A 72,089-nucleotide genomic window follows, 5' to 3' on the forward strand; every position below is an offset into this window, starting at 1 on the left:
TGAAACCTTCAGCAACTTGAACTCCCTACTAAGGGATTATCAAAGACAGGAAGGTCAAGATATGAGATAATTATACTGCGAGGTGGAATGAACAATAGAGAAGAGTTTTTTTTTTTTCGGCCAAGACTCCCATTGGAGTCCTATACTGCCTAACCATGGTTGGGGGTCAAAGTTCTTCATTTTGTGGGACCGCCACTCAATGATAAAAGTCAACGACCCAGCCCGGATTCGAATCGGCACCGCTATAGACATCAAATTGGTAAAACTGTGTCTTAACCACTGAGCTATGGGCAGCCCTTGAGAAGAGTTGCCTAGAGGGTTTGGTAAATATGGAAGATCATTGCTTGAAGAAGTTTGTCGGGGGGTCCGGTCAGCAAAGAACAACATAAATAAATAAATATGGTTTTGTTTATTTATGTTGTTCTTTGCTGACCGCACCCCCTGACAAACTTCTTCAAGCATTAATCTACGGTCAACTATCTACACCTCATTATGGTAGATCATGTATGAACAGTTACTAGGTATACTTAAAGATGAGAGGTTCTTGCTGATGGTGTTCGTGGATGGTGCACAAGAAGGAAACTGACCATGGTGGCATCAAAAAAGGACAGATTACTGATAGACTTGACAGATAGAGCTCACTATAAATTTGAACAGAGGAAGGGAGCAAATGTGTTGAGGTTACATAATACCTATGAGTAAAGTTCTAGGGGAAATTTGATATGACCCTACATCTAGGCTACTTCCGATATAAAGTGACACTCAACAACAGTGTTGACTGTTGAAAACAGGGAGTGCATTCTAGAGCCACAAGTATCTGGAAACTAGAAGATCTTAAAAGGAGCCATGCCGGGCATTCTGTGGTATCCATCTCCTGCATGGAGCTGTAGACTCATATTAGCACAAAGAAAGAAGGTAGCTGTAATGTAAAAACTCACCATACAGAGGATCACTAAGCCATACAGAGGATAACATCAAGATGGGAGGTTAGAGACTCTCCTAAAGGAATTGTGGGAAAGGGTAGGTTAGGGACAAAGGGGAGGGCGAACTCAAGGAATGGAACCAGTGATTAAGGCTCAACGCTGATGAAGGATTTTCCCCACTGCCTATTCCAGACTGGTGGCTAGATAGATTCAACATGGATCACTGGTTACAGATACTGATGGGATACTATGGGTTCTGGGAAAAACTGCAGAATCTCAAGAACATTTCTCTCTGGTATCTCTGCTGTCATAGAAGGACATTGGGCATGGCTAAGCAGAAAGACTGAGGTGTTGGTCATTGGGGAAGGAGATTTTCTGGTGTACATGGAGAAGTTGAAATAACGCCTTCACCTTAACGAGTTGGGTATATAACGAGATGGTAGTCCCTACAAAATTCATCCTTGGTAGGACCTAATCACCAGAAGAGAAGTATAGGCTGCAGGAGTAAATGCTGAGTGAGGTGGAGAGAGGAATGCCAATTAGTTGTCCCATCAGTAAGGCTTACAGCTATGCCAGGTGAAGAAAAAAATACTATGTACAGGGCTGCACCATATTTATTTTTCATAAAATGTGCCTTTCCTATTTATTATTTCCATAAGTATATAGGGAATAAATAGTACATAAAAGTTTTATTGGCTGTTGTGGCATATGCAAATTCCAGACCTCACTGATGCAGACTCTGTGTGTTAGAGATAGTCTGGAAGGGGGAAAAAAAGGCTGTTTTTGAAAATTCAGTCAAAAGAAGGTGATCAAATAGTTCTGCTGATTGCTGTAATAGTATCATGTAAAGAGCTTATATTCAATAAATCAGTGCACTTTTCAGCTCTTTGTATAAAGTTGGAAAATTTGTACCAGTAAAGACTAGATCAAATAATCTCATATCTCCTCAAATCAGGCTTCAAGTTGTGATAGGTAGTATTTTATTTCAACTTCTTGAAAGTATGGTCAGAAAGTCAAACTAATAGCCTAGCACTAGTGGAGTGATAGTAGTTTTAATGGAAGCATGCAGTGCAAAAAATTGAGAGTTGATTTTGAACAATTATTTGGAAAAACTTTTTATTTATATTACAACTTCAATTTTTAAAAGAGTAAAGAAAATAATGCAATTACCATATTTGATACACTCGTTAGTAAAACTAACATTTGTGGTGAATTGAAGATTTTGACCATTGGATTCTTTCTGTCTAATTTCATAGATTTTTGGAAGCATTTTTAAAGGAATAGTGCTATTATTAAATTATGGAATGACTCCTGGTTATAGGTAAAACATTGTAATTAAGTAACACTTTAACATTGTTTTAAAATAAGTTTTATATTTAGTAATTAATTAGTATATTAAAATAAGTTTTTACTCTAACATGTCTTTATCTGTTCAGTTATGACGCTTTAACGATAGAGATCGTCATTTTCTGCTTGGCGATATCAGTAGTTTCAAAGAAAATCACTAGATAGCCTAATGATCGTACAACCCATATCACAATTGATATGATATCGAGTTAGTTGGTCTTAAAATTTTTTTGGACATTGACAATGACCTATTTCTGGACTAAATTTTTTTGACCAACTAAGCAAAATCATGAAAATAAACTATATGGTTTTCAGAATCTGGGGACCATTTAACCAAAAAGTAATGTAATAGTTCTGAAAAACCCTATTAACGAAAATCTTACATGTTGACAAGTTTATCTTTTGATAACAATAATAAATTATGTGAGATTCAACAAGATTTAACAAAATTTAAACGACCAATGCTTATAAAAGGCAAAGAATCTGATGGAAGACGATCATGGAAACAAATTTGTTTATGTATGTACTCTCATTTTTAAATATAATTCGTTTATCTTCATTGTTCTCAAGATGAGCTATTGATCAATATATATTATTTTGATTTAGAAGGTCACCTTCTCTATAAAATGTTTTATTCTAGTTACAACCTTATATTCACCAAGTTGGAGGACATTCTTCGATGCTCTGCCTGGATGAGAACAGGGTTTGCAAGCCAGTTGTTGAAAGAGAGCTTTTATTCTATAAGGCCCTACCAGATGAGTTGAAACCATACACTCCCAACTTTTTTGGAATTGTTGAAGTTAATGTAGTATTCGAGGGTGAATATATGTATCTGGTTACAGCAAATGTAGAAGAATCAGTTAAAAAAAACTCTCAAATAGGCAGGTAACAGCATGAGCATATTGCTTATATCCTCATTATTTAAGATTAATTTATGAATGAATTTAATGCTTTATTGTCATCTTTGTCTACCTCATTATACAGTATGTTAATCTATTGGTTATAATATTTGTTATTTTTCATTCAGATTAAGATTGCGGCGTTCTGGGAGTGTTGAAGTTTTACCTACTAAATGCCAATTTGAGGATGATATTTCTAATGGGAAGAATGGTACCACTGACATGAATCCATGGGTTCATAAGTGTCACCGAGATCACCTCGCAGCTCTTGTCAAAGCAATACATGCCAGCAAAAAACCACGCAGTATCCTTATTATTGCAATTTATTGAATTTGTACTTAGCTTATTAAATCTAGAGGGTTTTCTTTCTATTTTATTGTGCATATGGAAACTGCTGAGTGTTGTTTGACTTATGTGTTGTAGTATTTGAGTGATTATATGGGGAAAGAGTGATTCTAAGTTCAGCAATAGTCCCCCTTCATATGGCTGTTCCACCGTTCTTATATCTCTTCCATGATCTTGATATTCTGTAGGAACTGCTCCCAGTACATAAAGAGAACCTGTTTTCTTTTTTTTATATATGAAAAAAGGGGAATAGTACCAATTTGAAGAAAGTATCAATATGTTGTGTACCTTAGTAATTTTTAATTTGCACTCCTCTACCAATGCTTCTAAAAAAGATATTTTTTGTTCCCTAGCGGTATTATAAAAGTTAGAATATCTTCCTAATTTTCTTTTTAGATCCACCTTGGGTTTGTTGAACCACTTAAATTCAAAGCAAATTCAGTAGCTCTCATTTATTTACAAATGGATTAGTAATGTTTATGTGATTTACTTTAAAACTTGTATTTAAAAATAATGAGTGTCTTAACTGGCTTAGATTTTATTGTTCTCGAAAATCTGACTTGTGATCTTCGATTTCCATGTATCCTTGATCTTAAGATGGGAACTAGACAGTATGATGAAAGAGATAGCCTTGCCAAAAAACAAAGTAAAATGTTCAAAGTTGTGAACACTACAACTGGCAAATTAGGGTTGAGGGTGGCTGGAATGCAGGTATCACGAAGTTTTATTTTGAATCTTTAAACAATTATAAATTTGTTATTATATTTATTTTTTCTTCACATTTTTGAGGTGTATCAAGTTACTACAGGAAGATTCTTGTGCCGAAATAAGCTTTATGGGAGAGCTTTAACTCCTGCTGGATTTTCTGTTGCAATGAAGCAATTTTTACATGATGGTGTACGGCTGAGAACAGAATTGCTTTCTCCATTAATAAGAAAGTTGGAAGGTGAGATTTAAAACAAGATATCCTAATCACTTTTTGACTAGACATATGGGTAAAAAAATTATAAATAATTAGTTTTATATCAAATTGATTCTAAAACATACTGTTTTGGTTTCATTGTTTATCAGATTGAATTTTAAATTCAAAAGTTTTACTACTAGGATATCTGTACTCGTATACAAGTATTCTTGGAGTTGTTACTTTAACATCTTTCTACCTTTATCTTCTATTAAACCTATAATTTTTGAGGACAGGCTTCCATCACACTTGTCAACTGCCAGGTCTGTAAAGTAGTTATACCTATTACGGGAACATTAAAAGACATGTGCCCTTTCAGTTACTCTCCGTCTATCCTAGCTTACATCTCATTCCTACCTACCTTCTTACATTGGTAACACTTAGTTTACGAATGAACAGGCAGTATCAAGTATGAGTCTCCTGAGACCACTCTTTTGTAACCACTCTCGATAAAAGGTTATAAAAAAGCTTTTTATGCTAAAACATTTTTTTATTAAATTTAAGGGGATTCCAGAGTATTTTGATAAAAACTTTAGGTTGTTGGCCATGTGTAAATTATTTTTTAATACCTGACCTGCTGGCACAAAAAAAAAAATGTGTATATTAATTTTTGAAACTTTGTAGTTCTCTCTTTATGAATAGCTTTTCTAGAATTATTTAGTTTCTTCATTTCATACAACATGTTAACAAATTTCTATTATCCATAACTTATTGCTTATTATAGGGCTTGCTGGGATTCTTGGTGAACAAAATAGTCTCAGATTGTTTACAACATCTCTTCTGTTGATCTATGAAGGTGATAGCACTACAATTTTCCAAAATCAAGATAGGTAAATTATTTGGATTAAGTTTTTAATAATTTATTTCTTAATCTTTAACTTCATTATCAATATAAAGCAATGATAGTTTTAATTTCAATTATTTTATCTTTCCTAAACTTCAGTAGAGAGTTGTTTTTATCACTAAAACCAGGAAAATCTGTGATTTTTCTCTCTAAGTCAAAATCCTGTTGCCTACCCATCAAAGAGTTTAACCGTATGAGATTTTCTTCAACTCGTGACATCAGAAAACTACCCATACTACAAGACCTTTATGTGCTGGTGGAAAACAGTATTTGGTCCAGCTCACTTTCATCTTAGAAGAAGAGGACCAGCTCCTGGGAGCCCACCTGAAAATGAAGCAATTGTTGAAGATGTTGGATAAAGATAGGACTGAATTCAGTGAATTTTCCAAATTCAGTTATTTGATTAATCAGTCAATTATTATGTTTGTTAGTAGAGGTAGCATAATAGTATTTTTTGTGAAATATACTGCAACTGCTAAACCTGTACAGCCAAAAGGCGAGGTTGGGTGTGTAGATAAATAAACATAACTTGCAGGAAGGGATTGCAAATTATTGTGAAAAATGTTAAGTAGATTAGTTGGATAAAGAATTAAAAGGACTAGAAAAGTGACAAAGGGGTAAGATGTAAAAAGTAAATGAAAACATCAGTACTAGTCATAACTAAAATAAATTGATAAATGTAATAGAGTTTAATCATTCATGAAAAGAAAGATGTGGCCACCGCATTGAAAGAAAAAGAATAATGTGTACATATGTGTGGGTTTATGTACGTGAATGTATGTCATGTGCACAGTTACATATATATTTATGTACGTGTATGGATAATATATGTATTGTTTATCTGTGGTATACTGTTTATTAGTTGAGAGTAGGAATTAAGTCTGTATATAGTACAGGCATTACGGCTTATGCTAGGAACTAAGTCCCCACAAATCGTGTAAGTGTTAGTCGGCTGTCACTTGCAGCATTGCATGAACAGTTGACGTAGGCTTAATCTCCTTTTATTATTGCTCAGCCTTCAGTGCGACATAGTGGCACAATTTACTATATCAACTGCTCATTAAAGACGAAACGGACCTCACTCAATAAATTGCACCATGTGGCAGTCAGAGATCACAAGTTTTTGGTTAATTTTTACCTGTTAAGAAATATTTGGTTTTAAATTTTATTTTATCCTGTGATTCAAGAATTTCTTATATTATTTTTTTTTTTGTATAATCATGGAATAATGGATTATATAATAATCATAATGGAAATATATCCTGTTTATTTGATTATGCTGCTAATTGGAATTTTCTTGCAGAAATATGACTAACAATATTTATTTGTTTTTTTAATACTTATTGGCTGGTACTTATGGTAAGTTCATTTTGAACTGCCACGAAAGAATTAGTTGAAAATTTCAATGAAAACAAAATAATTTATAACCTCATATGGATTTTGGCCTACTCACCAGTCTCAACCGGTTCCAGCTGTTCTGCAGTTATTTACTTTTTATCATCTTGGGTCTTCTATATCTGTCATGGCTATTCTGTAACTCTAGCTTAGTAAAGTTTTCCATTCATGAGGCATTTTGTGATGTCTTCCTAATTCATTTGGATGACTTCTCTGGCCTACCAAAGTCATCTAAAGTTTATGATTTTGGTGATGTACACTTCTTTAAATAGCTTATATAGCTCAATATTTTTTTCTTTTGTAGGGATCACCAACCTTGATGAGATCAAATATTTTATATAGAATCTTTCATAGATGAGGATTTCATTCTCTCTGTGTTTATTAGAGTCCATTTCTCTTTAGGGAATTGTTACTTTCAGAGCTAATAGCTGAGCCTAAATATGCAAATTTGGCTTCCTTCTACAGCTTTATGGGCCCAATCTCTACAAATCCACCAATGGCCAATTGTGTAACATCAGTGGCAAAAGCATGCATATACTTGGTTTTTTTCTTGTAAATCTCTGTTTTGTTGAATACTTTTTCTCTGCTTTGGATGCCAGAAGCTTTAAAATTGGAAAGTTCCATAAGTGTATGGCCGTTGAAGGAAAATGTAATTCCTGCGGTCCAAAATATGGCCTTTCTGTGTACAGGGTAGATAACTCTCTTTTCTTCAATACTCATTTTCTTGGAATACTTTCTTCAATCTACAGGAAAGGTGTTAGATTGTTCTATTCTCTATGCAAGGATAAGCCTTCCTTCTTTAGAAGTTCTGCAGGAATACCGTCTTCTCAATGGGATTTTTTGACAGCTTTTATGACTTTTTCGAAGGATCAGTAATGTCATAATCATTGAAGAAGTGTCTGCAATGCTTCTGTTTGACTCATCTCATGTTCTACTGTTCCTTGCTTTAATTTTTATGTTTATGCATTATCAATTGTAGCACCCATATATTCAATATGCCCTTTCCATGTAGAATAGAATATATTGACTCTGTCTTCACTTCTCAAAGGTTTGGCTATCAGCTTGAATGGGACTCCTCTACCATTCACTCCTCTATAGAAGCTCTTTATAACAATGAAATTCATGCTCATAAATTCTCTTAGTTGATGGAAATACCTTTCCCAAGCTGTTTTCTTTCACCTGTTCTTTCCCTCTTCTTACTTCTTTTAATTCTGATATCCCTCTGTAGCTCTTCTTTTTTTTTTTTCTGAATTATGCTATGCTAGGCTACATTTTCCTCTCCACTAATGCAGATTTGTTGTTAAACTATGACGATCTTTGAAGATATGTCCACTACTTGGCTTAGTTCAACTGGCTTCGTAATTGTACCAATAAAGTAATCCCAGTGACTGTAGCATAGCTGATACTTGATCTTTAGTTTCTTTAAGAATCTTGTGAATTTGTCACTGTAATGAGAAAAAAATAAAATATATTGCAACCTCAATGGGATACTAAAGACCCCAAGAAATTTTTAACCTTTGAGAAAATTGATTTCAAAGGTTTTTATTTTCTATTAAAACTCATTTGTACTTAAAAATATAAATGAAGAATATGTCATTATAAGTCAGTGTTAATAGTTTCAGTAAGAAAATATTGGTTTTAACATAAAATACCAATCTTTAAATCCATTTTCCCAAAAGTTACAATTTTTGAGTTATGTTAGCATTTAAGGTGTGGTAAAAAAATAATAAATTAATTTTAAAGAAACAATGATTTCTCCAGTGAGAAGCTGAAGATGTCCAAGTTTGGGTCCAGAGTTGGTGAGTCATCGTTCTTCTGTCAGTTTTGTTAAAAATATATAATCATTGATGAGTTTTTTGTTCTGATATAATTAGCTGTCTAATTATTTTAGAAATTAATAATATGGTTGTTTCCGTTACAATATTTGACATTATACCTCTAATTTAATTTTTTAGAATTTACCTAGAATTCTTGAAATCAATTAATTTTTACTATGTTGTTTACATAAGATCATACTTTATTAGATTATTTACTTCAAGGTTAAAAGAAAAAAGGGACAGTGTTATTAGAAGTCGTGGAGTGTCATTAGATGAAGAATTAATTGATGTGGACTATGAATGTATTACAAGAAGTACCTCAGCTGAGAGCATAACATCTCTACTTGAAGGTGTTACTGAAGTTAGAGCTACCCGGTACCATGGCAGGAGGAGAAGCAGTAGTTGTGCAGGTCAACCGAGGTAAAATTTAATTTGATTTAGTTTTATACATTAAATGTTCATATAAGCAAATTTTATTGGAAAATTTTCCTGAATTATAATTCCAATTAATTTTTTTATTTATTTATTTATTGATATTTACAACTGTATAAAAAATACAATAAGCAAATTTGAAGTAAGATCATAATGATATGATACAGCATGCAGAGAAACTACCCAATAATAAAACTCTAAAAACATTTTACAATATAAGGTCACGAGGCCATCTTCTTTTTAGGCGCCTCGGAGGATTGCCAGGAATGGAAGAGGAAGCAAGGTTAGAAACTAGTGGGTTTGGGTAGTTAGGGAGTTTATAATGGAAGGAATGATATCGGGTTCGGGCTAGATCGGTTACATAAGGAACATTTAGGTCTTTATGGATGGTTTTATTAGTAACAAAATAAGGAATATTGAGGATTTTGGGTTGTAAGGATTGGATACGAGAGGAATTCGAAGGTATAGTGGTGCCCCAAAGCTCAATTCCGTATGTCCAGATGGGCCTTATTATTGTCATGTAGATCAGTCTTTTGTAATGAGTTGAATGTTTAGACCATTTGTCTAGTAAGTGCTGTAATAGTCGGAATCTATGTGCAGTTTCCTGTCTTTTCAGTCTTGTGTTAGGATTCCAGGTTAGTCGTTTGTCAAGGTATAGTCCAAGATAGCGAATCTGTTCTATAGGGGTAAGAGCCACATTAATTCAAATTAATAAAACTCTATGAGTGAGAGAGGGTTTATTCAGATACATGTTTTTTTTTTTTTTATCACTTTAGAAAAGAAGCAGAAACCATAGTAAATGTAATCATTTATTTCACAACAATAATTCTTACAATAATAGGTTTGTACTATACTGTGATAACCTTTTTGAATCGCATTTTTTCCTTGTCAGTTCTTTAAAAGAAAATGAAAAATAAGTACAAATTATTAAAAATTCTTCAGATGGAGATGCTATGATATGTATTATAAGGACTTTTTCTGTTGTAGTTTTTATTTTTCACTTTTATGGAGTGCTGACCTAACCATCTTAATTAAGCAGATATAGACCATTTATTGATTATGTACTGCTTTTAGTCATGCTCTCAAGCTACTTTACTAAGCCTATTGCTATCTAGACGTCGCTACTTTTTTTTTAACGACAGGATATGGCATGAAACAAAAGCCATGGAAAATCCAAAACAATTTTTTTTTTTTATCCTTTTTTATCTTTATAAGTTCTTAGTGTAATAATATCATCTGTAACGACCATCAAATTATAAAACTCAACCAACCCTGTATCTTTGATGTTATTCCAGGTCATCATCTGACATGGGCCTTTCAGATCAGGCAGAAGAAGAGCCTTTCACAGATGTGAGAGTGATAGATTTCGCTCATTCTTCACATTCCACTATGGCTGAGTGCGGAGTGTATAATGGCCCTGATGAAGGATTCCTCTTTGGTTTGGACAACATAATTGCTATCCTCAAGGGAATTGAGAGGGAATACAGGTAGCTTCAATTTCTTTATTTGTTTCATGCCAGCTTATGTCTGTACAATAAGCTTACGTGTAGCAGCTAATGCTTTTTAATATAATTTTATTTTAAAATTAATCAATAAGACATGGCCAAATGATATGATCAAACTTTACAATGAAGGTCTCTAGTCATTGTTTGTTAAATTGAACATAATGTTTATTATCATTAAAATATGTAAATATGTTGATTCAATAATTTTGTATAAAGTGATTGCAATAGAATGTCAACCATTAGAACAATGATTATTTCATACAATTCAAAATTCATTTTAAGTAAAATCTGAATAACTGGTTTAACACTGTTTGATTTGTTGCTCATGTTTTCTTTCTTGATTTGAATGTAATTTTGTTTAATGAGATTGTTCCGAAATAGCTCAGTTTCATCTGTGGTGTAAATATGGGGCATGTTATAACCATTGTTTTCAGCACTTATATAAACATGTTATAAATGCATCAGAATTAACTTTAATATCCAGTTGAGAAGTGATAAGTTATAATTTAAAATATTTTCATCAAATGTTTTGCTTCCTAAAAATTAATCCTTCTCTCCTTGTAATTTGTTTACTTCTATAATTTCCAATTGACTATTTACTGACTGTTGCTGTCTATTTCCTCGTTTGCTTGATTTATATAATTGTATTATGGATTTAAATTGGTCGAGTGAGTTCACAAATTAATTATAATTAATAATAATAACAAATAATTGTTGTTCTTAAAATTGACATCCTACTTCAATTTTTAGTCTTTTTTATCTGTAAAAATTATCCATTAAGATAAGGATCAATTAGTATAAATCTCATTGCAATTTTTTTTGTATTATTTTATTTGTTAACTAAATTGATCTAAATAATGACTTAAAAAAACTTGCACATTGATTTATTCTTATTATGTAGCCTTTTTTTGTGATACATTCATTTATAGTTAGCTAGTACATAGAGCATTCTACAAATTTTATCTTAATTGTAAAAATTATTTATATTTAAAGTACAAAATGGTGCTTTCATCTTACATGGTATCATATATTTGTTAATTTTTTTTTAATAAAGTGTCATAACAAATAAGAAAGTTTTAGTGTCTTTTTTAATTATTTATATTTTCGAAAAAATTGAAACAAGGAACGTTGGTTAGTATTAGGTAAATCAACTATTATATCTTTTTAAATTGAGTGTACATCCTACAAATAATGTCCAATTATTCTCCATTGCGTGACAATTTCATTCTTGTTTCAAAATTATTAATAGAAATAAAAATAAATGATTTTCATTTTTATTCCTAACTTTATTACATTTTTAGTGGAGAGTATTCTCAATGCAATCCTGTTGTCTTTGTGTATTTTCTTTATTTTTGGAGTATACTTTCCTCCCTTCCCACATCTTTGAATGTACAATTAATTGACAAATGTGGCCCAACTGCCTGAGCTGGAGTTCTTCCTCCAATTTTCCCAGCAGTTGAAAGTGTGTATATAAACATATATATTTATGTCATGTTAATACAGCTAAGAATGAATTAAGGATAAGAATGAATGAAGACCATTGTTATGAATTATGAAATTGTTATTATGACTACTATTGAACTATTGTATTATTATTATGAGCTGTAAAAAAAGTTTATTCACTTGGTGAGAAATTAAAAAAATCAAGAACTACCAGACCCTTTACGCTTCATTACATCTTATTTTTGGCAAGTTTTAGCTATGGCTCAATGAATTTTCATCTGAGTACAGTCGTTTTTATTATCATTAACTATTGACCGTATAGTAAATGAAGAAAATGGTTTGAGTAGTGATCATAAATAACATCAAAAATAGTAGAAACTGGTTATTATGCCTATATTTCACCCCATATTGCAGGCCTTCTTCTTGACTATAAAGAACAATTATTTTACATTTCCCCTCATTATATGTATATATTTTATGATATATGTTTTATAATATTCAAGCAATGTTCATTGTGTGGTTAACATAATCAATAATATATGTTTTAGTGAAATATTTTTTTTTTTAATATTAGGTACTCTTTTGTATATCTGAGACATTCTCTTTGTTATACTTTTCTAAATTGAATCCATTAAGTTAAGAAATTTGAAAATGATAACAATTTATATGATCTTATTCACTGTTGCTATTGAATTTTATCACCAATATTACTATGCTTGCTTATTTCTCATGTCTTTAGAAAACGAATGTACTGTGGATTATTATGATTCTTTGAACAGGTGACTACGTCTGTGACTAAACATTGTTGCTAAACTCACTCATAAATAATAATTCATACTGATATCAAGAACATTCTCAATGTAATTGATAATGTTAACATTTATAACCTCACTTCATCTGGACCATGAATTATTGACCAATGTATAATATAAACCTAAAAGTGGTTGAACATTTTAGTTAAAGAAGTAGTCAAGAGCGGGCCAAATGTCATTGTATAAGAAGATTTAATAATTATAAAGAAATAAATTGCTACAATCTCATGTTAGTATAACTTCTTAGTTATGCTCTAATTGTAACACTAGATAATACCTAAAATTATTTAAAATCTTAAACACTGTCAATTCTAATAAATATGAACATTTCAGACTTCATGCACAAACGTAGAAGGTATGATAGACAAAGATTTGGTCTAATATAGATGTATATATCATCCAAACTCAATACTTACTTTACCTCAAACCTCTGAAAAAAATGTATGATTCTCTTAGAACTTTTGGTGGGCATTCTCATAAAGAATCTTTCACTGTACAAGTTTGCTTGTTGGAGGAATGGTGTGAGCCTAATCTCATTTTTTTTTTTTTTTTTAATTTTATAAATGTTTGCTTTAATTCCCAAAATATAATTTAGTAGCTTATTTAGTTATTATATAGCTGTTATATCTTAAATTAAATTTTGTCACCATAGTAATACTATTTGATGTATTAAGTTATTTCACAATTTTTTCCTTTATATACTCTTGTTGTCCATCCATTTATTTGTGGGCTGTAAAAATGATTATTTTATATTAAATTTATTTTACCTTTTATGCAAATAGGTCTGAGGATGAAGTGATTGCTGTATGACTTGTGTTCGACATATGTTAGTAAAGTTCTTAATATTTTTCTTTCTGTTATCCAATGATTAATATGTATAACAATTGTTAGTATTACTGTTTCATTATTGTTTTCTATTTTTTTCCCTACTAGTCTGTTTCTCATTAATGTTTAAAATCAATTTAATATTTTATTAGTTGTCTAAAGGAACTTATTTATTATACAGTGTAATTTCAATATTTGCATTTTTAAGACCTGAGGAATCAATATATGTTATTAATATTTTTAACTCACACGGATTATGGAGTTTGGAGGTGAAAGAAATTATATTGAAAAATCTCAACAAAATTTTTCAAATTTTTTAGTTATCATATATTTTTGTATTTATTTAAATATATGCATTGGATATTGTTTGTTTTTTTAGCATATTCTTAACAGTAAACTATTTGATAAAATCATTTTAGTATTGTCTTCATTAACTCTTTTCTATAAAAAACAGTTGAATTTGTGAGTTTTACAAATAGGATAATTGTTGCAATGTGGGTTTTTAAAAGTTATTAACATTAATCATGTTAAAAGTTTTTAACACTAACTAAAGTCAAGTTTTATACCAACATTATTAGTGATGCCTATTCTTTCCTTATGTTGGATTAGAGTTTATTTCTTTAAAATCAGCAAAATGTTACCAATTATTTGTACATTAAAGATAAGTGCCTAATAAAATCTCATTCCATTGTAATAAGATATTAGGTTTTTAAAAAATGTTAATATTGACAAAATGTATTTACCTAAACAGGTGCCTTAATAATTCCACCTTTTAGGTATTTTTCTCATACTTGTAAATTTATTTATAATAATTTAAAGTTATAATAAAATAAGATGTTAAGTATAAAATTATTAGATTATCAGTAGCTTAGAACTTGTATCAGTTCCATAAAAAAATTCAGTTTCTACACAGATGACATGACAGTCAAATTTAATCATTACAATAGGTAACATATTTCTTCGAAAAAGCTTTAATGACCTGTTTATACTCTTCATTAATAACTTTAATTGAAGAAAAGTCAGAGAAGGTGTTATATGACATTAAAGGACAAATTAAAGGTTCACTTTGAAGACTAAGTTAAACACTCCTTCCTTCATAAATCCTTGTTTAATTTTTATAAACCTTAAATTTTGGCTTTTTTGAGAAGTTAAAAATAGAATAAAATTAAGTTTTACAGTATAAAAAAGAAAATTTTTCTGATTTATATGTTTGTAGTATAATACCTTCTCCCACTTTCCTCATTTATAAAGGGACATTTAAGTGGTCTGCTAATCAATTTCAAAGAAATTAATTTAGATTTTAAATTTATTTCAAAATAGAGACAAAATTTATATTACTTAATCTTTTAGCCACAAATTGAGAATGGATTTTGGAACACTCAAAGAAAATATTTCATTCAGCAAAACAGACTAGTAAAAATGTCAATGGCCCAGTATTTATGTGCTGTATTGTATGATAATGTAAGATTTAAAAATAGGTTTTTTTTTTTTGCTTTATAACTTTCTATCTGAATGATTTCCTAATTGGAGGTTTAGATATTGTTTCTTTAAGAATATGTACAATGTTATACTATTGTTACTTTTTATGTTATTGTTTCTACAAAATTCAAGTATATTAATCTAGTGTTCATTAGCGTTTTTAAGTGATTTATTAATAATTTATTGTTTTAGATTAATTTAAATATTATTTAATAACAGTTTATAAATCTGTAAAGTATTAGATATTTAAGGAGGATTGCTATCTTTTCCTATTCTAGCTATTGTTTATAGTGGTGTTAAAGAAAAAAGATAGATGAAGTAATACAGAAAAAAATAGTACAACTGGGCTTTTGTTTTAATTGTTAATTTTTTGCGATATATCTACTGTAAGCAGTTAATTAATATATATTTTTTTAATATCAAGAAAATAGCATACTCATGACGTGATTCAAAAAATTATTTTCTCTAAAAGTTTTAGATACATTTACTAAGAAACTTCAATTACATGAGCCTAAATCTAAACCCCACATCCTTTAATCTTTTGGTACTTAGTTCTTTAACTAATATTATTAACTAAGTTTCATTGCTGTCACCTGATTTCATTATTACAAGGTTTATTGTTTTTTATTTAGCCTCTTCTTATCATTAATTGCCTATCTTTCTGTGGACCTATAGTGTAGTAAAAAAACTCTAATTATAACAACATGTGGCACTGTTACTATATACAAACTTATCAAATTTCTTTCAACAATTTTTATAAAACATAAAACGAGTAATCATAGAAGTAAATAGAAATTAGTGTTCCCCACTTTTACGAGTTACTCAATATGTTCTGTATAGCATGTTTATGTATTATTTAACGAACTCTAATATAAAATATACCAAACTCTTATTAACTTATTAAAAAATCAAATAATATCACTTATTAAAAGAATTCCTGTAATCTGTCATAACTATATAGCCTTGTAAGAACCTTTCAGTATCTTAAGTTGTCAACTTCACTTGCTGGCTTTATGTTTATTTAAGATAAGGTGTTTATAGTTAAGAATATACATGATGCTATTTATTATGCTTCCAATTATGTTTTAATTTAGTTATTACCAAGTCCTTGATTCGTTACACTGGAAGAAATTTGAGGATATATGTACAAATTAGTTTTTAAACATTTTTTTTAGTATTAAGAAATAACGAACTATCTTATGGTGACTTATAATCTAGTTTTTATTTATTTAATTTTGAAAACCACAGGTGTTAATAATGTCATGAATATTATTAACTTCTTTAGATGCCAAAGTTTATGCTTAGATAATATTATCTTGTAAATCATTGCTCATTGGTAATTTAATCTTAACTCTTTTACCATAAATATTTACTTAATGATAATGATAATTCTCATTGTTATTTAAAAGATGTGTAGAAATAAAATAGTGACTGCTCAATAAAAAGTCATTAGTCTGTCTTTTCTAGATGTAGTAGTATTTGATCTTTCAGTATTATTATTGTGTAATTAGCTGATTAGAAACAAATTATAATTATTTTTTTATAGAAAAACAAATTAAAGCTATTGTTCGTTTGTTTTGTTATTTTTTACCTAAATTTCTTTATAGTTTTTATTGTACTAAAACCATAAGATATATTCCTGATAAATAATTATAAGATAAAATATACACCTAATTTCGCACTAGTTAATTTTTTTATCAGACCGTTTTATCCAACCTACTTTTGTTTCAGTTAGAATCAAATGGACCATGTCACTTAATGAAAATGGAATAGTTTGGGGTAAACAATGCATAAACAAGAATTTTAAACTAATGTTTAATTTATTATATATTAATTTTATAATATAACTATGATTTGGTAGACTCTTCCAAGGTCTACTCGAAGTAATAACCTGATACTAGAAAGGTGATTTGGAAAACGATGTTGACTACACCACCTCCCAATAATACTGACTAATTTATTTACTTAATCTAAAGTAGAATGGAAACTTATAAAGTATTCAGGAACCATTAGATACTTGGAATATAATCTTAAATCAACTTCTTCAACAGAAATATTTACAAAAAAAAAAGTCAAAAAGGTTAATTTCTAAGTTGAACTACCACAACTGTTGAAAATAAATTTTTACAATGTAGCATTCACAACAATAAAGAGAAGTCCAGTATCATAAATAATTGAAATGAGAGCACCATAGAAGCAGTTTTTAAATATTTATTTTGATCAAAAAATTACGTTAGGTCCATCACTTTTTATTTTTTGAAACATTGACGAAAATTGATATCAGGCTATTGAATCCTGTTGTTTTAATGAAGTTTATGCAGCTATAGTAAAGGAAAGGTTTTTATGTACTCATTTCATGCTTTAGTAAGAGAGCAAAGAACTTCAAATTAGGGCATTTCTCTTGCTTACTTAAGACACTCCTCTATGATATGCTTGCAGTTAATGCTGTTTGGCAATTCTATTACTTTTGTGTGGATTCTCTAGCCATCAGACAGCTGTGGTCAAGGTGGAAGTAGACTCTTTCTTTTCCTGACTTCGTAAGTGTTGGTTTTACAAATTTAAGTTTATTTATCATATGTTTGTTCTAAAAATTTAGCCTCTTTTTCCAGATGAGTTTTCAAAGAGTAGGTATAAACTAAAATCGGGACAGTTTCTCTAAAATACAAAAAAATAACTAGAACCTTTTACCAGGAACACCTCTAAGAGTGTACTCAATATTAAATAATACTTAATGGAACACCAGAGTTATCTGTAATTAACAACCCTTTTTTAACTTGGGAATAGTCTCTAGAATTATTTGGGGGTCTCATAAAATAATAATCTCATGACAAATTCAACACATTGCTTTGATCCAAAACCTCAGGATGATGTGTATAACATAATGCCCAGGATAATGAATACATTAAAAAAAAATCTCTGATAAGTGTACAGAATTGAACATTATACAAAAATAATTTATTGTAACAAACAAAATTAAAATACATTAACAATGCAATAATTATAAATGAAATTTCCGTCTATTCGATTCAAGATCATGCCGACGATCTCTTTTAATCCATTCATATTCCCCAAGCTTTGTGTCAAAAGTCCCTTGTTGAAGCCATTCGAGTCTCAGAGTGAACCTTGGTCCCAATTCTTTTAATTTAGGATGGGCATCTTTTTTCCTGAATTCATACCTACAATTTATCAAAAATATTTGTTTGAAATATTTACTACAAATACAAAATAATGGGTTATAGTTCTAATCACACTATAAATTCAACTGTTAGTAACATTTAGTTAGAAAGTCAGATAAAGACAGCTATAATATGTTAGATATATAATAAATTATCACCAATTTCATGAACCAGTTATTCATAATTATTCATGCTAATAATTATAAATTAATCAGGGTGCTTTTGAAAAATTTTGGGATTGTAATAATAAAAATGTATTTGTTTCAATTATAGACCATAAAGATTGATGGTCATCAGCTTGTGTATGGTTTTCTTACTGCTTGTAGGGGCTAACTGGAAGGAGGCTAACCAGCTTCACGGTACTATGTACCAATATTTTCATAGTATAGCCATTCATAGTTTGATAACTGAGCCCCTTTGGTCTAATTTTAAATTGCTTTTCCTACTGATATAGTTCAAACACTCGGTTGAAGGACAGTACCATGGTGTCCACCAATTTTGGTAACTGAAATTCCCGACATTTGCCACTTTAATTTACTTAACATTAACAGGGAGTATACAAGGGTCTGTCAGTTAGATTCATTGCCTTTTCATCCCCTTAAATCAAATTCTTTAGCCTCACTTATTAGTCACAATATTTAAAAGTATTTTTATTAATAGATTGAAAAAGAGACTGTACTACTACCACCCATGGGAGGTCAGGGGTTCAGTATTTTATAAGGAAATAAAGATTCTTGAACGATTGTGCAAGGAGGTGATTGTCCATGCTCATGCTCAATCCCAGTTAAGGATACCCACTTTATGCCGCTGGGTAGACCCTGGACCATCAGAGTTGAACCAATGGTTTAGTAAAAGAATAAATAATTATCTGCCACTGCTGGATTCGAACCCAGGTCGTTAGAGTGCCTTACTACTGAGCCACTCCACTCCCTGCCTACTAATAGTTTGACTATCATAAAAACTAGTCATACATTTTATCACTTGAAATATTCAGCACAAAAAGAGGTACTGATTATTGTAGAAATAATAGATGCTTAGAACAAGTTATACTTTTTGTTAAAATATCTGACCTCCCAAAATATCATGTTTGTGAATGAATTCAATATTTTTTCAATAAATTGATACACTAAAATTAGGTTTTAACTGGTAATTTTAATAAGAAATAAATAGTAGATTAATATTAGACTATATAAATACTAATATTAAGTGTCGAATATTTACTTATAATATTAAATGTCTAATATTTGTATTATATATTTATTTAATATTAATATCTTATATTGATTTAATACTAAGTGTCAAATATTTATTTATAAATAAATATTAGACAATTCACAAATCTAAACCAAAATGCCAGGTAAATGATGTATTAAAAGTTAGATACTTACATATGATGCCTAAAGAAAATGTAATCTCTTTGATTGTGAAACGTCACTACTCTTCTGCCCTTAAATTCAGGGTCATAATGAAACAAACTTGCTAACATTCTTGAAATTGATGTTCCTAGTCTTGTCGTAAAGTTGTTCAAAATAATTTCAGGCCGATTAAAATTAATATCTTTGTGGCTAAGCTACAAAAAGAAAATGGAACAATTTTATATGATACATCTTAAGGGCTTTTTACAGGTGTTAGATGATAGTGCAGAGAGGTATATGTTGGCCAAACATTCAAACTTGCTTCTTTGATTTTTAATTAATGTTTTTTAACAGTGCTTTTTTGTAAAAGATAATTAGTTGACTGTATGTAATTAATTGGCAGTAAAAAAAAAAGCACGAAATAGCAGAAAAAATATGTATTAAACATCAACTTGTCCCCTTTCATTGCGAGGCTTTATCAGGGCTAAATATATATATATATAAAAAAAATACATATAATATAAAGTATAGTAATAATAATCAGATAAGAATATACATAAGAATTCAAAAAAATTAATGAAGTAAATTAAAAACATATAGATATAAATTAATAGAATAATTATTAATAACAAGTACAATAATGAATAACAGAATCAGATTAATAAATAACTAATATAAGAAGAAGCTAATCTAGATCATGTCAGATAAGGAATGAGTTGTAAAACAGAAAAATTATGGAGGAAGGAGGTCAGAATAATGACTTCAGATGTCATAATGGAAACATCATGAGTTGCAAAAGCAATCAGAAAAAGGTATTGATTGTATAAGATTATAATAAGGTAATATAAATGCAAAAAACAAGAATGAAAGGAGATTAAAACAATCTTATAAAATAAATAAAAAGTTAATAGAATATACAGGGTGTTTCAGGGTTAGATGGTCAAACTGAAAATATGAACTAAGGACATCAAAAACAAGAAAAAAATGTCTTCTGAAGGTATGTCTGCAAAAGCTTTGTTAAGGAGATATTCATACCAAAAGATTTTTATTGTTATGAATTATTTAGGTTACATGAAATAAATAAAACTTATTTATTTGTTCCAACTACTTTATTAATTAAACGTAAACATTAAATTCATAAAATAGTTGACCGTATAATTTAAAATATGAAGATGGTAAGGGTTGCGGTCAAAAAAGAACAAAATAGTTTTCAACTCTTTATTGTCCGACATTTCGCCCCACTTTGCAGAGCTGTTCAAGATGATAGGTTCATATTCTACATACTAAATGTTGTTCAAAGTGAAGGTATGTCCGCAAATACTTTGTTTAGGAGATGGATCAAATAAAAACTAATATGGCCTTTTATCACTAACTGTATAAGAACTATTGGCAACATAAGGATTAATACTATCTGGAATTAGCATTGGGAACTCTCAATAACATTTATCAGTTTGTAAGAGGCTTTCGCAGAGTACTCATCATTATACCTTCAATTTACACTAATGGTGAATATGCCGATATGGTGTTTGAGTAGGGTTTTCACAATGGTAATGCTACTGCTGCCCTTCGAGAATATGCCAGGTGATTTCCTAATAGAAGATTACTAAACAAGTCAATCTATAGCTTAACGTTTCAAGGTCTTGGAGAAACTGGTACATTTGCTATAATACCACATGCTGATAGTATTTTTGCCCCTTTACGAAATGAAGAAAGGAGTGCGGCCATATTACAATATTTTGATGATAATCCATCTAGCAGTGTACGAAGAGCTGGAGCAGAATTAAATATTATGCCAACTACAGTATGGAGAACTCTCATTGCAGGTGGACTTCATCCATATCATTATCAATGGGTGCAAAATTTATTCAGCAAGATTTTCGGCAAAGAAGACATTTTTCAGATTGATACTTAAGTCAAGTTGAGCATAATCCACAATTTTCAGGAAACATTCTCTGGACAGATGAAGAAGAGTTATCTTCAATTAGAAAAATAATCACCCCTGGTCGCAGGAAAATCCACATGCAATTTGTGAGCATCATTTTCAGCACCAGTTTCAGTGCAATGTGTGGTTGGGTATGATAGACAATATTTGAATAGGTCCGCATTTCTTTTAGCCTCGACTCAATGCGGGCAAATTTCTGAAATTTCTTAATAATGATTACTATGATTTAGTTGAACATATTCCACTACAACTGAGAAGGGTCATGTGGCTTCAATTATTAGGTTCTCCTGCAGATTACAGAAGAGGCTAAATGTTAATTATCCCAATCAATGAATTGGCCATGCAGGACCAGTGGCTTGGCCTGCACGCTCTCCAGACCTGACACCACTGGACTTTTTTGTTTGGGTGACATTAAATAAAAAGTCTATGCAAGGCCGGTGCCATTCTGCCACTGCTGCTGTTGAAGAAAGATGCTGAGCCTTTCTTAATGCTCAATGAAATCACTTTGAACAACATTTAATATGAATTTAATGTTTATGTTTAAGTAATAAAGTAATGAGGTGTAGATAGTTGACCGTAGATTAATGATTGGAGAAGTTTATCGGTTGAAACATCGGCATAAAATAAATAAATATGGTTTTGTTTATTTATGTTGTTCTTTGCTGACTGCATCCCCCGATAAACTTCTCCAATAATTAATAAACTATTTGGAACAAATAAATATGTTTTATTTTTTTGATGTAACCTAAATAATTCATAACAATGAAAATCTAACAAAATTAACAAAACTGCATAGATATTTAGAAGATAATTAGTAATTAATTTTAAAACAACACTTTACCTTTAAATCAGTAGTAAGTTTCATATTGCTCATCCTAAAATAAGCTGTTGGTCCTGACGGTAAATGGATTAACAACAAACCATCTAAAATAGCATTAAAGAAAAACATTGCATATAATTTCTGTATCAAAAGAAAAATAATATCGATGTAAACTTTTTAACTTCCAAACAGTAAACAAACAAGTTTAGATAAATACAGATTCATCAAGATAAGAAACTAAAAAATAGTCCAGAATTTCTCTATTTCTTGAGAAAATTTTGTTGAACTTGAATGAGGGTAACCAGTGATACAACAATAAAAGAAGGGGTTACTAAACTAAAGATATTGAATAAAGATTAAATTAAATGAAAAATGATGATCCATTCATTGAAAAATTCAGAAAAAATAATGGTACGTGGTAGGTAGGTAGTAGGTGAAAAGTAAGCAGAAATATAAAGGTCAGTAATTCTCGCAAAAAGTGGCAATTTTGAATCTGTAATTTCAAAAACAGAAAATGCTCCAAACAGACAGAAAAAAAATTGGTATACCAACCAAAATGAAAATTTATTCTCCTTACATGGAGCAAGAAAATTTATTTTGAAAATAAAAAATAAATATGAAAATTTCTAGAACTGAGAATGACACAGTGTTTGGGAAATGGTGTTACATTATCATTTCCACTCAGACAGGAAAGCTTTAGATTGGGATAAGGACTTACACAGAATTATTTAGTGGAAACTCGTACTTAAAATAAAGCTATGAATTGTTACACAGTGGCTTATTATGGCTACAATAATTAATTAAGATTGAAATCCATATAAATAGTCTGAAACAGTTTACAATTTAAATAAAAAAGATTATTTTCTTAAGGTTAAATGATTCCTTGATGTCATTTTGAATCATGTTGGTGATAATTTGATTCCACAATGACGCATGTAACCAATTAAAATGAATAGCCAGCAGGTATTTTCAAAGCTGAGATCAGTAGAAAACCAAAGGGGAAACAAAAATGGCAGAAAAAACTAATTATATGACTGTCATTCTGTAACATTAAATCTGACTTTTTGGTCCATTAAGGATTTCTCCTAAATAAAAGAGGAAAGAAAAATAACAGGGCTTATTCAATAAATTCTTAGCTAAAAAATTCAAAATTACTAAGTAATATTAAATTAATAAAACACAATAACCAAGAATTATATATATTTGTTTATATAAAATTTCATTTTCATAAAAGGATACTTGGTTCTTTCATATCTTCATTAATAAGAATAACATCAGAGAACTTTCTCTCAATGGCTCTTTTTACTATTTTCTTTGTACTGGATCGACCCCTATACCTGAACATGGAGTTAGGTATAACTCTACTTAATTCCACACCAAGGATCCTAGAACGCTAAAAATTAAAGTCTAAATCAGTGAGTGTAACAGTGCATATTATTAATATCAATTAATTATTAATGGATTTGTACCTTGTAAATGCTATAGCTTAAACAAACAGTAGATAGATATACAGAACATCAGGAAAACTTGCTGATTAATAAGCATTATAATGAGTATTGCTCAGTAGTATACTCATACAAATATTATTATACATATTCACCCAAATAAAAGGTGAGATATTTTCCAAAAAATTTAGTCAAAAATAAACACTCGCCTTATATTCAGATTTTTATAAGGAAAAGTACAGGACATGTATCAAAGGAAGCTAAATGTTGATGCTTAATTTAATAAAGGCACCTGTGTCACCTCCCTAGTGTTAGGTCTGTCAAGACAGGTTATGGTTAAAGTTAATAAAATTAAATCACTGACATATTCTCAAAAATGGCTTAAACAATTTTGATTAAATTTTGTAAGTAAACATACAATTACATGGTTGTTGCATAATATATGAGGTGACTATCAGCTAGGTCTTAACCTCATTGAAATATTTCGACAGGACTTAAATGCCAAATTTTCAAAACGGCTTCCTCTAAAATACCTTTAATTTTGAATGGTTGAAATAATTAGCCATCCTGTATTTTAAAATGACTAATTATAATGGCTAAATTTGAATTATGAAAGGATTTTATAATTAACTTAAAGGGACAGGAGTAAAATTCCTTGCCCCTAGGGTTGAAATACATTTCTAAAAATAACAGTAGTAATATAAGCATATTATATATTGTTGGATAGTCAAGGATTAGAAAGAAAAATATTTAAAATAGAAAGTAGTAGGAGGTAATGGGGAGTGAGAAAAAACATTTAAATAAAAGATATGTTCCAAAATGAGTTTGACTATGTGGGCAGATGTGCAGTATCGCTACTTGATAATGTCTGCTTGTCACCATAGTTATTAAATAATGACTTTTATAATTTCACTGAGCCTAAATATGAGCCTTCCAATAGACAGGATGATTAAATTCATTAAGTCATTCTTTGAATTTTCAATATTGATTCTGTAACAATTCGACATTGAATAAATGGTTAAAGCAGAAAGTACACTTTAGTAAACTGTTTTATTTTTCTATTCCTATATACTTTTACAAAAGAGAAATATTATTAAATGTATTTTTCTGCAAATAGTGATTTGAGCAGGTTAATTTACTAACTGATAAATTCATTTGGAAAAGTATTTGCACAGTGAATAATAAAACAAAAATCTTTCCTGAAACGAGCGAATATTAATTCCAATTCAAAGTAGAGCGTTAAGTGAAGGTTGTTTAATGCACACACAACCGAGATTTTTTCCCTTATATCCCTACTTATTATAGTACTTAACCATTTTGAGGATAATTGTGGTGGAATATTTATATATTCTTAACTTCACAAGGGTGCTACAAATATTATTTAGCCCAAAAAGGGTGCCACACAATTTTGTTGACTCACAAAAGGGTGCTGTGGCGAAAAAAAGTTTCGGAACTGCTGCTCTATACAAGTTTTGACATGAGCATATATCCTAGTTTTATAAAATCATACAACTTAAAATTAATTATTTAACTAATTAAACCAGTCAAATGAAAGTTACTCAAAAAGATATTTTAAATTTGATTTAAAGAATGTACCTTCAATGGATTATCTTTAAAAGTGATGAGAACTTTTGGTTCATATTCCATATTAAAATAATCTTGGAATTCATCTGTTTTAACATCAACAAACATTTCTTCAATACGTTCTTCATTAGCTTCTGTGGCATCCAAAACAGTTTCATCTTTAACTCTTAAACTTTCAATAGTGTGAGGAATACCAGGTTTTTCACCTCCTTCTCTACGTTTTTTCCGAGCTTCTCTTTTGGCCTATGTGAAGAAAACCTTAATTAAATCAAAAGTATATGAGGAGAATTACAAAAATATTCAGCAATTTACCTTTCTCTTTTCTAACAATTCCTTTCCAATCCTCTTTCTCCTCAGAGATTTGTTTTTAATATCATTGGATGATTTCATTCCTTCGGGCAATTTATCTTCAGGCTCTTTTTTAATTTTCCCCATGTTTGACAATTATATTATCATTAACCCACAAAAACACGTGTGTTGTTACTTCGATGTATGGTTACAACTAAGGAAGGTTAGAGGATGTTCATATCAGCCATTTACAAGGAGCAACACAAAAAATAAGCAAGACATTGACATAACGTCACCAGATGACTTACTAAATTTCACTGGTCTACATGGTTTTTTTTATTATAAAACCTTGTATACTAGTTGCAATGTTTGCAAAATTTTAGGCCTTTTGCACACGATGTGAGATTGTTCGAGTAAGACGCACATGACAAGTCTCTCTCAATTTGATTTCATCTCCTCATTTGGGCGTGTCTCAACTAAGTCCTATTAGACGTAGTATAGAAGAGAGTGGAGGTAGAGTCGCTACCAGATCAAGCCTCTTTCGCTTCCAGTATGAGCCTTTCTCGCCTTATGTGTGGAGGGGTTAATAGTTTGACCATAGTCTTAATTACTTCTGACTTACCAATATAAGTTGATAAGTTATTTCCAAACATGTCTTACATTATTAAATGTACATAAAATTGTGTAACATTATAAATACCAAATTATTGTATATATCACTTGTAGTATGTTTGTATATCATCATTAATAGTAATTCACAGAGATATGAACTAACTCAAATAAATATATTAGGAAACCTTTGCACTTATGGTTTACTGAGAGTATATAATATTCCAGTTGAGATTAGGATTAGGAAGTTTTCCACTTTGTCTCTTTAGAGCTCTATCAGAATGTCTCTGTCAGGCTGTCGAGTATTTTTAGAGTTGTCACTTGATTATTCTTCCACATTCCTTTACTTACAACTTCAGAAGACTGGTGTCTGGTTTATGGCAAGCTGGTCCAGGAACTCTTAGGGTGGGGTACCGGCTGTCGATATTCTTTTTGAAGCTCTGCAGCTTTCCTCAGAACCCTTCGTGTTCTGTTAGAATCTATGTAAACCGGTAATCTGAGAAAAACCACTTATCATTTAATCTTGCATGGACAGCGTGGAAGAACTTCCCCAGAGTAGCGCTCTTCTGGCTCAGCATCTATCATTCATTCAGCTCAAGTCCTCCCACAGCATCTTCTTTCATGGGTTCAGGATCTCACTGATCATCTTGCGGATTTCCTTCAGTAGTGCTACCAGCCCCTGCCTCTTTATTTCATGTTTAATGAAATCTTTGAAGTGTCGCTCTGGTATACCCCTGCACCGCCTAATGCGATACTGCTGTGTGTGTGCTTTTGTAGGTCTTTGGGACCATCAGCAGATCCAATCTCTGTTTAGTGGCCAGTCTCCGCTTCTAATCCTGTGTGAGGTCCCAGATCCATGCAGGGGACTTGTACTTCAGGACACCCAAGATCGTACTTTTATAGATGACCATCTTGTTCGGGTACCTGAGGCCCCAAAATGCACCTCCTATTCTGTTTAGTCCATTGAGGGTCACCCTATATCTCAAATATCCCAAGTGAAGAGTAGGAACAAATTGTCTTCTTAGGTAGGTATGTCACCTCTTCACCTGGTCTAACCCTCCCTCCTTGGATGTCTAGAATAATAGGATTAGCCATAGACACTCTTATGAGTATGGCCTGGGTCTTTTCTATGGCCATACTCAAGTTCTTCCTCATGAACCACTCTCAAACAAGATTGGTGTACCTTTCTGCTTTTGTCCTCAGTCTGGCTCTGCGATTCTTGGTCATGATGATTGGCAGGTTGTTAACTTAGGCCATGGCAAGGAACTTCTAACTCCCTGAGCAACTTGTCCAACACTAGTTTTCATAGTACTAAAATATTGTATCTTTTGTAACTGTTTATCACCTGTAATTGGCCATCTTCTATGTTGGTGGAAATTTATCATCAAACAAATAAAAAATTACTGTCACTGTGGAACCTCAGCTTTACTGCAGATGAGTAAAGTCAGGAAAGGGTCTATAGACATGGGAGCTGCCACATTGTAAAAAAAATAAGTGTCAGTTTGAGTTAACTATCGGAGTAAGAGGATGCCACACAATATGTAACAAGAAGCCATTTAAGAAGCAGGTATATGCCTGTGAAGTACACACAGGTGATAGTTTAAAAACCATTGTGTTAGTGTTTATAAGAGTTTAGTCGGCATGATCATGGTTTAAAGTAGTTACATAACATGATTTGGAGGAATAAATTAAACCTCATTCCAATGAAGTGTTTCTCTTTGTGAATCTTTAAATAAAGCTATATCTTACTTTTTTTTTTACAATAAAAGCATTTTAAAAAGAACCTTTAATGTGAAATTCTCTTTTAAATCTCATCTTATCCATCATGGATTCTTTTATATTAATTTTTTTCTCAAGTGTAACTCACACTCAACAAGACCATTAACCAATAAAAGTCTATTTACACGTTTCCATCAGTGGTTATTTCTAACTGTTGATTAAATAATGCTGTAATTTGAAAAGTTTTTCAAGAAGTTATACTTCCAATGTAATATGTGGTTCAAAGGGTAATTGTTAATCCATTATTAATATTAAAGCTTTTACTTTTCATCATTAAGATATGAAGGTATAAACTGAGTCAGAATACTTAATATAAAATGTATGATTAATTTGGAACAATAAAATGAGATCTTAATATTTTTATTATATAAATATGATACTAATTAATAAAACTACTGTTCAGCAAAAATCAAAGGTTATCAAGTTACAAAAAAATACCAGAAAAAATTAAACAATTTTTATTATTATGATTTTTTAAATAAATTATATTTAAAAACCCATCAACATAATCAACAAATTATCTCCTTCGAATCAATGAGGCAACATACACCCAAACTGATATCACATTATTTGGAAATGGATGAATATAAACAGCTATTGAAAATTCTATTTCAGGGGCATCATTCATATGAACACCCGTAGACTTGACTGCATCAACTAACTCAGAAGGACTGCTGTAAGGCATGTTGATTGGAAAACCAGACATCTGAAAATATAAAAGCTATTAACTATTATTTAGAAGATGAAACTGAACATGTTTAAATATATAATAAAATATATTCAATGAAACATTCTTAAATATTTAGAGCTTATCTTTTATTTTAATTCCAATTTTTTTTATTAGTTTACTAAAATATTCTAATGTTATTTTCTGAAATAACCAAAATTAGTAAAGCCATTATTATTATTATTTTTTTTTTTTTCACAAAAATGTTTTTAGAATTAAAAGAAAAAAAGTCTAACAGTCAAGTTACCTTATAAGAGGCTAGAATATGTTGTAGTTCTTGAATGTGATCAGATGTGGAATTGGATTCTCCAGACCAGGCTGCTTTTTCTAGACCAGGTAACAGTTTTTTAAGAGATGAGGAACAGTAGCGGTTCCATATTGTTCTGAAAAAATGTATGTATATAGATAATTCAAAATAAATTATAGACCCTATATTAAATTTCTCTATGTATTCAATCTATTCTTTGTTATATCTATATCACTGAAATCATCAACTCTTCTGCTATAACCATTATTAATAATTTATTGTAGTAAAAATATATTACTTTATTCTTATAATATTACATATTTCACAAGTAAATAAACTAAGGTTTAGGAATAACACACTTCCTAACATTAGTTAGTAAAAATGGGACTACCTGGAACTAGGGCGAAGTTTCATGATTGCGTTTCGAAGTATTTTTTCTAATCTACTCTCTAATGCTCTAGTATCGTAGGTTGGTTTATAAACAAGTGAATTGGGTTGGACGGAACCCACAGGGGCACCAACACTCCTACCAAAGGCTGGCCACCAATCTGATCTTTTTGTTAAGTCCAAACTTGTTGAAGACAGCAAGTCATCCTTCTGATTGTTGACCCAAATCTGTGTAAATAACAAATTGAGTCGCCATAAATTAAATTAGCACAATTTTAAGGAAAATAAATAAAGACCACAGGGAAAAACAAGTGATGCAACATTTTATTTTAATTTTTAAAATGAGTTATTGATATCTGAAAATAGATGAATGAAAGCAACGGTTCTATACCTGGTGTAAAATGGGTTAGAAAAATAATTTTAAGGAAAAAACAAGAGATTTCCACAAATTAATGTGATATTGACTAAAGTTAAGACTTAAAAATTAATAATAATCATAATTGTCTCATAACACACTCATTTAAAAATATGATTTGAATATTTTAGGAATAATCAAACTTTGACCTTTGTTTTTCTTGCATTCAAGTTTTTCCCTCATTGTCTTTAAATGTCATGATCTTAATATATAATGAGAAGATTATGAAGATTACATATGTAATAATAATACATGAATGTTTTCATACAACTCGAAAATGGACATTTTCTAAAGTTTCGAAAGCAGGGAAAGGCAACAATTTGCAAGGAAAAAGTAAGGAGGATTGATGTTTCAGATCTCATGTATAAATTAAAAATATACAAATACCTAGCAAAAAAAATACAGAATACATGATGCACTAAAAATTAAAAGGGAGATCATCAAAAAGATTTTTTTAAAGTTTATTTTAGCTTATTAGAGTTTTGAATATTGTTTTTAAAATTATTTTTAACAACTCTTACAATGACTTAAAGAGTTGTCATGAAAAGAGTAACACATAAGTTATATATACATATATAATGAATGAAATAATGTTTATTACTATATTACTTTTGTTATATTCATATGTATTACTTAAACTGAACATTGTGACACTGCAGTCCTTAGAAGTTGGAAGGAACCAAGATTACATTGAATGACTCGCACAAACTCTAAGAGAAGCAGAGAAAATCAGCTTCCAAATAAAAGAAGATAAAACAAAATATTTGATAGTAAGCTGAAAAATCCACCCTAACAATATGGTCTGCATGGATGGCAAATCATTTCCGAAATTAGACTCTTTCAAATACTTTGGTTCCACAATAACATCATTAAATGATCAAATGACTGAGATAGACCCGTGTATAACAAGCATGAACAGAGCCTTCTTCTATCTGTCAAGAATATTGAAATCCTGAAAAATCTGAAACTAAGGGAGTATAATGCCATGATAAAGCCAGCTTTGATATACGGCTGTGAAACCTGGGCTCTAACAGATACCCTAGAACACAGAATCGAGAGATCTCAACGGAAAGTCCTCCATACAAGTATGAAGGCAAGGAGATTAAGATGGGCGGGACATGTGGCTTGCATCAGGACGCCTCTATACAACAATGAATGCCAGTATAGTTGGTAAGAGAAGGATAAACAGAATCAACAAAGTTGCGAAAGAGCTACATGCCGCAAACTGGAATGCAGTAGCCCAAGATAGGCAGGCATGGAGAAGGCTGGTTGGGCGGCCAAAGATCTACAAGGTCTGTAGAGCCAGCCAACAAAAAATAAAAACTTAAACTATAGTGAAGAGAGGGAGTTTCTTACTACCAAAGGTTGGTCCTTCCCCTCTATCTCTAATATTAGAAAATAATGGAATATATGGGTCTTTCAAAAAGAATGAACTAATTTCATAATACACAAGTAACTAGGTGCTATGAGTCACATGCCATAACAAAAAATCATATTTCGAAGTTTTGAATAGCTGTTAGTAGATACTCATGCCCCCTTCTCTCTAGTACCAGAGGAAACCTGGCTCTAAACACACTCATGTGATGTTTTCCAGGCCATTCGAATAAACACCCCATAGCAGGTGGCCAGTGTGAGCATTTTTAGATGTAAATGTGCCTCAGTGGGAATAAAGGACAATCTTTATGTTTCCCCATTACTCTCCGCTCTGGATGATCTCAAAGAGTGGATAACAAGTAGAATCAACTCAGTACAGAATGATATGTTACAATATGTTTAAGAGGACTACTCCTATCATATTAATGTGGTTCTTACTGTGGGTTATGATCATATTGAACACTTTTAGTAAAGTGAAAAAAACTTCTATTTCAGCCAAATAGGTACGAGTTAGTTGGAATTTTGTACTACTATTTATTATAAAAATATAGCTTAATGAAATTGGTTCAACATTTTTGAGTGATTCTGTATTTTAAAGTGTACATCCAATTACTCATTATGCACTATTACCTGGAGTAAGTCACAAATTTTGTCAAGAGGACTTAAGATAGAAGCATACAAGACAATTAAGACACCCTTTGTATATAGGGAAGGGCATGAACCACTACATGTATCATCACACCAACTACTTTTTGTATAGCGAACATACAACTAAAAAACACTCATATTTTTCACAGACACGAAGTAACTTCCTCCCATTATTATTGACTGTGAAGCCAATAACAAGAAATAAAATAACTTTGGTTCTTTACCTTTTTTTTTTTTTTTTTACTAACTTTCAGTTAACAGCACACTGTGTAGCTCGATTGAAATGAATCAAATTTCTGCCACCCGAGGAAATTTAATATGTCCCATGACTTAACCACAATAACTCAGTATTTAAAACTTCATCATTTGCACTACTTTGTAGGTGCTTCACAATATTCGTAATAATGGAGGAAAAAAAATTCCAGAAGTTGAAAGAAGGAACAAGAAGGGATTTTTTAATTCTTTCTGTATGACAGGAAGTTAGAGGTCCAAAGGGTGGAAACTAGTTTTCCAGGAACTCACTGATGACTGAGAGTTAATGCTTCAACAATTTAGGAACCAAAATGTTTACCAAAACTATTGGAAATTTTATTTAGCAATATTAAATAAAATAATCTACCAATCAGAACACATATTTTCAAAATTATATAAGGATGAAAATGTCATATTATATGTATATTTATTATTTATAATGTTTCTGCTAAAAAGCCATCATAGGCTTTCTAAAAAGGGACCCTTAGAAATGTTTGATAATGGTTTTGAGGCTTAAATAATAAATATACATGTGATGAAGCATTTTCAGCCATTTATTATTTTTTTTACACCATTGAACCTTAAAGATAATTCGACATAATAGGAAATAGTCATTGATACTCAGTTTATTTTAGAATAAATGAGGCATTTTTTGCTTAAGTCATTAGCCACTACTTTATGTTAACCAACTTTGACAATTAGCTTTATAAACTTTTCTCATTAATATTCTGCTGAAGTTCTATTGTTGTTACAAAAATTCTATTTAAATTTAAGTAACATAACTTGAACAAACTTTCACTTATTGCATTTGCAGTTGTATGTTGGTAAAATCAGAAGATGTATGATAATTTTGTTGCCATATCAAATTCTTTAGGGCTGTTACCAGCTATTGAATAATTACTTAAACAGATATCAATGGCAACATTACCTAATATCTGTTCCTAACTAAGTTTAATTGTTTTCTTTGTTTATATAACTTCACTTGATAATTTCGAGAGGCTAACGCAGCCAGGGCACCACTCACATAGGAGATTTGCGCTTTCTTTCCATATACTCGAATATTCTAATGCGGACTGAGAAATGGAAGGAGGGCAGTCGTGAAAACGATGAAAGACAGTACTTATCAGAGAATTTTTCTCATCTGTATTGGACAAAATTTGAAGATTCTCATTATGGTTGAAAACCATTTTGGAATTAAAATCACAGTATATGCTCTTAATGAGATCAACAAGCTGGAACATGTTTTCAAACAATGGATTACCTAGGTTGCAGATTTTACTACCGTATTTCATAGCCAAGTTTCTATTTTCTTTCCAATGTGAAAAAATTGGGTCTGTTTCAGTATATTTTTCTATTTTTTCATCATCAGTTATAATTTCTGAGGAGTGAATACTTTCTGTTAATTCATTTTCTTCACTAATTGGATTACAGTAGCAATTTTTTGAAAAAAATGGAATGGACTTGCCATAGTTAATAATCTTCTTATCCTTTTTTTCATTATTGTAAGATAATTTATTTTTAAAACTGTTACTGTTAACATATTCCATTCCTATTTCAGAATCAGTAATAATATCGGTATAATGTGAACTCAGGGAATCTTCACTAACAGTATTTTTGGTGTGGTGAACAGTACCTAAGCTATTATAACCAGGAAGTGAACAATTTGTGAAAGTTTCTCCTTTGCTACCAGTTTCTTTGTTGACTAGATTTTCACCTTGTTCACCTTCACTTTTTACTGTACTCTTGCTACCATTTCCAAAAAGGTAAATCATATTTGTTGGAATTTTAATCTGGATGTTTTCGTCTGAAATAGATATTTCAAATCCTGCTGCTTTGTATTTTAGATGTCCAATATCTGAAGGAGTACTGCAATCTTCATACGATTCACTGTCAGAACTATGCTCTACTACAGAATTATTTTGTAACTTCTCTTCTAAATTTAGAAAACATGAAGTTAATGAATCGCTTAAAGAAGAGTGTGTCAATTCTACATCATCAGTTATAGGAGTAATCTCATGTTTCAAGGGGTTATCATAAGCTTTAATGTACTCATAAGCTTTTTGTTTATCTGAAGGAGTGTTATCACGATCTGCATTGTCCACATAGCATTTTGCTTTTTCACTTTTTCGAATGTATGCTTGCCTTTCTTTGGATTTCTGTCTTGCACATTGCAAGGCTGGGAGGGATCTAAATGAAGTAAACAATTCTGTAACATCCCTATTGATTTTGTGCCTATGTTCATTTCTTTTATGAATGACTTGAAAAATCTTCTCATACGTTGAATGAAGTTCTCTTTCAATGATGCCTAAAACTGTAAAAATGCAAGTCATTTGCCCACCTTGTCTGGCAATATTATATTTGTCCTCTGTTTCTAATATCAAATATGCTTTAAAAACTTCTTCTCTTATTTTGTTCAAAATATCATTAGTTTTTTTCTGAACAGCACATAAACTTTCTTCAAATATTGTGCCACCCTTTTTTAATACATCTTTGATATATGCCACTTGTTCAATATATGTATTAAGAAGATCTAATCTAATGAAAATGTGGTGCTCACTGATTGTCTCATTTTTCCTTCCACCATAGTTCATTACAACAGTAATATCTTTCTTTAATTTGGTCATCATTGCTTCCAGTTTCTGACTATTTTGCAGCTTCCAACTTGTATGAGGGACTTTAAAAACAATCTCATTTTCATTATTCGAGGCACCAACATCCTCTGAACTATCAATAGCCAACATCCTGGCCAATTTACATTCAGTAGTTTTTATTTCTGCAGAACATTCTTTGTTTTTGTAAACCTGTTTATGATAATTTGGGTTCATTTTGTAAAAAAAAAAAAAAATAAAATAAAATAAAATGTTTTTCTACTTTACCTACATACAATTTGGTATTTAATAATGATGAATACGAAAATTTATGACATAAAGTAATTATTTACACATGGTGAATTAATCATCTGTTACAAAAATAAAATCTTCATTAATATTTTAAATTGATGAATGATAAGAAGAAATGTTTCAATTTTTAAACATTTTCTTTTGAAAAAAAAGTTTCAATAATTGCTATGGAACCAAACAATAATTAGTAGAGATGGGCAAAAACGTTCATTTTAATTATTAGTTCAATTTGGTACTAATGATAAATAACAGTTGAAATTAATAATAACAATTAAAGTTATTTGATGAAAAATTTTCTCCTTTTCATGTTGTTTGTATTAGGGATACCAATAAGTTTCTGATGTTTTTTAATAAAAATTAGAAAGTTATTGTGATATAACATTTGAGTAAAGTTTTATTCAAAGTATTGTCCATCACTTGCCACTATTTTTTCCTATCCTCCTGACAGCATTTGGGTAACACATCAGAAGAATTCTCTATCTTTCGAAACTATCCACGAAATAACCCAATTTTTGGTATCTTCATGGTGTAAAAGGCTGCTCAAACAGACTATCTGCCATTGACCAGAACAAGTCAATCTGAAAGGACATTTTGAGGTGAATATGGGGGAGGAGGTGGTAGAACTTCCTAATCAAGTGTTTCCAAATTGGTTTTGACTGGCACCACAATATGTGGATGAGCATGATCATTTAGGATAATAATAATGGACAGATTTTTCCTAGATTGCTTGGGTCAATCTCATTAATTTTTTTTGGTAGATAACTCTAGTAATGGGGTTACTTGGTTTGGACAACTCAGAATACAAAACACCAAACTGATCCAACCACTTGGTTGGTACTCATGATTTTTTCTTCTGGGGTTAACATAGTGGATTCATCTATCACCAGTGACTATATGATGCAAAAAAACATTTTATCAAACCTGGTAAGCAGCATTTCACTCAAAATTAGTTTTTGTCTTTCAGCTTCAGTTCAAATGAAACCCAATATCCTTGTTGTTTAATCATTCTCGATGATTTTAAACAATTTAAAATTGCTTTTTAAATCACTTTTAATATAAATGCAAGTTTATGTTTGATGAATCTTCCTCTAATAATACTCCTAATTAATCTTATTCTAATAATACTCTGTGTCTTCATATACTTTCAGTCTTCCACATCAAACTCATCATTTTTAAACATTTAAAACCACTTACAACAACTTCTCTTACCAAATACTTCTACAAGAAAATGTGTGCCTCAGCAGTAGATTTCTTAAAATCAAAGAAGTAAATCAAAAGTTCCTGAAAATGATGCTTCCTTTCCTATACATTTCACTGTTGTTTATTATTCCATAAAAAATTGAGACTTCTGCTTAATATATAAACATTGACATTTAAAGTTTTATACTACATTATATTACAAATATTTTGTTAATTCAATTCTAATTCTTAAGCTGTGATTAAGTTGTTTATGCGGTAATTATGTTTTACCTAAATAATGTACAATGTCTTATATGCTATGTCTTCTGCACCTACACTTACTATATTACAGGTTTGCTCTCCAGCCAAATCAATTAAAATTCTCCTTTTGATCCATTTTTCGATGTCTGAGAGACTACTCTAAATAAGATTTTTTTTTAGCTCAAGTCTTCCATTGAAGACCTATACAACCCCAGTGGGTAAGTCGAGATTCATTATCATGAAATCAACATTGACTGATACACGTGTGATTTGAACCCACAACATTCTGAACCATACACTCTGAGATCCTCACCCCAATGTAATCGGCCATTAATTCACTTAATAAATAAAGTTTAGAAAATTTACAATATTCTCTACTATACTATAAACCAATAAATGAGGCTAAATATTGTGAATACCACATATATTTTAATATGTCTATACCAGGACACTTTTACATGTGGGACACTTCACAAATGGGAAATTTTTATACGTGTATACTCGTATTCTCGGACACCCTGTTTATTTAATATTTGAGAATTGAAGTCACAAAATATTATTAAAAATTGAATTGAGTCTATGCTTAAAGTCCAACATAATTTTGTTGTTATGGTTGTTAGAATGAAAGAGGCTTTAGTCATTGGACCGAAATTTTCCATTAGGAGCAGCAATTAATTTGTTACATTTAGTTTTTCAATAAGAGTTTTAACAAAATATTAAATATTTAATTAAATTTATCCAATCAGCTGTAAAGTGACATGCTGCTTTCATTCTCACTGGATCATTTATTTAGTACCTATTTCAATATATTATTTAATGCAAATGTAAAATAACAAAATGAAAAGATGTTTACGTCTGTAGAAGCAATTAGTTTCTAATTAATTCAACTTATTTGGTAATATTGCCTCTTAACATTATACAAGTGTGAAGTTGAAAATAAATACTATTAAAGGTTTAAACATCTTTTTGTTAATACTCACATTGGTGTCATCAATTAGGCAGTAGACACGATATAGGGGAGAGAATGGATGAGAAGTAGGATAACAGCGACCAGTAGAGGGATCCCAAATCGTGGTTTCACCCCGAGTAGACCTGGCCAGTATGTATAGCACTGGACCAGAAGCGAGGCTTGAACCAACTAGGAGCCACGTCTGGAGGCCCAAGCCTCGCATGAAGCAGGCAAGCAATGTAGCAGCTGAGCAACTCTCACATGTTCCCAAACCAAGTACTTGCTGTAAAATGTAATTAATATAGATTTTTTATTTCAAAAATTTATTACAGGCTTATGCAACAAGGGCAAAAAGTTCTTTGAGTAAGAATTACTGAGCACAAATACAATATTTGGGTACTGAGTATTTGTACTTTACTCAATATTTCAGTTTAGATTGAAGAATACAAAAAATATTCAGTTTTCTCTCTCTCTCTCCCATGAATACTTTCTGTTTTCTCAAATTACACAGAATTATGTTCCTTTGGGTATTTAAAAAATAATCGAGTACTTCATTGTACTGAAGTATGAGAGAAGAATTTATTACCTACATTAAATATAAAATATTGGTTTTCATACATCAGGTGGCCAGAGGTAAAAAAAAAAATTATTATCTTGGCAGTACTGTAACACATCTAGCATGATAGATGATAGTACATGTAACAGCAGTGAAACTGCTGTTGAGTTAGCTGCTAAATGGTGTAAACTGTATGATATTTGGAGTCATGACAGTATTTACTGTCGAATAATGTCTGGAGTGATAGTTATTACTACATGTAGTGGTAGTGAAGCTATTGTCACCTTAAATGAAACATGTATAGGCGTAGACAGTGGCCTGTTGCACTATATCTACCTTATCAACTGTAAGGCTGATTGGGTAAGAAAACATTGTTGTTTTTTGATTATTTCTGAACTTGAAATTGATTTGATTCAAAGTTTTCAAGGTTATTAACAGTAATAGTGATAGTGGGCAACTCGAAGAAACCAGTAAAAGATAATAAATCTATGTTGGAGTCAGTGACTAATTATAAAAAATACAATTATTAACAATATTTATATAATCAGACCAGTAGTAAAATCAGATTGGACATTAATACTGAAAAAGTTTTCCTCTTAATAATTATGGATTAGTTGAAAATGGAAAAGTACTCAATGAAAAGCAATAGAGTGATGCAGATCTCTAGTAATTGGCACAATTCTTAAAATTATTTCCAAAAGATTCTTACATCAGCAGTTAACCAAACGTCTAAGTAGCCAGGATAGAGCATATTTCCAGAAATTATGGGAATCATCGCAACATATCTCGCAGCCATTTCAGGAGTTGTATTAACATCAGGTGATATTTCTAAAATTTGTAAATATTTAATTCGTTTTAACATTAACCTAGAAAATAGTATGTCAAATTATTTTCTTTAACAGAATAATATTTTTTAAAAATAAATATTATTTACCAGGCGGCTTGATATCTTTGAAGAATCTGGTGACACAAACAGACCTTCCAGAGGAATCCATAACAAGAGCTGGTACATATCTATTGGGAAATGCTTTTTTTACTTCACCTAACCAATGCTCAAGATGCTGCTCTAAATATACTTCTTCGCTACTTTCAATTTTTTCCTTTTAAATGAATACAATTGATCTGTCAGTTTTCATTTTCATAGTAAACAATCATAAGAAAAAAAAATTACCTGCAAAGGAGATGGAGGATGTAATGGTGGATGAACTATTAGAAAAACAGTTAAAAAGGTTGAATCTCTAAACTCCTTTGATTCCCTTTCGTAACTAAGGAGTACAGGTGGTGAGTACATTTGAAAAGTTCCTTCAATCTGATTTGAAAAATCAAACAAATTATGTTTATTAAAAGTTTTAAAGCAGCTAAACACCAATAAACAGAGTAAAAGTTAATTAATTAAAATTAATAAAATGCTTTTTAATTAAGCTTGGAATTCAATATAAAATCATTTATTATTTGTTTGTCTTATGGAATCTCTGTCTATCCTTAAATTTTTATTTGAATATAAATATATATATTATATGGAGATGATATATTTTTAATAGGTAACTAAAAAATTAAAATAGCCTATGATACCCTTGTATTTGAATATAGAGCAGCGAATGGGATCCTCAGGCTGGCCAACCAATGTTTTTCAAGCCTCTGGTGTATATTTGTTTCTCTAAGCCTGTCATCATCTATAATATCTACTAACTTTTCATCAAAAAGGTGAATATGAATTGATTCTTTGAAAGACTGAAGTGCAGCTGGATTAAAGCTGGGGTGTGGGTTTCTGAAAATTCAAAAAACAGATATATGTTTTATGTTGATAAAAAGAGCAGTTGACAAGTATCAACAACAATCCACTCATCAAAACTAAGTATAATATGTTACATTAATACAAAAATTCTTTGTAATATGACAAACTTTGGGTTGTTGACAATTCATATTGAACAAAAACCAAAGAGATAACCAATAAAAAAGTTCTCACTCAATTGGGATATGAAGATCCTGATTCCAAGTTGGGTTGGCACCCTCTGCAGTGTTTGTTCTTCTCCTTTCTCCTTGGAATGTCACTTCAATGAATGGACGAACAGGAACAACAGAAAAACTTTCCTCATTACTTCTTTCATTTGCATCTTTCCTAACTGGAACTTCAAAAGCTCTTCCAATATTTATTATTATCTGCAGAATTAACAAACACACAAAATAAAGTTCTTAACAATGACCTTGTTTTTAAAGAGATTATTAACTTAGAGCAATTATTAGTTATATATATGTATATATAGTTGACCGTAAAGGTTTAAATATAAGAAGATGGTCAGGGTTGCGGTCAAAAAAAGAACAAATAGTTTTAAATTATTTGTTCTTTTTTTGACCGCAACCCTGACCATCTTCTTATATTTATAATTATTAATTATCTTGGGATTAGAACAAACTGAGCCTATGATAATTAGACTTTCCAATAAAATGTGTTAGGTACATTTTACATACAAAATTACATGTATCGAAGGTGTATTCAATAAAACTCCTCCTAATGTTATTATTATTGCGCTAAGAGACAAAAAGATAGATCTGGTAGTTTCTGGATGGTTCATTCCTATGTTGGAACAAAAAAAAGATCCTTGAATCACAAACTCCAATACTTTTCACCCTCTCTGGCATTACTGACATATGGGATAACATAAACATAAAACATTGCAAACTGATCAATCCTATAATTTTAATGCAATTCATAGAATCCACTAATTTTAATATGATTTATAGAATCTACTAATCATAAGCTCTAAACAGCTCATAAAGAAGATACACCACATACCTCAACGCCCACAATAATTCAAGCCAAATTATCTATCTAATTCCACTTTTGAATGTTTTTGGTTATCAGTCATTTTATCAGAACCATTGAGCTTAAACATTATTTTAATGGCTGAAATGAAAGCTAATTAAATTTTATTCAAATTCATTCTGCACGACTGTTCTTGTAGAACAAATATTTCTGATGATGTTTCACAAAACAAAAGACAACTATTAAATTTTTCGACTTTTTGGGGGAAAATGGTTAATTTATGTAGAACATTTAGAAAGTAATGGTCGTATAAGTTCCTTTGTTTTCCAATGTTTTCAACTTTGAAAAAGAATATGACAAGACATTCTGTCAGGCGTATACTTACAAAATTATTTAGTAAAAAATGAAAAAAGTATGACAGTTTTGCTTAAAATCCAAAATATCGTTCTAGTTTCCACAAAAGCAAACTATCATGTAAAATCAACTTTTCTTTTAATTGATTATAAAAATTTGATGTCTAGAACCCTGATTCTAAATTTGTGTTGAATGGTTTAAGCTTTGAAATCAAAGCTTCAAAATATTATACAAGATTGTTTAGATAAAAAGAATTTAACTCTAAATCTTAAATAGAAAAAATTATGTATGTGACACTATTTAGTATCAGCAGAAAATTCCAGAACGTTTTATTAAATAGAATAGGGAAGAATTCCCATCAAAGTTATGCACAAATTTGTTTCAAGAAGTTTTGCATGATTTCAAATGCTAGGCAAAATTAATTATTTTATAGAAAATAATTGCATAATAAAGCAGAATATGTTTAGACATAATATTTTTTTTTACACAAATAATGGGAATATCAAAAGATATTTTATGGACATCACCTCTAACTGTTGACCAGCAAGGCTTTTAACAGGATATTTTTTCCTTTTCTTTCTCCTCGGTCGAAGAGGTCTCTTTGGTTGCAGAAATTTCATGAATGTCAATCCCAAAGTGCTTAAAATAAATATTGTTTGCTTATTTAATTAGTACAAAATCTGTGATATCTCGATAAAAAATCTGCTTTGAGGAAACAATTAAAATTACCCTAAATCAGGAACTGGTTCTTCATGAATCATATCTGTGAAGGTTTTCGCTTGGTTAAGCTTACTTTTTTTTAATACTTCTTCCTTCACTTGCTCGATATATTCTTTTGCCCAAGCTCGTTCTTGTTCCAAACTCCCACCTTTAGATTTTTTTTGCCTTCCGCTAATTCTTTTCTCATATAGCTATTGAAAATAAGTAATTATTTTTAAACATATAAAAATTATCAGAATTATAGTAAAAAAATAATTGAAAAGTAAAATAATTTAAAATTAAGTAACTAATATGATTACAAAACATCTAAGTATTAACTGCATTAATAAAAGCTAGCAAAAAAGTAGGTTTCAAAATAAGTATAAATAAAACAAAATATGTGGTTAGAATCACAAATGGCAACAATTTCAGAAATATAGAGTTAGGTGAAAATAAATTTGGACAGATAGATTGTTTTAAGTATTTAGGGTCAATGGAAACTAAAAATTGTTTAGCTCGTAACTTCTGTCAGACCGAGGGAGGATGAGTTAACCAGAGAATTTAGGAGCCTATACAACACCGACTTGGGGCAACTCCACCTGGTAAGTATAATTCAGGTGAAAGCATTACAACAACTAAGGTGAACATGTAAGGTTGTAGGACTTAGTAAACAATAGATTCCTAAAATGTTAATAAACACTGACCCAATAGGTAAACATCCGAAAGGTAGACTGAAGTGTTGGTGGAAGGCCTGTCTCAAGACTGATTTAGTGGATTTAGGTTTGGACTTCATACACAGGACAGATGTATGAAGATAGTGATTGGCGACATTGGTATCAAAATTTTGGGTTTGCTAACCTTTATTATTGTTATAAAATATCAGGCAACACAAATTGGTTTTATAATGGATAGCAAAATGTCATAGAGTCGAGTAACATATGTTAAATATTAGCATGGAAGAACGTCAATTTTCAAGTTTATACAGTCAAATCTATGAAATGACTTTCAATATCTAAAGGATTATTTTTAATACCTTCTTTATCATGTTTATTAAGCAAATTTAGATGCCCTGAACAAAGATCATGATGGTTGAGCAAGTAGGGGTGTGCTCTCTGTGTGCCCTCAGAGATTTTCCAGTTTAGAAAAAAATCTGTATCTTATCAATAGTAATGATGCTATAAAAAAATATTTAATACTTTTTTAGTAAAAATAAAAAGCTTGTTGCAAATAATTTTACAGGAGCTATTGGAGCATATTTTGAATAACTAATGAATTGTTATTGTCTCCACTATTAATGTTATCGATGAACTGATCAGGTGAGATTAGACTTCAACAAACCAAAATATTTACATAAAAAAAAATTAATGTCCAGCCATTATTATATAAAAGTTTATTAAATTTAAATTGTTCCTGTAAACCTGAAGATAAAACATGATATACAGGTGATAAACAGATATATAAATTTGTCCATTATGTTATAGAGGCACAATTATGAATGTAACCCTAATTTTATTATTTAATGTTTGTAAATCTTGAACTACTAACAGCAGTTGGACAACTTCAATTACATGTTATTCTCACTTTCTCTGTCAAATACTTCCAAGCTGTAATATGGGATAATAATAACAACTTAATAATAGCATAATATGCTAAGCTGTTATCAGAATACAATCTGCAAAAATTTCTTATCACCTTTAAATTATATATTAAACAAAACATGCAAGGACAAATATTTATTCCTTTCAGTAAATTATTAATTGAATTTCTTACTTTAAAAATGTCCTTTGGAATCTCTCTTTCATTTAAAGGTATCATTCGCATAGTTCTGAACTCTGGTTGCCCAGCATGTCTGAGCATGAGTAATTTTAATCTTGGGTTTTCAAATATTTCTTCTTCTGAACAGAACTCCATTATATTGGATGAATTGGTTTTCGGTTCTTTATTTTCTGCTGTCTATCCAAACATAAAATATTGATTAATTCACCAGTGAGATAAATAAAAGAATAAAAAAAGTACTTACCTTTAAATATTCAAATAAATCTGCATTGTTGGGATCATTTGGATCTAACTGAACTTGCTCTACCCATTCTTTTAATTTCTGAATGTTATTCTGCGAAGGCTTTGTCACTTTATTTGGCCTGAAATAGACAATAATATGAGTCTCAGCACTGCAGATAAAGATTAAACGAACTTGATCTGTTTAATCTGATTTCACAACAAACTCGACGAAAACAAGAATTAAAAAAGGTGATGAATAAAGTTGAATGATTGTTACTTGCTTTGGTTGGTGAAGAATGTTAGGTAGAGGGTCTGCCCAGCCAGCACGAACAGCCAGGAGGCCGTTTGTATATAAAGTTTTTTCTTCACCGACATTTGATTCTAGTTGGCCACAACCCATACCTGTATGCTTAAAAGGTCCTACACGTTCCCCACAACTAAATTCATAGTCGCACCACTCTGCAGAATCGGTATTTATTCTAAAAAATAATTATAAAAAAGCATTTATATAAAAAATAAAAATTTCTAATCACTACACTAGTGGTCTAATTTAGCAAACCACAATGCCCATAGTGACATTGTTGCATAAATCAAACAAAGAAAATGAACTTTTATTCAAATCTGAAAAGAACATTTATTACAATTACAAAAATGAGGGAAAGGTGTTACGGTACTCTACAGTAAGAAGCAGTGACTCTAATTCAGTCAGGGAAGGTCAACTCTTATTTGGTGTGAGATCTTAAGAATAAATTTTGACTTTCTTATGGTGACTGCAGTATAACCTAAAACGCCAACCCTCATTTGAGAACTGAAGGGTTTCAAGCCCAATAAACAACTAGTATGCCATAAAATATTGAAATTAAAATTTCAGTGGAAATTTTAATATCCAATGGGATAATTTAATATCAAAACTAAAGCCATTTAATTTTTTCAACAATTCCTTTGTAAATTTATGCTGTACACCTCCATCAATCACAACAGCCTGCACTATGGGTCAAAACATTGGCTATTAAAATAGTTCTTTATTATTTCAAAGTACTCATATTTCTCAATTCAGTTTTGATTCTTATTAATTTATAGATCAAAAGAGTAAGATGGTTCTTGGATTGTGGAGCTCTGGGGCATTAGGTAAAAATGAAACTGTTCTTTAACTAGCCTCTATATCTTTTCCAATTTTATTTCTTTGAGATTGGGATGAAAATTTAAATGTAATTATGTATAGCTTAAATTTAATTGTAGAATAAAAAATATAATGCAAAGCTAATTAATGCTGGAGCTATAGTAATTAAACGCTATACTTAAATTTTTATAATATTATTATGAGCTTCTCACCTTCCTGGAATAGGTATGAAAATTTGAGCAATATTTTTTTTCCCAAAAAGATTTGGATGCCCAGCCTCAGTGATCTGCAGAGACAGGCTAGAAGGCTGGGATTGTAATTTAAGACAGAACCTATGATTTAAGTGAGAACTAAACATTTCATCAATTGGAGTTCCTGTGGCTTTATCCACCTGTTTACCATTTACCTGGAGGGAAACAGCAATTTGGCATTGTTTCATTACTTTTCGTCTTTCTTCTTCCCTTAAAAAAATAGATACATATATAATGTTTCTGGAATCTCAGATAATTAATTTACAATCATTTTGTTTTTAAAATTAATACAATTAATTGGCCAATGGAAGACTTTGATAAAAAAAAAAAATGTTATCTATATTTTTAATTAAAATAGATCAGGACATAATTTATTTATGTTTTCTATTGTTAACTACTGAAGTTCCTCAAAACTGTATTCATAAGTTCAACTTCCTCCACTATTTAAATAGACGATCATGGCATCCTTATCTGTGTATACTGATGAGTTTTGTTTGTTATTAGTATGCGACTATTATATCCTCACTTCTATATTACTATAATATTCTCTTCCACATGTCTGATAATTAACTTAAGTAAGAATACAATGTCTAACATTGTAGACTAATTGTAAACATAATTTACTCGACTTTTATAGTCTTTGTTCATAGATTTTTAATTTTAAACTAATTCTTTAAAAGTTTTATGAAGCAAGCTATTATAGTGAACCTGCAACATGCAAGAATCATTGGCACACTGAGATATCACCAGTATGAAGAGGAATGAGGACTGATCATAGGATACAACCTTGAGGAACTCCTGATATAATGAAAGTATGTAAAATGATATCTGACTTTATTGGTCAATATTTGGACATAATATTCATATGTCTTTTTTTTTTTTTTTTTTTTTCATTTTAAGTTCTTAACTTTTTCCTACATAAAAACTCAAATTAATCATAAAAATATACATTAACTTACATAGCGCTTTCAGTATTTTGTGTTATATTTAAATCTTCCAATAAATAAACTTCAATTGCCGGTTCCCCTGGTGGTCTTAGACATTCTGATAACTCTTCCTTTATCGTTGTTTCTAGTGTTGACACTCTAAGCTTTTTTGGTTTTGTTGGTTCTTTTAATTCTTCCTCAGGACAAGATTCTACTTCATCTTCGGAACTTATTCCTTCTTCCTTAAATAATGAAACAACAATTACAAAAAATAAATAAAAAATAATGAAGTGCAGAAGCCAAAACTATGTTTCATGAGATTTAATGCAAACAAAAATTTGTAAACTACCATTAAAATGATAATTCACGACAGATGTTGAATAATAAGGTTCATACTTGTTTTATATTACAAACAAGAAGAACTGTAATAAAATTAAAAGTTAATAAACATGATTGATTCAGTAACAAAAACCTTCATTTTATAAAATATAATGAAAGTGGTTAGTAAAATGAAAAGAAATGATGCCAAACTCTACAACGTATTTTACAGTTTTATAACACAGAATGATCGATAATGAAATATAAGGAATGATGTGAAGGCTTTACCAAATTCAAAATCTGTTCTTCTACAACCTATGAAGGGAATGTTTATTACTTTGGAGGTAGTTTGTTTAAGATTATGTTCAACTGCCAGATTTTTCCCCAACTAAGCCACATTATAGGTTTGGGTGGACACCAGAAGGGCTTTCAAAAACCCACAGGGTTGACTCACATCTACAGTAAAAGGTTAAATAATTATCTGCCTCAGCCAGATTTAAACCCATGTCCTGGGAATCAGTAGCACAACACATTACTGAGATAACCCGCTCTTCAGCTAGGTGTTTGGTTTAGATTTCTAGATTGGATTCTATACATTCTAAAATTAAATAAAACATTGTTCTGTGTGACTTGTACTTTTTTGACTATTTAGCTTCAATTATCAATTGTGAAAATTATTATTTATTTTTTAAATATAATTTATTCAAACTTTTATAATTTCAACCAAATGCTCTTAAATTTCAATAAGGAATTGTTCTAAAGGTTTTGATAAAAATCTAGTACGGTCCTCGTATCACATAACTTTCACTATCCCCAATGTGTAGATCAATGAGCTCACATTGAAGTTATCACTATTTTTGTGATTTTCGAAAATAAAATCTAAAACTAAAACTATGAACAAAACATTTTTATTTTTCTGTCGCTAAAAAGGTTTGTAATTTAGAATTTCTCAAGATGGAAATAATAAATATAAATTTTGTTCCTAGGTTTGGTATTTTGTTGTTAGGTTTTGGTATTTTCTGTTTGAATCAGATTTATCTATTTTTCCTTTTTTCTCCATTAGTTATTCATAAACTTCTTTCATAATTTGTATTTATACATTGTATATTATGACTAACAATATATATTATATATATTATGAGAACTGTTTATTTTTTTTAAATAAACAAACTTAAAGGTACTTTAGAGGAAGATTTTTTGAAATTTCAGTATTTAAGCAATTTCAATGAGAATAAAACCTATCTGATATTAAATACCAGATAATTGCTTATTGTTTGTTGAGCTTAATCAAAATTATTAAGAGTTGTTTTGGAGAAAATAAAAAATAAAAATTTCTTATATCTTATTAATATATTTGTGCTGGCTGTGTAAAGGGAGTTTAGACCGTGAAAATTGTGTTCAGAAAAATAATGCTATTAAATAATTTGGGATTTTTTACACTAAAGTTTATTAATTGCCTAGAACTGTAATAAATTACCAAAATAAATAGCATAAGGGACTTAATAAATCAAAAAATTGATTGTACAAAAGACAAAATTTTTCAAAACTGTTTGTCTTAAATCATAGAACTATACAGTGAATATATACATATAACTGACTAAAAATTTGTTTTTAAAAATAATTATTGTGAATAAAATATTTATTCATAAAAAAATTAAGAATTGAAATTTTTAAATAAACGGTTGATTCATAATTAACTAGTAACTAATAAAGAAAACAAATCCTCATTATAACATTATTCTGTTTGCCATAGTGTTAAAAGCAATCAAAATATATAAGAAAAAGACAAACTGAAAAATAAAGGGCTTTAATAAAGTCAGTTATACAAATTTCAATATCTCACATAAATAAACTACTAATAACAAATTAATTTGAGAATTAAGAAATATAATTCCTTCATTTAATTTTTTGTTTCTGAAAATTATAATTTATCCTTAAATAAATAGAAAACACTAAAATTAGAATCAAGTGTTTCATTTTACAATGAATTTATAACTGAGGTCCATAGGAGAATCATATCATAAAATATATGACTAGTGTCATATGACTACACTTTGCCTTATTATCATCGCTAGTTTAAAAAGTAAAATATAAACTAAAATTGATATTGTATTTATTATCATAACATCAATTAATAAAATTCCATTATGGAACATAAATACTTTTTTCTGTTTCAATTTATTCCACTTCTTTAATTTTTCTTCATATTCTTCCATTTCACTTTTATATTGTTCCTCTGCTTCTTCCAGTTGTTCATTTAGATACCTATAGAATTGAAAAATATTGGATTTATATTTCCTAAGGAAATAAAAAAGAAGAAAGAAATTAAATGACATTGATTAAAATGATAATCATAATAATTGAATACACTAACGCCTTAAACTCATTGTCCCAATCATGATCATCCTCTTCTCGAGATACTATCCTCAGCTTGTAAATAGAACTAATGTAACCCTGTTTTTCTCTTATTATTTTCAAGTCACGCCATGTTTCTAGAATGTTTTTAAGATGTTGTCTTTCTTTCTTTTTTTCTTGAAGCCATTCTATCCTGATAGTTTTGACTTCTTTACTCAACCTAAAACAAATTATTGATGATGATTTACATTTAGAAAATATACAAGAAAGACATTTTTTCAACAACTTGTGTAAGGCTAAAATAAAAAAAAAAAAAGATAAATATAAAACAATTCAAAATTTAGTGATAAATTAGGGTTACTATTGCTGCCATAAAAATTTTGTACTAGTAGAAGCTGGTACACTACACTACACAGAATTATTAATAAGCTAGGAATTATTGTGTGGAAATGTGCTCTTTCTGCAAATAAAATCAGGAGTTAGGAAATTAAAAAGTGTGAAAACGTGAAACTTTATTGCACTTACAAGAGGAGTTTTTCAATATTTAAACAAAAAATATGTTGATAATAAACCTTATTTTAGAACTGACCTATTGGCTCTTTCTAAAAGTGATTGATCTTCAGTAACTCCATATAATTTAAGCAGATGATCCCGAGAATTACGGATAGCTTGAAGTTTCCCACCTGAGGAAATAAAACATTAATACATCTTATTTATCTAATTAAAATTATTATTATAATTTTAATATATCTTGATATGTTTATACATAACTGGTCAGCAAATTATCCATTCTGTAATCCTACGATCTAACATTTCATACAAATATTTTAAGATTATCGGTAATATCTTAGAAAATAATGTGTTCCCTAGAATGCTTTAACAATGAAATCTGGTAGAACTGTAGAATTTGGAACTACACAACCTGGAATTGCAAGCAGTGTATCCTGTAAATATAATTGTAGGAAACAATTTTGTGGTTGGAATAGGATGTTGTAAGAAGAAAAATACTAATAAACAAAATAAATTTGATTTCCTTTAAGGATAATTCACAACAGTTAAGAGTGTTCAAAACATTTATAATCCAAAATGATAATGATTAATTTTAAAATTCAAGAACTTTTAAAATCCATGTTTTTCACAGAAAGACACACACAATATTCAAGATATTCAGATGCTGGAATTTCAAATAAAAAGTTCTAGATGTCTTCGACTGTTACTAAAACCAGATATAGAGAAAATAAAATCTCTGTACTATTACATAAGAAATTATTGAGATTTATGTTAAATTGGCTTATAAGTGACTGAAGTTAACTATCAGCTATCCCATTCAAGTTATCAGGTTCCATTGTTACATAGTACATATTTATTCAATAAAAAAATATAAATTCAATTAAAAATAAGCTTTTTCACTATGTAAAGTAAATTTTGCTATGGAGGTAAAATTTAATGGAACAAAACCTTACCTATTCGAACAGCTGGGCTCTCTTTAACTTCACATAAAGATCTCAGCCTCTCTGCAATACAATTTTCCCTAGAAAACAAAGGATGATGCCTGAAAACGATATGGCCAACTTCGATTTCCAATAAATAAACTTCGTCTCCAGTAGCAGAAAGGGCACCAGGTTTATCTTTTTTAGCCTAAAAACATCATTACCATTACATTTGGTTAATAATACAAACATTTATTAATTAATCAAAACTATCTAGGATTTTGTAAACACTAACAGGCACATATTCAACCTGCAGTTCAGGAGGCACTTCATCATCTAAATAAATATTAAAGCTGCTATATTCCAATGGATCTTGAATACCTCTAATTTCACCATCCTCACCAAACCAAAATCTAGACAATGTAAGTTTTTTAAAGCTTAATTTGAGACAAACATTTATAAATATAAATTAATCAAACACATCTGTACTGTAAATACAGACTTTTCAGAACCCATAGCCATTATTCTTTGTTCTAATTTATTTCTCCTTTTCCAAGAAACCTTAGTCCTTTTACCAACATAAAGACCTTCATCTTCAATAAATCTAGGGGATGTTTCTTGTTCGAGTTTTTCTTCTATCGGAACTGTAAAACATGAAGATGTTAAAAAGAGATGAAAATTCAGAGAAATACCTTGAAACTATGACAGATTTGATAAAAGGTTATTTAATTAACTTCAAATACCTACAACTGCCAACAAAGGAATGTTACATTAAAATACCATTGAGACTAAAAGAACCATGAGCTTTTATGTTCTGATTTTTTCACCTAATGCTTAACATTTGGCTGTATAGTATAATCTTGGTAATCCGAACTAATAGCTGCAAGAGGGTGTTCGGATCACTGAAAAGTTTGGATTACAGAAAGTATTAGGAAAAATGGTGTAAAAAAATTCAACAATATGAATGTAAATAACTATTTTTGTTTATTTAATTTTTTTGGAAATTTGACAGTTTCAAGTTTTAAAAAATTGTTTTCTTTTACATCCCTAGTGATGATTTGATTTCTTAAAACTATAAGACTGTTCATTTGTAAGTGAAAAAAGTATAAATAAAAATAAAATATACTCTTTCTATGGATTTATTTAAAACATAATAAAAATAAATGAGTTCACCAACAAAATTTGTTTTATACATATTCTATTAATAAAATTAGTTTTACTGAATCAAATGATTTCTACAATACATTTTATGTATTTTTAGTTACAACAAAATATATTATGAACACTTCATAGGAATTAAGATTATCCAATATCAAAACTGTGTAAAAATTTCCACTTTAGATTTTCAAGGTGGTTACAATAACTTACCTTAAGATTGGGAAGTTAAATATGTCCTTTACACATGTGCAGTTTTATTTGAAAAAAAAATGTTATTGCCTACTGAGTTTTCTAAAAAAAGTACCTTTTTTTTTACACCAGTTTACACCAGGATTACTGGAGTGTTTGGAGTATCAAAGTTCATATTACCGAGAGTACACTGTATATATTTTTCTAAATCTAAACAAATTTCTATATCTGCGGTGTAAAAGGAGTTGAGTCCAATAACACAGTTTTAAGAAGGATAAAATAAAAAATTGACTTTTGAACTGTCAGTTTTTTAAAAAATTTATTAAATTTTTTAAACCATTAGTATAGATTGCCTACTTCAAAATAAGGTATTGTTAAAAAAAATTGAAAGTCAAGTGGAAATAGGATGAAGTCCAAAAAAAAAAAAATAAATAAATAAAATAATCATTTCCTATAAATGTTAATATTTTTGAGAATTGGTTTTGTATCTTAATTGTGTTTCACATTTTTTAAACTAGTTAGTACCAATGACAATTGCAGTAAGAAGTGAAAAATATGAAAATACTCTATTTGTTGAATTCTTTTTATAGGACATTGACAATATGAAATATACCTAGCACAAAAAATAGTTTGCATCAACAAATAAAGTACAATGTAGTAGAAATTAGATATATAATCTATTTAATCATTTATTTACGCTGGTTTTACAAGTGTTGAGCCTTAACCTAAATAAATTTCCATTAGATGGAGTTATATAATTCAAAATTCACTAATATATGAATGTGATAGTAGGAACAAACCTGGAGATGTTGATGGACAGAAGAAAAGACCAACTTGTTTTTCTTTAACTGCTGACCAATCTGTTAGTTCTGGGGCCAGGTGATTGTACAGAGGGAACCAATCACCCTCTCTAGATCCGAGAATATCTTTCACTAATAGCTTTTCATCATCGCTTGATTCTCCTTCTGGTAAAGATAAAGTAAATAATATTATATTATATTAAAAGTACACATAAATTATGATGTATTACTTGGTGGTTGTTCAGCATCTTCTGAATCATTTTCTTCAAGGGATGATTTTATCGGAGCCTCCCAACCTTTACTAAAAAATTCATAACCTGACTGAATGTTAGCAACCTGTGACAAATGAAATAGTGATAGTTTAAGAAGATATTTCATAATTATACAAAACCACACTGTCGAAAAACGATAAAAGGAGGAGTTATACTAACATGAACAGAAGCAGTTGCTACCTTCCATTTGGACCTAATTTCCTTGTGCTTTTTCAATGCTTCTTCAACTTTGTCTTCATCCTTGTCAAACTAAAAAAGCAAATGTATCATAATAATTATAGAATATAAATCACAAATAATAAGTTTAAATAAAATTTAAAAACAACAAAACCTCTTCTGATTTACTATCTGTAGGGGATTTGATCCTTGGCATTTTTGTTTTAAATGCACCAGCTGCCATAGCTCTCTCCTGAAAAACATGAAAAAACATTTAAAAAAATTAATAATGAAAAATTAGCTTAGGAAACCAAAGTGTAAGACTGATAAATATTGCTATGGATCCCTCAGACCTACCCGTTGCTCTAAGGATTAAATATATATAAAAAATAGCCTTAATAATGATAAGAGATAGTTGACCATGGATGAATTATATTAGGAGAAGATGGTTGGGGGTGTGGTCAAAATATTTAATATAATTTATTTAATATTTAAAATATTTTGACCACACCCCCAACCATCTTCTCCTCATATAATAGCCTTAATAATTTAAAATAATCATTTACCTATTTTTAGTTTAAATATTTCAACCTTTTAATTACCTTAGCTGCTTGAACCCTTTCTCTGATTTTTTCCCGATAAGTTTTGTTATCTGAAATAGATGTTCCACTTTTAATTGATGATATTTCACTGATTTTCCCACTGCTTTCTCCAGTATCAGGTTTACGTCTAATATCAGGACTTTCTGTGTTCTGCAAATCATTATTAGATTAATACAGACAATTGTGTATTTAAGAGTAGAATAAATTAAAACATCTAGATGTATAAAATAATATAATTAACTATATGTATAAATACTTTCTGGCATTAGACTGACAGGAAAGGGGACTTCTAAAACCACCTCTTCCCTTATTAATTAACTTGGTAACGGTACACAAATGTCCCTCCACAAGGCAGTCAGGCGTGCACTCACTTAATGTTGGTGGGTGCTATAACCTATATTATTATTATTGCTCTAATTTGATAACAGCTATGGACTTATACAAATACAGCGATAGACAGGTATAAAAATTAGACCCTTTTCATTTAAGGTTAAGCAAATCTTCTCATATTAGGTGTTAAATGAGCTCATTCCTTCCTATTTATTTCTTTTATTGTTTCATATCTATATTTTGGAGCTCTTCCTCCATTCCCCTCCCCCCCCCAAAAAAAAAAATGAAACTGAAATTAGTTTAACATGTTTTGTATATTAAACACTGTCAATCAACGATCTTCCTGAAATTTAAATACTTGTTTAAGAGAAAAATATTGCTTTTTTAAAATACAAGATAATAATCTTGATGATGGGGAAAGAGCCCCAAAATGTATGTGTGTAATGATAAAAGAAATGGAAAAATAAATAGGTAGCAGTGAATTTCACGGGAATATTTTATAATAAAAGACCTACCTGTAGTGAACAAATTGTTTTTATAAATTTTTATTTTAATCAAGTTAACTCATGAAGATTTAGCTGAAGTATATAATATAACTATCTATAGTGCACAAATAAACTAAGAAACCTGATGCTTAGTGGCCATTGGAGATACAAAAAATGCTTTTTTCTTAATGAATTCAGTATCAGATCTAGCTGGGGATGATGGTACAGAAGAACGTGCAGGAGAAATTTCACCAGGTGTTGTTTTATGAGATTCCGCTGTTGGTGAGTGAGAAAATGATGTCTCTTTTGGTACAGAGGTAACTTCAGCTTGAACTGAGAATGATACAATTTCATGATCATCATCTTCACTCTAAATCAAAAATAAATAAAAATTTATGTGTTAATATCAAGGTAATTAAAATATTAATTATAAATATAAATTGTTGGTATACATAAACAGATTCATCACATCCAAACTGTTGTCATATCATGTTACAAGCAATATACTTACCCAAGCTGAAGATTTAGGTATTTCAGATCTAATCCCTGATCTTGGGCGTGGAATGGGCCACTTTTCAGGAGTAGATTCATCTTTTATATTTTCTGACAATAATTTACCCTGATCGGACATTTTACCTTGTAGATTGTATTTAGCGGCGTTTCCATGGTTATTATTACACTAGCACTATCTAGCGTCTAATATTTGAACTAAAATGTTGGAAATTGACTGCTCTGTATATTAGCCACTATATAGCCGGTATCATTTCCAAATTAATTAAGCAAATGCAATTTTATGAGTAAAAGTAAGGTCTCTAATATATAGTTATATTATTTAATCTTATTCGTTAAATATAAAATGATAATATGAAATTTTCCAAGGCAGATTGGAGGTCTTATCCTTTTAGTAGAAGTTTTATACCTTTTTTCTTTAAAAAATGGGTGCAAGAAGTATTGAGCTTTAGATATTTTATGGTTTTCTTAAACAAGTGTAGATTTTACCTGATGCAAATCACAATTAATATCGAATAATTCGGTGAATCTTCATTTGAATTTAGACAACAGACTGCACACTAAAAAGTACTAGTACTGCATTGACCTCAAGAAGAAAGAACTATTGTATTAAAATGTAGCAAATTATAAACTATATAATCTATCCTTCTAGACTATTATCAAAAGGTTTACTATATAAATTAATTATATATTAAATTAAAAACGATAAGTTTCAAAATAATTGTACAAAGCTTAAAAAAAAATGAAAAATTATTTGAAATAGTTTTTTTATTTAATTTAATTTGATTTATTTAGAAGACAAGACTTCAACCTTCGGTTTTAATTAAAAATAATAATAATAATTTTGTAGTTTATTTCAATTCATTTAAAGCAAAACACTAAGTCCAGTACGATTTAGATTTTTTTAAAATTGAAACTCTTTTAGGTGCAGTAGAGCAAATTACCCAGGGTCAGACGAAAAGTGTAAATAAGTCCAATACATTTTTTTGGCGATTCAATTACCTTTGAAATGGCCATTTCATGATTTACCTTTAAATATTTATCAACTTTTTAAGGTTTGTTCAAATACAGTTCCCTTTTCTTCCTAACTTTTTCTTACTTTTTTTTTTAGATTATACTATGTTCTAAAATTTAAAGAAATTTAATGAGAAGACTTTAGGCAAGTTCATCAAAATTGTTAAAGCCATTGTGGCACTGTCGAAGTGGCTGTGAATAATAGGTCCTGACTCTATATCATGTGAATAATAAGTGAGGTATTCTAGATCAGAAAGCCTGGACAGTACATGCTCAATGGGTTCCGTAAATTGATAGGAGATGAAGTGATAGAAGTATTGGCGAGTTTTACTGGCATTCGCTGCAAATCCTCCCAGGATGGAAACTACGCTTGATAAGGTATTCAATTGTGGTCGTGAAGGGGTAGCCAAAACTACAGATATTTGCGGTAGGTCCTAATGAAATCTTAAAGAGGAAAATTCCTGGAGGAAATATTCACACTTTGAAGTGAATGTTTGTTGAGTTTCGTTAAATCATCTCTCTGGGATAGTAAACGCCATTGAGAGATGCTAGATATAAGCAGTTAGCTTTTAGCGATGTGAAGGTTCTATTATGATCTTTATTGATTCAAATGTGTTTAGTTATCTCAGCATTTCCATCTCTGTCTCCTGCAAAAGAGATTTTCATAGATTTCGTTAATGGTTTCATTCTAGATACATATATTTTGATATTTAATTTGAGAGGTAAATATTTTTCTTATTTTACTTCTACGTGTTTTGAAATCTATCCAATGTAAACAGTTTCTTTCTGATGCAGTTACGCGAGGCCATTTTTTTCAAGGACATCCTCCTACAGTTGAGAACGATGGGTATTATATCACTTACATGGACCAGAGGTTGTCTGTTTTGTGTGTTGTTAGTTGTACTCTGTAACCTTTTAAAGTATTTATTGCAGAAACGTGTGAGATAACCCCAATATTTTAATTATTTCTTCTTTGTTAGTATAACTTGATTTTTTCGTTTTATGAACCATCTTTCTTTGAAAAATTCTTTCAGCAATGAACATTTGGCTTATTTTGTGTTTGTGTATGAATAAAGGATTACATGTTGTGTGAAAATTGTGAGTTGATAGCCAACTAAAAAAATATTATTACGGCTATTTTTACTGTACGAATAATTGTTTTCATGAAAAGTTTGCTAATTTAGTTATACTAGTTTTAAATTTTCTTAGCTTATGCAAATTAAGGCAGAATATTGCTTGTTATCATAACAATAGAATACACTGAAAGGACAAAATCGTTTCAGTATTCCATACCCTTTAGGGATCCGTCATCGTGAGGCATTTATTTATCGAGGGATCAGCATGGCAGCCATTTTAGTCTTCCCAGATGGTTGAGTAAAATCAATTGAGGCGTTTAGTCGTAAAACATAGTAACTGCATAAATGAAAACTTTTACACAGTTAAATTATTTTTTAATTATAATGTTTCACCTTTAACAAGCAGTAACTTAATATCAACATCATTCTCCTAGGAAAACATGAAAAACCCATTTTTCAAATGGGTTAAAAAAATAAAATCCGATTTACTATCAAAATCCATGAACAAAAATACTCCATCACGTTGGAAATTCCGGAGTTAGATGGGCTGGAGAAAGAAAATTAGCAATATCTTAAGAAGATTGACCATATGCTATTGTTATTATTGGGTATAAAGAAATAAGATTGGTCTTATTTTGTTGAAATTTTAGTTTATTATAAAATTGTCAATTTTAACATTACATTGTTCCTTGGGGGTCAAAATTGACAAATATAGCGAATTTTTTTTTGGTCCTGTGTGAGTTCGAAAGTCATTAGCTATCTATCAAATACAATATAACAAACCATCAGAACTACCCCAGTTAATGTGAAGTGAAATGTATCATTTTACTGGACTATTGCAGGATGAGGAGCAATCACGAAGATTCTCATCCTAATCCCATTCCTGAACCAGCTGTCTGCTCTTCCTCCAGTCTATTCATCTCCTACCGAACGTCTCCTTGACTCCCTAATCTTCGGTCCTCCCCTCGGTCTCCATCCTTCCAATTTCTTTATACTTAGTTTTATTCTTTTTTATCTTTATCATCATAACAGTGGTTCCCAAATAGGCATCCGCGGGAGTTTTGGGGTGGATAATCGGAGAGTCGGGCAGCTTTAAGGAGTATTTTGTGAATAAATTATTGTTATAATTGTTTAATCGTTTACCTTTCCTTATAATATAATGTTACCTGAAAGGTTTTAACATGAGTACATACCATAAAAGTGCGTCAAAATGCACTTTTAAACAACCTAAAGGAGAGCTTCCTTTTGTCTCTATTCGGGTGTGGAGGTGGGCGGTACGTGATTCAATTTTACAATAAATAAGTATGCTGGCAGTTAAAAGTTTTGCGATTAGCACGGTAGACTGAATCTTTCTGTGTTTGATTATTTCAGTAGTAGTTTTACTATTAGTAGCAATGATTTTTATCACTAAAATTTGATAATAATAAGGCATTTTCTATTTATTTTTTAAATAATCTATTCAAATGGTTTATGGGGCTGTACATATGTTTAGTCAGTGACCACTAATATTTTTATTTATTTATTATCAGATCGGTCTGGTGAGCCTAATATGATTATTACAACAATTAGATTTGTTTTTAACAATTGATAACGTGGGAGTCTATTCTCGTGAAAAAAGACACCCCTAAAAATTTACAATGATATAATTATTAAATAATTTTAATTAAAAAAAATAATCTAAATAATGTACCTGAGAAATAATAATAAATGTGAAATAGAAGAGTGAAAGAAGAAAAAAAAGCGATAAAAACTAATATTAATAGAATTAGTAAAAAAAAATAAATGACTTATATACTAAGGAAATAATTTGAGAAACAATAGTAATAAACATAAATAAATAAAAAGTTTATTATGCTATAAAAACAGCAGAATGTCTAGGATTACTATATGAAGTTGGATTTCCTATGCTGTAACCCATTGCACCTTTAACTGCTGGTAACTGGGTATGAAGTTTTGTAAAACGATTTTGTATGAATTCATCTATTTATTCACGATGCAATTGACTGTTACCAATAAACTAAGGTGCACAGCTGCGCATTCTTTGCATCTGGTTTTGAAATGACTAATTTTTTTCGTTTCGTACAGGATGCTACTCCATACTTCCCAACTGTAAATCAGTTGTTTTATAAACGAGAACGGTTGTTTTTGATTTCTATTAACGAGAGGATACAGCGTTGGAAACCTGACCACTAATCTTTAACTTGATGGGTTTTTCCTAGATTGACGAATTACCATATTAGATTTGATGAACGTATTAAAATACTATTTGATTAAGACAACAAATAAGGCTATTATATGCCGAAAATACAGTGTGGTGTTGTTGACACGATCGTGTCAGGTTTTTATAAGAAAAATTCCAACACTCACTTTGGGACATGGAAACTCGTGAAATGGCAGTTTGTGTACAATAATTAAATCTGAAATATGCCTTACAGAGCGGAGGCCACGATACTGGTGATTTATCCAGACAAAGGTGGCTATAGGACAGATGCCGTGCGATCCGACTATCGGTCCATCTAACAGCTGTTTAATAAAGCTGCCGCCTGTCGGTGTACAAATATTTGGTGTACACTGAAAGGGGGGGAGGATATCCAGCGTAGCTCCGGGCCTTTTGGGATTAGGCAGGGCGTGCGCAGTCCGAGGCAGCTTCTATGTCAGCCCTCTCAGCCGCGCGGATATCATCGCTCCAGGTGTCTTCTAGGAGGGCCTTGTCGTCTGGAGGCTGATTCAGTCTTTGCTCTGGCATATGATGGTTTAAAAGCGAATAGATCAGTTTAAACGACATTTTTTTTTAATAGAAGTTTTTATTTCATAAATTTTAGATTCATTTGGGATACACCCTTAAACAATTCGTTTTTGTTTGCTACTTATAACATATCACTTTACATTTTGGTAAAAAATAAACTGTAAGATATAGTAAACCAAAACAGTTTTTGAAAGGAAATAAAGATTGTCATTGATGACTTTTAGAGCAATATATGTTTCGTTGTTTTTGTATTTCGGTTATTAATGGATTTAAAGAATTAGAGTAAGATTTAAATAAATCAATTTGAGTCAATGTGTTTTTATATTCATTTGCGGTGTCTATATTTAATTCTGAATGAATCGTAATTATTTTCTTGTAATATGAATAGTTGCTAACAATGCTGAGAGATATGTTTTGGAATAATTGTGATTTTTTAAATGATATTTACAACTGTATTAAAAATATATACAAGTAAATTTGATGTTAGTTTTACAATGGGATGATACAGACATGTGAAGAATCTACCCATTGATAGAACTGCAATACCATCTAATGAGAATATCTCGAGACGATCTTCTTTTCAGACGTTTTGGAGGGTTATCAGGTAATGAAGGAGAAGCCAGGCTAGAAACAAGTGGGTTTGAGTGGTTAGGAAATTTATCATGGAAGGATTAGTACCAGGTTCCGGACAAATCAGCAATGGAACATTGAGGTCCTGATGCATGACTTGATTTATGACAAGGTAAGCAGCGTTAAGGATTTTGGATTGTAAGAGTTGGATACGAGAGGAATTCGATGGCTTAATGAAGCCCCAAAACTCAACTTCGTAAGTCCAGATAGGCCTCATTATAGTCATATAAATGAGTCTTTTGTATTTAGTTGGAAGTTTAGACCGTTTATCTAGTAAGTGTTGTAATAGTCGGAATCGGAGAACTCTTTCCTATCTTTTCAGTCCTATGTGAGGATTCTACGTTAGTCGTTTGTCCAAATGTAGTCCTAGGTAACAGATCTGTTTGACAGAAATAAGTAGTGTATTATCAAAGGATACTATCGGGCAGGAAGTCGTGGGTTTAGAACGGATGGTAAAGGTGATTTGGCAATTTTTTGGAGCTAGTTATATTAGTGAAGCTATATATATATATATATATATATATAATGTATATGGGACATGTTATGATAGGTCTCACTACAGCTTTGTGGAATATCAATTTATTCTTGAAGGATAGTTTTTCGGGTTTTTCTATAATATATGGAATAGATATTTTGTACATTATTTTCCTGGTGTTTTCTAGCTTTGAATGAATATACTCGTTGAATAAAAGTTTACTATCTGTCATAAATTTTAACTATTTTACGGATTTGCCAAAAATGCTCGGCCCATCATTTAAAACTATGTCCAAGGAAATTATAGGTCGTCCTTAGGTGAAAATTATGGCTTCTGTTTTTTTTTTTCAAAGTTTAGCTGTAATCCCCAATTTTTATGGTACATAGGTTTGTTGAAAGCTTCTTTGAGTCTATTAGTGACTTTTTCAATTCGATAAAAAAAAGGAGAATATATTAACCTTTTTTTTCGGATAGTCATTTATAAATAAATTATATTATATTGGACTTGAGCTAGATCCTTGCTGGAGACCGGCAATGATATGGTAACTTTGGGATGCTATATTATTGAGTAAAAAAAAAAATGATATATTGGATAAACATTTTTGGATGAGTAATATTAGGTATATTGGGATATTCAGCTTTATCAATTTGGAAACGAGTAAGTTTGCGTTAAAATCGCCGAAAATTACCCAAATAAAAAATATATTGGCATTAAAATGTTGTTCTCATTTTAACTTAAACACGTTCTGGTTTGGTCTTTGTGGGGAAGAAATAGTAGAAAATTAATTGACTTTGTTTCAGAAACTGTTAAATGATAGTTGACGTTGCCATGGATCTTTAAAAAAAAGAGACGAAATATGAACATTTAAAAAACAATTTTTACATCACCAGTTATTTTTTTGTTGCTATCTATTGAATTAAAGTACATGTTCTGTTCCCTGAGCACATATCGTAGCTCCGGAAGAATATTGACACCACAATGAACTTTGTCTATTGGCTTTACTATCTTAGCGGGCTCAAAAATACATTTTATAGGTGTTTGCAAATTGTCAAAATTGTACATAAAAATTCACCAAGAAATGAATTTTGTAAGTACAGTCAAATCAACTCATTTTTGAGCCCACCAACACAATAAAGACAATTTCACAAAATTTTACAGTTGGTCTGGTCACAATGCTTGAAAATCGTTGCATGAGGCTAAAATGGGCTGGTTAGGGGATCTCTTCAAATAATGTTTGTTAAAAAGTCAAATTAGGAGTATTTATAAAATATGTCCATTTAAATTTAAAATTTTTAGTATATAACAACAGTAAATTAGATAAATTCCTTACCATCACGATAACAATCATAAAGATAATAAACCAAACGTGCCACATAGACATACACTGCATTAAATATATCTGAATTTAATAAAGTTTAGAAAATATACTGGGTTAATATATAATACTAAAAATATTAAAAACGTAGAATTTAATGTGAACATTAAAAGTATTGGGCATAACTAAATAAAACATTTTTTTTTTTAAAGACAGAGTAATAAATAAATTAAAATTGAACATTTAATAATACATACTTTGTTTAGTTGGCCCGGCTTAATTTTGGTAATTATATCTTATGTTTTAATTTAGTATTTTGTTAAAAGTTTGATGAATTTAGCATTTTAATTTACTAATAGTATTAGTGGTTATTTTTGACGATTAAGGACCAGTAACAAATTGTTGAACATAGAGGAGCATGTGAGAATAAAAATAACACAATACTGTATTTTTTTTAAATATCTGTTCGGCCCGTTCTTAACTATAATTGTTAAATTAAGCATTTTATACCATTTAAATTTTGTTGAGGATTTGTTTTTTAAATAGGGATATATTTTTTTATGGTATTAAGTTATTATTCCATAATTTTTTTTCACAGGTAACCTGAGGCCGAAACTTGATAATTTTTTGGCACAAAATTTTCTTCTTACAAAGGAACCAAAAATCAAATCCTCCTAAAAAATCAGGGAAAAAATTATAATTTTTGATTTATTTTATATTAGTATTTAAGAAACGGCGCTATGAATAAGCGAATATGATTTGCTTTTTCTTAAAGATATAATTTGTTGGCCAACTTTACTTCAAGCCTTATTACTCGCATGTTTTTAAAACTTTTTGTGGATATAATATCATTTAATAGAATCAGTAATGTATATTTTTTAATGTTCAAAACGTGACTAGTGGATTGGTATGTAATAACTGGAAAAACGTACTTTCTCAACTAATTTTGTTCATAACTTTTTTCCAACTAAGAATTTCAGGATCTTTAAACCTTCCCATGGCGACAGAGAACTTTATGAAAAAAAAAAACACTTAAATCTTTCCTATAATTCAAAAGTTTTTCGTGGACAAAGCTTTGAATCATTCCCTTTTATGTATACCAGATATATGGTACATAGATAACCATTATATTAGTAAATATAACTGGCACTACCACACAGTAAACTACGACATTTTCTGTCTTTAGAGAACTTTCCAATTATCAGGGTATGCTTGATAGTTGTTATTACTATCTATTTTTGCATGCGTCACTTTTTAACATATGATACTGGTCAGTGAACTGTCGTAACTTGTAACCTTATATCTAACTTATAAATTTGTATATTTATTATTTTTCATTAGTCTACGGTTGCAGTTGTTAGTTGTATTTATCATTCATTCACCAAGTTTAACTAATAGTTTAGGTTCACAGTCAGCGTGAACAAGCACTGTCATACTCACTATTGTGAAACTACATTCACAGATATCTGTAAGGTGAAAATGGACCTTAAAACGATGATGTATCCTTTTTCACATGTTTTGTAATTATTTATTAGCGATTAACGATAATTTATAATAAACTATCTAAGGAAATAACACATTAGTTTATCTGCATTTGAGAAACAAGGTACTGTTTAAAAATTTAAATAAATGATATTTATTTTTTAATTAACCAATTTTTGATTTAAGCTAAAAAATATACCAAAAAATCTTTACCAATTGTAATATTATTTATTAGAAAATAAATAAATTTGTTAATTTTTATATTAGTACTTCCCCCACTATTTAAAAATAATTACAATATTTTTTTATCAATGGTTTATTCCTTTCAAAAATGAATCATAATTTTAAAGTCTATCAGAAAAAGTAACAAAACAATTTCTGTACTTATTAGAAATAAGCTTATGACAATATGTTTTTAATAAAGTACATACATACATACATATGTATGTTATCAATTCTAAATGTACACACAAGCGCATACCAGAAATGTTTAATTATTGATTCGTAAATTGTTAGTAAATACTATATATAAATAACACAGTATATTTTGGATAATTGGTAAATTAAAATATAATTTCAATTCATTGTATTTTCTAATGGCCCACAGCTTTGAACTTTGGACTGCACATGTTCGTCCTCTGTTCTTTGTTCTCAGTCTAGCCCCAGGTCTGTACCAATGCATTTCGCAATAATTATTATAGTTGTTGGTTATAACTGAAGTGTATTGCTTCTACAAAGGACATGGGACTAATAAACAATCTAAGAAAGTAACAGAACAGTTTCTCTGCAGTTTAGAAAAAAGGTACTCATAAAATACTTAAATAAATAATATTCCCATTTAAATTAACCACAATTAATTGTTAGTAAATACTATATATAAAGAACACATTATATTTTGGATAATTGGTAAATTAAAATATAATTTCAATTCATTGTATTTTCTAATGGCCCACAGCTTTGAACTTTGGACTGGACATGTTCTTGCAGGTTCGTCCACAGTTCTTTGTTCTCAGTCTAGCCCCAACTCTGTACCAATGCATTTCGCAATAATTATTATAGTTGTTGGTTATAACTGAAGTGTATTGCTTCTACAAAGAACATGTGACTAATAAAGAATCTAAGAAAGTAACACAAAAGTTTCTCTACAGTTTAGAAAAAAGGTACTCATAATATACTTAAATAAATAATATCCCCATTTAAATTAACCACAAGCATGTACCGCAAATCTTTATCAATTATCTTATTATGTTGGAAAATAAATAAATTTCTTTTCTTTCTTAAATTTTAGTATAACTCGAGTATATTGCAATAATTATTATAATGATGCTTAAATCAAGAGTTTATTCAATCAATGTATCATAATTTAAAACTATCTGAGGAAGCAAGACAAAAGTTCCGATGAAATTTAGAAATATGGGGTTAATAGTATTTTTAAATAAAGCATATTTCCCGTCTTATGAACCAATTCCTGATGTACTTACAAGCATTTACAACAATTTTCTATTATGAGTTAAAAAATACAAATTTGATTATATTATATATTTATATTGATATTGAGTATTTGAGGGAGTATTCGGATATCGTGTACTTCGCCTTCAGTCTAGCCCCAGCACTGTACCGATGCACTTCGTGATAATTATTACAACTGTTTATTATAAAAGAAGTTAATTGAATCTATAATGGTTTACCATAGAGTCATAAACGATCTGAGAAATGTTAATGTTGTTCGGCGATTTTGAAAAAAAGTATAGTTTCATTTTTAAATTGAATAGCACTGCCTGTAAAATTAACCTTTTGTTGATGTAGGTTCAATCATGTACGTGAATATTTCAAAAATATTCTATGATGTGTTAGATACTTCATTTTGATACTTTTAAATCCATATAAAATATAAAACATACATTATCAAGTAACGTTAATTGCAATTATCCTTATACAACATTAAGTGCCGGCACCTAGGCCAGTATTGAGTGCTTCTGTTAAAATACATGGAATAAAAGATCAATTATAAATTCATTCTGATGAACGGAGATAGCAGCAAATGAATATTTGTCTATGAAGATGAACCAGGCTTCGATGTTCTAGTTCAAATTGGGGATAAGGATGAATAAAACTTACATTGTTTTCTTAAGTACCAAAAGTAACTAGCTATCCTGAGGGAGTTAAAATGGTGGAAAGAATTTAGAGTACTCGAAGAAGATGTATTAAAAAAGAAACTAAGAAAGTCGATTGCTGGAAACTACTTCCCTGAAGACCTTATGTTGTATGTAACTGAAGAGAATTAAGATAGGTAGTTATACAATTATAATGGTACTTATACACTTATGAGTACAGATTTACCGATGTACCATTAAAGATTAATGTATTTTAAAATTATAATAATTTACTTTAGACTAATTACTACACTAATGATACTGCTGTAAAATATATTGAATTGTTCGGATGATCCGACTACATGTTTTCATGTTCGTTACCATGATTACACGTTTGTTTCCAAAGAGCTGTATTTTCCCTTTTAACTCATATGCCGAGTTCGAAGAACAGATTTTCCGAAGCCGTTGCAGACGGAGGTAGCCGGAAAACGGTGCCCATTGAACGGGTGGGGCAGACCTGCGCAGAAGGGTGGTGGTTGCTAAGCATCGCGCCGCCCCCAATGTCTCCTGTTTACCCTCCCTGTGTACACTCTGCATTATTGAGTTTGGAGCTAACTTCATCATCAGACCGAGGTAAACAAAGGAAGGTCTCGGGTCGATATTCCAAGTATCAGGTTTGCTGAATAAAACTCAAGTCAGCAAAGAGGCAATAATTAAGAAAGACCGAAGGTGATTTGATATTAAGATAAGTTTTGAAATGGTCATAGAGAAGATTAACGTTTTTTACAGCAATGCAAGTGGGTAAGAGTACTTGGAAAGTTAGAAGTGGTTCTTATTTTTTGATTTATTCGTTTATAATTTCAAAATGGCGTTCTAACAGAGGATAACTACTTTTTTATTGCAAACACTACTATCATACAAAAGTTGAAATGAATTAAGAATTTCTAATATATTCCTACTAATATTGTATATACAAGACCACTGAAAGAACGAAATTGCTAACAGATATATGCAGTGAAAACAAAGTGAAGTATAAATAATTATGTAAATAAAAAAGAGCAGAAGCTAAACAAAAAGATAAAAGATCACTGGTTAGATATAATTAGAAGCAGAAACCTTGCTATAATTTGTTGGGATTGTTGCTAAAATTTGTTTAACTGTAATTATAATTTCTTAATGATTTATAATTTTTGACTATATATTAACCCATGCAGATTGCACAGATTTGGTTCTAACTTTATTGTGTAACCGGTCTTTTAATTATTAAAACCACGTCTGTGGCTGGTAATAACCTAAATTTAAGTCCCAAAATGGGACTTTAAAATATTTATATACATACGTTCAAGAGATATAAATAAATTAGAGTATGATTTGATCCTCATAACATTATGTTACTGGCAACTAACATTTGCTTTGCACGTTGGTATCATTATACATGAAAGTGTTCCTATAATTACCAAATTATAATAATGCATAGGAGTTCACGTAAGAATGATTTTAGTTCACAGTTTGGGTAAATTGAAATTTCAATGAGATCTTTTCAGAAATGACAAGTACTATTGAATGGTGATTTCTAGCCATCTTATATTATATCTTTTGACTAAGAAGAATTTCACCAGAATTGACCAGTTAATATTTATAAAGAAGGAGGATTTGTGTCCAATACGTTTAAAAGAATATCTCATACCCATCGTATTATGAAATTGTATTATATAATTAAAAGTAAAATATTGAACTTGGATTTCCTTCGTTTGACATTGCTGTGATTAAAATCACCCTTCCTCTGTACTCTTCATTTTAATTTATTTATTTTATTTCATGAAATATTTGTTCATACTTAGGTGGAATATGTCTTTCCAAATTATCTATTGATTATCTGGTGGAGAAAAACCTTAAGCTTCGCGATTGTTGAATGAAATTATGATTCTTATGAATAAATTATTTTTGGAAGATATATTTTTAAATAAACTGCTATAAGATAAGAAATGTTATTGAATGGCCTGTAGACTTGCTGTTACTATATATGCAGAATGAAATATTTCATAAAAGAGTTGGGATTTGGAATTTCACTTTCCTCTTGGGAGTGGGTATGGGGTTGCTCTGTGATTGGATTTAAATTTAATTAACCTTTGAATAGGTTGTATTACTACAATTCATTTAGAATGTGTTTGTGCCAGATGTATCGAATAGCGGACTTATATCTATCCAAATATAATAAGTAAATTTTTATTTAGATGTTGAAATGGAAAGTAAATTTCCTTTAGAATATTATCAATATTCTATGTTCCTTTGTACAACGTTTCGGGTTTCCCCATATTCAAATACTGATATTCCTACAATTATAACAATTAATTTAATAATTATTAACAATTTTTAATGTATACATTTAAATAATTAAAAACATATAATGAAGTTTATCTTATTGTTAGGTGCATCCATTTTTTTTAAATTTTGTAATGGTCACTTAATTAAAATTTATAACACAACATTGTTTAAACAATATCATTCACTATGGATGCATTCGTCTGACCCTTTAGCACAAATAAATGTTAGGTAATGCTTGGCATTATCTCTTTTGACGTATTAACATGCCTGTGTGCTGTTTGTCTTCCTCCCTATTGTTATGTCTACATTTAATCAATTTTGCTATTCAGGTTAAATATTATGGTTTTGAATTGGAGAATAGGATTTTTCGTCAGGAGGTTTTTCCTGATTCTTTATGCCTCTACTTATGTGTCTAGCATATTTATTATGTCTGCCTAGTGTGTATTTAAATTTTTTACTTCGGTTTTGTAGTTTACATTATTGTTGATACTGGATTGCTTCTAAAATCCTTCTGATTTTTCTCATGTCTATTATATTGGGGGTTTTGGAGTTAAAATGCTATGGTTAGCTAATGCTGTGCAGTTCATATTCTTAACATTATTAAAATTTGTGACATGTTGTTTTACCATGGTTTCCAGTTTTTTTTGGATGTCTCTTCAATGTATATTATTTCACTGTTTTCGCAGTGAAGTATATATATTGCATTTTGCTTTTCCAATTAAAATTTGAAATTTTCACTAACCTCTTGCGAGTGGCTATGGGGTTAATCTGTGAAATTCCATAGAGATACAAATATTTGATTTAAATTTGAAAAACCCTTTGATTATATTGTTTTACCACAACGTTTTTAGAATGTTTTTGTGCCAATCATATAGAATAGCGTACGTATCCAATATAATGAATAAATTGTGTTCAGTTTGCTAATGTTTTATGAGGAATATAGTCGGATTGCATTCAGTTGATGAAAATAAGTTTATCAAGGTCTCTGAAAATTAAGAATTATATATATTTAGACTCATCCCACTCATTTTCTAGTTAAAAATGGCTTTAATTTTTCTTTCCTTTTTTTTCATTTCCTAATTATTTGGTTTTTGGTATCATGGAGATTCGAAAACCCATAGGAAAAATATTAGATTTTTCCAGCTCAAAATTAATTCCTTTTATAAAAATCACGCCCCAGAATATATTTTAGTGCTTTGTTTCATTATTGAAATTACACGATAAGGTTTAGTCATAATAACCTACATTTCAGCCCGTCCTTCGTTGTTGAAAAATAATAGATTTATGATTAGACATCAATTAATATTCAGGTCTAAATAGTTAGCACTCAGGGTTAGCAGTTAAATAAAATAAAATATGGAAAATGACATACTGCTGACTAACAATCTAGATAATTTCTTCCCAGGATTACATATTTACCAGTGAAGTTTTTTAGTTAATTGAAATTTTATAAATTTTTTTACCTCATTAATATTTGTCTATCAATGAAATCTAACTTGTAATGAATCTGCTATTTTTAAAGTTGTTTTTTTTGTTTTTGTAAAATCATTTTATCAGTTTATTTGTAGGAGTTATTCATTGAAAAATACATATTTTTATTCATATTATATTTCAATAATTTCTTTGTTTCATGCAGAATTTGCCAAAGAATTCCATTCATATTTGAAAGGCTCTATTCAAGAATATACTGCTGCTTAAAAAAAGATGGTTGATGAATAATTAAAACTTCCTTCACTTGTATAATGAATTCCTCACTTTTTAAAATCCGTTTTTGTTATTACGGATCTCGACTGATGAAAAACTGTTCTGAAAACAAACGGCTGAAGAGGGACGATCTGGTATTTTGTCGGAGAGGCAGTTGTGTCAAATTAGTGGGACCCCTTTGTATCATCAATTCATTAGCGTGAGGGTGACTCCTAGCAATCTAATAAAACCCCGGGGACACATGTCCTCTTCCTCAACCACCCGCTCGGCAAAATACTCTCTGCATCTGGCTCGTAGAGCAACTGTTCCCATCTCGTTGTATCCAACCTGTTCGGGAGTTTTATGAGAGTGGATTGGATTTTAGTAATGGAAGTGATAAGATCATACTGTCTGTTTCGAAAGAAAAAAACATTAATTTTAGAGAACAAGGCGCGTGTGTAATCGAAATTAAACACTTTTAATGATTTAACTATATTACTTATTTTTGTATATTATTAGAAGATTTATAATACTCCAAAATACAAAGCCATAATGCTCTCAAATATTAGCAAATAATTAACTTTCCACCTTTTAGGTATTATCAGAACTGAAAAATAGAAGTATATGCGACCACAGATTTTTGATATCTGTATATTTACAATCTAACTGAAATCTTTTAACCATATAGAGTTAGTGCAATACTCCAACCCCAGGCTTCTGAAAAAAAAACTGCATCATCATCGATATTACATCAAATTTCCAAATTGAGACAAATCAAAAATAATTAAACATGTTTTAGATTTGGAGGAGTTTAGAGTTATTCAGAGAGAGATGAATAGAAAAATAGAAGATTTTTGAAGCTATGGACATGGTACTGAATTTGGATATTGCCTTAAATAACAAGAAAGGTAGCAGTTTTTTTAAAAATTTAAATTAAAAAAAATATTGTAAACAATATAACTAAACATTTTATTTAAATATTGTTTTGTACATTTATTTTTTTCTCATCTTGCTGACCAGCTGTTCCAATATACCCTTACGTTGGTTCTTTGGGAGTGTTAGTGTCTAGTTAGAATTTTTAATGTTGATGTGAGATTTGCTGTCTTTGATACTGCATGTGTGGCTCTTATCTCTTTTTATCCTGGTGATGCCTGAATTGGTTTAACAACTCGTTATTTATGTATTGGTATTTAAGAGACTTGTTGATGCTTCGTTTTTTTTTTTATTCTTCCAATAATACTTTAATAAATATTTTTGTCTCATATTTTGAGTTATAGATTAATTTTGTTAAGTAGAGTGGTAAAAGTATAGGACAGAAAATGGCCGGAATAAGTTTTGTTTTTTTATAAGTTGTCGAACATTTCGAAATTTTAACTTATACTACATTTATCACACTCTCTAGATAGTTCCTTTAATCTACTCTGAACAAATTTTTGGAGAAAAAATTCAACATGTTCTACTGGTTGTAAAACACAGCCTATTTCGGCCATTATCTGACATATGAGCCCAATGAAATCTGTAATATTAAAACAGCGATTATGAATATTATTTAAATATTTTTTAACGGAATATTACACTATATTCTAGCAATGTGTTTTCAAATAATGGTGACTCCTATTTAGTATAACTCAGGGGCACATGTCCTCTTCCTTAGTCACCCGCTCGCCAAAATACTCTGCATCTGGCCATTGAGACAACTGTTCCCATCATGAAATACCAGGCCTGAAGGGGTGTTTTAAAATAGTAGCCCAAGATTAAACAGGGGTTAGATTATCCTGAGAGTCTTAAAGGAAAATAATAGAATTCATACTCATAATTAATGATAAATTAATCATAGAATCTTGAAGTAATCATGAAAAAAAAAAAGAAAACCAAAAGTAGATAAATTAATTATTCTTTTAGTCAGAAAGTTGAAATATGTATTTGGTAAACAATTACTAGTGATAAAATCTATAATTTTTTTTTAAGAGGAAAGAACCGAGTTACAGAAAACCTTCACTGCGCACTACCTACAATTTGTGGAGGTTGCATTGGTTTAACCTATTCTTTGAACCTATATTTAAACTGTATTGAGGTTAGAAAAAAAAAAAAGAAGGAAATCTTAAGTGAGCTACTGATACGAACAGCTATTGATATGATAGTCCAGCCGTCTAGGGACCAGAAAAATATCTCGGTAGGAAATTTTGATAATTAATTTTTTTTTTTGGGTGTTGATTACGTATTTCAGCTTGTTAAACTCCATTTTTTTTAAGGAAATAAAAAAATGAAATAATTGTTTATTTTTCTAATACATGATAATTTTTAAAAAAAAAAAACATCAACCTGTACTAAGTTTTGAAAATTCGCTCATTTATGTTTTTATAGGCGATGATCACGAATTTTAACTTTGTGAGCTCGAATATAATAATAAAAAAAAAAAAAAAAATGGAACAATTTTGTTTATCTTTTTTGCGAATACATTTTATTCCAATTTATACTAAAATGAAACGAAGCAGTAAATTACTTACTTTTTTTTAAAATCTTTTTGTTTGGCCACTACTCGAAAGTTATAAAAAGATTGATTCACATCCTCAAAACGTGTCCAAACCACCTTAAGCAGTTTTATTCAAAAAC

The 72,089-nt window shown here is 30.1% G+C and overlaps 3 protein-coding genes and 1 long non-coding RNA gene across 7 annotated transcripts; 2 read left to right on the top strand and 2 right to left on the bottom strand.

Moving 5' to 3' along the window:
* The first annotated feature begins 2,428 nt into the window (after positions 1 to 2,428).
* LOC106679322 (inositol hexakisphosphate kinase 1) lies at positions 2,429 to 17,860 on the top strand. 4 transcript variants are annotated; one of them, XM_067046719.1, is made up of 10 exons: positions 2,429 to 2,789; positions 2,911 to 3,155; positions 3,298 to 3,473; positions 4,050 to 4,225; positions 4,304 to 4,460; positions 5,200 to 5,305; positions 8,754 to 8,951; positions 10,259 to 10,450; positions 16,763 to 16,806; positions 17,467 to 17,860. In XM_067046719.1, the coding sequence occupies exons 1-10, from the start codon at positions 2,757 to 2,759 to the stop codon at positions 17,541 to 17,543; spliced, it is 1,404 nt and encodes a 467-aa protein (XP_066902820.1). In that variant the 5' UTR covers positions 2,429 to 2,756; the 3' UTR covers positions 17,544 to 17,860. The 4 variants fall into 4 exon arrangements, with proteins under 4 accessions (XP_066902820.1, XP_014273905.1, XP_024214581.1 ...); XM_024358813.2 differs by having other exon boundaries at positions 2,432 to 2,789; positions 16,759 to 16,806; positions 17,467 to 17,483; XM_014418419.3 differs by lacking the exons at positions 16,763 to 16,806; positions 17,467 to 17,860 and adding an exon at positions 13,506 to 15,322 and having other exon boundaries at positions 2,431 to 2,789.
* An 87-nt stretch (positions 17,861 to 17,947) lies between these two features.
* LOC106679323 (probable ribosome production factor 1) lies at positions 17,948 to 25,861 on the bottom strand. The gene is made up of 6 exons (XM_014418420.3): positions 25,662 to 25,861; positions 25,362 to 25,592; positions 23,560 to 23,713; positions 22,342 to 22,424; positions 19,592 to 19,773; positions 17,948 to 18,203 (listed from the first exon to the last, which is right to left on the bottom strand). Exons 1-6 carry the CDS (start codon positions 25,782 to 25,784, stop codon positions 18,026 to 18,028), a joined length of 951 nt encoding a protein of 316 aa, XP_014273906.1. The 5' UTR covers positions 25,785 to 25,861; the 3' UTR covers positions 17,948 to 18,025.
* Positions 25,862 to 28,467: 2,606 nt separating this feature from the next.
* Positions 28,468 to 54,778, bottom strand: Cc2d2a (Coiled-coil and C2 domain containing 2A). Its single transcript, XM_014418429.2, has 29 exons — positions 54,639 to 54,778; positions 54,270 to 54,497; positions 53,313 to 53,462; positions 52,886 to 52,963; positions 52,714 to 52,803; positions 52,513 to 52,618; positions 52,283 to 52,447; positions 50,638 to 50,779; positions 50,431 to 50,548; positions 50,169 to 50,343; positions 49,295 to 49,388; positions 48,725 to 48,925; positions 48,513 to 48,615; positions 46,066 to 46,274; positions 45,068 to 45,316; positions 44,017 to 44,214; positions 43,758 to 43,875; positions 43,508 to 43,690; positions 41,768 to 41,949; positions 41,566 to 41,677; positions 39,887 to 40,080; positions 39,493 to 39,688; positions 39,092 to 39,229; positions 38,855 to 39,020; positions 38,630 to 38,748; positions 37,396 to 37,647; positions 29,391 to 29,614; positions 29,000 to 29,135; positions 28,468 to 28,731 (listed from the first exon to the last, which is right to left on the bottom strand). Exons 1-29 carry the CDS (start codon positions 54,756 to 54,758, stop codon positions 28,543 to 28,545), a joined length of 4,635 nt encoding a protein of 1,544 aa, XP_014273915.1. The 5' UTR covers positions 54,759 to 54,778; the 3' UTR covers positions 28,468 to 28,542.
* On the top strand, positions 35,117 to 39,341 carry LOC106679329 (uncharacterized). The gene is made up of 3 exons (XR_001342941.3): positions 35,117 to 35,899; positions 36,596 to 36,734; positions 38,858 to 39,341. It is a non-coding gene; the product is annotated as an uncharacterized lncRNA (long non-coding RNA).
* Positions 54,779 to 72,089: the final 17,311 nt, after the last annotated feature.

The sequence above is a fragment of the Halyomorpha halys genome, unplaced genomic scaffold (genome assembly GCF_000696795.3).
Source record: "Halyomorpha halys isolate HHAL.00 unplaced genomic scaffold, Hhal_1.1 Scaffold194.1, whole genome shotgun sequence".
Taxonomy (NCBI): Eukaryota; Metazoa; Arthropoda; class Insecta; order Hemiptera; family Pentatomidae; genus Halyomorpha; species Halyomorpha halys.

Bases quoted from the DNA above. Each gene is read 5' to 3' on its own strand.
- LOC106679322 (XM_067046719.1), top strand. From the start codon at position 2,757: ATGGAAGACGATCATGGAAACAAATTTGTTTAT. The intron at 4,226-4,303 runs GTATCACGAAGT...CACATTTTTGAG, and splicing joins TGAGGGTGGCTGGAATGCAG to GTGTATCAAGTTACTACAGG. The intron at 4,461-5,199 runs GTGAGATTTAAA...TGCTTATTATAG, and splicing joins ATTAATAAGAAAGTTGGAAG to GGCTTGCTGGGATTCTTGGT.
- LOC106679323 (XM_014418420.3), bottom strand. From the start codon at position 25,784: ATGGGGAAAATTAAAAAAGAGCCTGAAGATAAATTGCCCGAAGGAATG. The intron at 22,425-23,559 runs GTATCCTTTTAT...ATGCTATTTTAG, and splicing joins TGAAGATATGAAAGAACCAA to ATGGTTTGTTGTTAATCCAT. The intron at 19,774-22,341 runs GTAAAGTGTTGT...TTCTTTTTGTAG, and splicing joins AACTTACTACTGATTTAAAG to CTTAGCCACAAAGATATTAA.
- Cc2d2a (XM_014418429.2), bottom strand. From the start codon at position 54,758: ATGTCCGATCAGGGTAAATTATTGTCAGAAAATATAAAAGATGAATCT. The intron at 49,389-50,168 runs GTAAGGTTTTGT...TTATTTCCTCAG, and splicing joins GAGCCCAGCTGTTCGAATAG to GTGGGAAACTTCAAGCTATC. The intron at 38,749-38,854 runs GTAAATAATATT...TACAAATTTTAG, and splicing joins CAAAGATATCAAGCCGCCTG to AAATATCACCTGATGTTAAT.